The sequence below is a fragment of the Tamandua tetradactyla genome, chromosome 19 (assembly GCF_023851605.1).
Source record: "Tamandua tetradactyla isolate mTamTet1 chromosome 19, mTamTet1.pri, whole genome shotgun sequence".
In the NCBI taxonomy this organism is placed as follows: Eukaryota; Metazoa; Chordata; class Mammalia; order Pilosa; family Myrmecophagidae; genus Tamandua; species Tamandua tetradactyla.
In genome coordinates, this window is record NC_135345.1 from 71411049 (window position 1) to 71464400 (window position 53352).

General features: G+C 38.3%; 1 long non-coding RNA gene across 1 annotated transcript; it reads right to left on the reverse strand.

The window, feature by feature from the left end:
* Window positions 1-9982: 9982 nt before the first annotated feature.
* LOC143663683 (uncharacterized) lies at window positions 9983-38078 on the reverse strand. The gene is made up of 3 exons (XR_013166120.1): window positions 38024-38078; window positions 13097-13178; window positions 9983-10651 (listed from the first exon to the last, which is right to left on the reverse strand). It is a non-coding gene; the product is annotated as an uncharacterized LOC143663683 (long non-coding RNA).
* Window positions 38079-53352: the final 15274 nt, after the last annotated feature.

Sequence of the window (53352 nt, forward strand, 5' to 3'; positions counted from 1 at the left end):
AACCAGCTAAGAGGTGGTCAGTCTTGGCAATGTGAAAAGTCTGGCTGTAGATATCCCATCAAGGAAGTGAGACCGCGCAAGGAGCCTGCGCTGGTTTGAAAGGACCATGTGCCCCCCAAAAGCTATGTTTTAATCCTGATCCATCTCATGGAGGCAGCTGTTTCCTGTAACCCCTTTTCAGCACTGTAGTTTGGAGAATTGATAAGATTATCTCCACAGAGATGTGGCTCACCCAATTGCGGGTATTAACCTTTGATTAAATGGAGATGTGACTCCACCCATTCCAGGTGGGTCTTGATACTGGAATCCTTCAAAAGAGAAAACCTTTTTGGAAAGCCATGGCAGAACCTCAAAGCCACAGGAACCATCAGAGCCCACGCAACCAGAGACTTTGGAGATGTAAAAGGAAAATGCCCCCGGGGGGAGCTTTATGAAACCAGAAGCCTGAAGAGAAAACTAGCAGATGTCACCATGTTTGCCATGTAACTTTCCAGTTGAGAGAGAAACCTTAAACTTCACGGACTTTTTTTGAGTGAAGGTGACCTCTTGGTGCCTTAATTTGGACATTTTTATAGACTTGCTTTAATTGGGACATTTTCATGGCCTTAGAACTGTAAACTTGCAACTTAATAAATTACCTCCTTTTAAAAGCCATTTCAGTTCTGTTATACGGCATTCTTACAGCTAGCAAACTAGAATAGAGCCCCATCTCATGAGGAATCCGAGGGAACTGACAACTTGACCTGGAACTTCAGAAGAAAGTGTGGGACCTCCAGAGAGTGGAGGAAAGAGTTTAAAGAAATCTGGAAGCCATGGAAAAGATTTTAGGCTTACGGGAAGGTTTCTGTTTTTCTCCTACATACTATGAAATGTGGAAGGAGTCTTGCCTGTGGGACCCAGTGGGAATGCGTGACTGTACTCACCCGGCTGAGGAGTCAAGGGCAGGGGCTGGGAAGACACGATTCTAACCTGAGCACTGTATGAGCTTGCCCATCTAATGTAAGGCTGCTTAATAATGTGCTCTCTCTTCCTATCCTGCACAGTTATGAAGGATGTAGCTGTAAGGTTTTGGGCAGGGAAAATCCATACAAGTATAGACACATGTTTCTTTGTCACTGTTCAAATCAGACTTTGCGTCAGCAACCTACTAGTCCCAGTGAATTACCCCTCTACACTCTGTCTTCCTCACCCACGGTAATTGTAGTCTAATTTGGTTTTCAAAGCCTCACAAAGCTAACTGAAGCTAGCTACAGCAATGCAATGCTCAGAAAGTTGCATAGGGAAGCTTTCATATGGTGCCAAACAAATGGCTTCTAGAAGAATCTGCTGAAAGTTATGAGCTTACATTCTCATAACTGCACAAATCTCAGTTTCAGTCTCAAACCATGCCCATAGCAAACACATTTAATTTTTTTAAGTCTTATAAATTTTTTCAAGTGCTTTAATGAAATCAAATAGACAACAGTCAAAAATATATTGTAGGATGGGCCATAGTAGCTCAGCAGGCAGAGTTCTCACCTGCCATGCCGGAGACCCGGGTCCAATACCTGATGACTGCCCATGCAAAATAATAAATAAATAAATAAGTTAAAAAATATATATATATATACATTGTAGATTGGTAGGATAACATGACATATTATAAAACGGTCATCTTCTGCCATGTTCCTCTTTCAGCAGCCTTTATTTTTGTTAATGGTCCAACTGATCAAAACCTATAATCAAACTAGAACAAATGTAGGACACCACTACAAGGAGTTAATGACAGAGAGGTTTATAGGGGCAAAAACTACCTATTGCAAACTATGGACTGTAGTTAACGGTAATATTCTAATCCTCTTTCAACAGCAATAACAGTATACACCAACAGTAACAAATGTACTGTACCAATACTGTGGCTCAATAACAGGGGAAATGTATGGGATATGGAGAAGATACGGGTTTACTTTTTTTATTTTTATTTCTTTTTTGGAGCAATGAAAATGTGCTAAAATTGATCATGGGTATTGTATGCACAACTCTGTGATGACACTGTGAGGCAGTGATTACACACTTTGGATGGTTTGGTGGTGTGTGAACATATCTCAATAAAACTGCATTAAAAAAAAAACTTATAAGGAGTATAACCCTGTACACTCAGCTTTTCTCCTGCCCTTCACATCCAATCAGATGTCAATCCTCTCGATTTATGCTTCAACTTTGCAAAACAGTAACCAAGATTAAAGAAATATCTTTCCAAAAAGCATTCAGCAAAAAAAAATTTCTTTAATTAAAACTTAAAAAAAATTGTTCAAAAAGCACTCAGCAAACTAACATACTGTTAAAATGCAGCAAAGGCTAAGTATCATTATCGTTATTATTATTTCATTGTGTGTCCTCTTTTCTTACTTGGTAGGGCAAGAGAATTCAGATTTCCACTTACACTTCCAGGAAGTGTAGGAAAGTTTCAGGGAGGCAGAGAAAAGGACCTAACTACTTCTATGATTTTAGACAAGTTAATTGACATTTCAAACTCTACGTTTCAAAATCTGTAAAACAGACACTTCCGGAGAAGATGGCGGCTTAGTAAGACGCGCGAGTCTTAGTTCCTCCTCCAGAAAAGCAACTAAAGAAACAGAAACAATACAAAACAGCTCCCGGAGTCACGACAGAGACCAAAAAGACAGCGTACCCCATTCTGGAACAGCTGAACGGGCAGGGAGAATCTGCTGCGGTGAGATACCCGAGGGGCACGCGTTTTCCCGGCCGGGGCGGCTGGCAACTGGGGTCCCCTCCACGCACGTGGCTCCCCGGTCTGACTGGGAACGTTGGATAGCGGGGCCCTCCCGTCACGCTTGGCGTTTCGGGCCAGCTGGGCAATTAGGACCGGCACTCTCCCAAGCCACGGCGGCCAGCGACCCCCGCCTCCACGCGCGGTTTCCCGGGCCGACTGCCGTGCAGACGAGCGCCACGAGCGCCACCTACTGGGCAGGAAAAGAAAAACAGAGCCCAGAGATTTCACAGAAAAAGCTTTCAACCAGCTGGGTCCCACACCCAGGGAAATCTGATCAAATGCCCAGACACCAGCAGAAAATAATGGATGACGCTCGGAAAATTGAAGATATGGCCCAGTCAAAGGAACAAACCAATAGTTCAAATGAGATACAGGAGCTGAGACAACTAATGCTGAATATACGAACAGAAATGGAAAAACTCTTCAAAAACCAAATCAATAAATTGAGGGAGGACATGAAGAAGACATGGGCTGAACAAAAAGAAGAAATAGAAAATCTGAAAAAACAAATCACAGAACTTATGGGAGTGAAGGACAAAGAAGAAAAAATGGAAAAAACAATGGATACCTACAATGGTAGATCTAAAGAGACAGAAGCTACAATTAGTGAACTGGAGGATGGAACATCTGAATTCCAAAAAGAAACAGAAACTATAGGGAAAAGAATGGAAAAACTTGAGCAGGGAATCAGGGAACTGAATGACAATATGAAGCGCACAAATATACGTGTTGTGGGTGTCCCAGAAGGAGAAGAGAAGGGAAAAGGAGGAGAAAAACTAATGGAAGAAATTATCACTGAAAACTTCCCAACTCTTATGAAAGACCTAAATTTGCAGATCCAAGAAGTGCAGCGCACCCCAAAGAGAATAGACCCAAATAGGCATTCTCCAAGACACTTACTAGTTAGAATGTCAGAGTTCAAAGAGAAAGAGAGGATCTTGAAAGCAGCAAGAGAAAAACAATCTGTCACATACAAGGGAAACCCAATAAGACTATGTGTAGATTTCTCAGCAGAAACCATGGAAGCTAGAAGACAGTGGGATGATATATTTAAATTACTAAAAGAGAAAAACTGCCAACCAAGACTCCTATATCCAGCAAAATTGTCCTTCAAAAATGAAGGAGAAATTAAAACATTTATAGACAAAAAGTCACTGAGAGAATTTGTGACCAAGAGACCAGCTCTGCAAGAAATACTAAAGGGAGCACTAGAGTCAGATACGAAAAGACAGAAGAGAGAGGTATGGAGTAAAGTGTAGAAAGAAGGAAAATCAGATATGATATATATAATACAAAAGCCAAAATGGTAGAGGAAAATATTATCCAAACAGTAATAATACTAAAAGTTAATGGACTGAATTTCCCAATCAAAAGACATAGAATGGCAGAATGGATTACGACCCAGCAATACCACTGCTAGGTATCCACTCAAAGGACTTAAGGGCAAAGACACAGACGGACATTTGCACACCAGTGTTTATAGCAGCATTATCTACAATTGCAAAGAGATGGAAACAGCCAAAATGTTCATCAACAGACGAGTGGCTAAACAAACTGTGGCGTATACCTACGATGGAATATTATGCAGCTTTAAGACAGACTAAACTTATGAAGCATGTAATAACATGGATGGACCTAGAGAACATTATGCTGAGTGAGTCTAGCCCAAAACTAAAGGACAAATACTGTATGGTCCCACTGATGTGAACCGACATTCGAGAATCAGCTTGGAATATATCATTGGTAACAGAGACCAGCAGGAGTTAGAAACAGGGTAAGATAATGGGTAATTGGAGCTGAAGGGATACAGACTGTGCAACAGGACTAGATACAAAAACTCAAAAATGGACAGCACAATAATACCTAAGTGTAATGTAACTAGGTTGGAACACTGAATGAAGCTGCACCTGAAATATGGTTTTTTGTTTGTTTGTGTGTGTGTTTGTATCTTTTGTTTTTGTTTTTTTTCTTTTTCCTTTTTATATATATATATATTATTAGTATTATTATTTTAATTCTCTTCTCTATATTAACATTCTATATCTTTTTCTGCTGTTTTGCTAGTTCTTTTCCTAAATCGATGCAAATGTACTAAGAAATGATGATCATACATCTATGTGATGATACTAAGAATTACTGAGTGCATTTGTAGAATGGAATGATTTCTAAATGTTGTGTTAATTTCTTTTCTTTTTTTTGATTAATAAAAAAAATTAAAAAAAAAATCTGTAAAACAGAAATACTAATGATGGTTATCCTACTTCATAAGGCTGGTGAAGATAAAATGAGAGAAATTTAAAACTTCTTTGGAAAGTAAAAGTAATAAATAAATATAAACTATTGGTTCCAGCTTCTTTTTTAACTACCACATGAAAATGAGCAGATTGAATAAAATGTCTATTGATTGCCTATGCCGAGAAAGACTCTGTGTAAAGATTGACTTTCATCTTGTACAGAAAAATGTTTTGTAGACCTTCTGACAGTGAAGCTGTTACTGTATCCAGCCAAGATTTCTTCTGTGTTCTGTAATGAAATTATTTTCTTTACAAAAGAAAATCTAATTACATGTACACACACACACACACACACACATATATACACATATACACTTGAGTGTGCGTGTATTTTTAAAATTTCTTCTTTTTCATGAGGATGGCTAGGGTTGCAGTCATAAATTCAGGACTGAGCAGTTAAACTTTATATTTTGTAGAAAAAGCAGTTTTTTATGTTCTCACTTTCCTATGGAAGTAATGTTAGACATACAGAAGAGTTACAAAGACAGCTTAGACAGTTTCCGTACACTCTTCACCCAGTTTCCCATGGCCGTAATATTATTATCAACACTAAGAAATTAACATTAGCACAATGCTATAAATTATATGAGAATCGATGAAATATAGTTATTAAAATACAATATAGGAAATGCTTAAATTATAATGTTAAATGAAAAAATTAAGCAAACCAAATGTATGGCATAATATTAATTATTGATGCAATTTTTCAAAAATTTAATTATTCATTGCCAATATTTGTCAGCCACTAATCTAAGCACTTGCGATAAATCAGTAAACAAACAAAACTCCCTGTCCTTGAGGAACTTACTTCCTAGTTATTATGAATCTAAAAATAAAAGTAGATACACCCAAATACGATCACAGTTCTGGATGTGAACTATAGGCAATCTTTATTTTCTCCATTAAAATGTTTGGTATTTTTCATGTTTTAAAATCAGATAAAGGGCAGAAAATGGTAGCTCAGTGGCAGAGTTCTCGCCTGCCATGCCAGAGACCCTGGAGTGCCTGCCCATGTAAAAAAAAACAAAACAAAACAGATAACAATAAGCATTTTCATTTAAGATATTAACCAGGTGATGTCAAACCAGCACACTAAAAGTAATATTTGGTGAAAGATTTAAAAGGTCATTTGGCAATTTCAAATTCATGTTTCCTTTTGTGACATAATTTTAAGGCTAGAAATTTCTTCTTTCCCATTTTGTTCTCTGACTCTAATATGGATCTTGGGCTCCCTCTGCTGGGCAGGAAACATCAGCAGGATAAAATATAGAAATCAACAAAAGCCCAGCAACCACCCTACACATCTGTCCTTCATTCATTAAATCAGCAGACACTGACTGGATGCCTTTTATGTGCTAAACATGATGGGAATACAAAATAAACAAGATTCAATCTCTGTCCTTGAAATAACCCCATAAGCTTCTCTGGGAAATTCCCAACTCCCAGAAGGTTTTTCGGACTTGGGACTCAGAGCTATCTACCAAGAATGGATAATTGGTATGAGTTCAAGTTGGGCTATGAAATAATTCCCTCACTGTGAAAAATAGGGAGGGAACACACTAATGCGATACCCCATAGAAGATGCATATCCTTCAAATTTCCCCTAACTACTACAGTTAGCATAAGGCACAGATCTAGAAACTCAGGAAGAAAAGTGACACAAAACCACTAGAAGTCTGAGGTAAAAATATTGGTCACTTTTCCCAAGAAAAACAAGGTACATTCTAGATTCTTAAGACCTCAGAATGGCTTAAAGATTCATGTCTTTTAAAACTACAGAATTTCACAAAACAAAAATTCTAGCTGACATTTTATTCTTACCCCTTCATTAATGACCAGTAGTTGTCTATTTGATGTGGTGATCTGAAATGATATTCCAGGGTTGATATCCTTAAATAAGCAGACACCCCCATGATGCTTTAAACCATAAATTCCCATGGCAAACAGCTACGAGTCACTCGAGCGGTGGGTCAGGACCACTTGCAAACTCTATTTTATCCAAGGACTTAGATCCTTTTGAGCTGTGATAGTACAAAAATTACAGAAACAAGAGGAACTACAGAGGTGTACATTTTAGATCAAGTTAGGACATTAGAACTTTCCAATAGCTTCTCAGGACTTTTTGAACAAAATCTAAGCCCTGTATTTGAAAGTCTCTACTTGTAAACTCTACAGAACTGAAAGCTTCTTCACAGTCCTTCAAATCACTAAAATTTGTTAATTTTACAGTGTAACTTCACTTAGACTAAGCCTTTTTCATTGATATACAGTAACAGGACTTGATAATGGGAAGAGAACATCCCAATGGAGGCATTTTGGCAATTTTTGTGGACAATTTTGGCTGCTACAATGATTGCTAGCGTTATTAACATGTATTGGGCAGGGACCAGTGTCGCTAAATGTCTTGCAATATACAGGAAAAGAAGAAAGGTTTGGTTCACATCTTAACTGACTCTCAAATGTCCCACCGGATTTTCATGTAGGTAAATAAAACAATTTGTTTATCTGCACCTAGAACCTAATACTTTTTATATATAACAAGGTATTTTTGCACAATAATAATGTACACAATATTTTAGGTATGCAACTTCTTTTCAATCATAGGAAGATTTTAATTTGTTTTTGTTTTAACTTTTCCAAGAGTTACCCACCATTAAGGAACATCATGTCCCTAAGGGGAGCCCATTTAGAGCATTTAAGTCAATAACACATGCTTGTGTCATCAGCACTTGTAGCTAATGCTTGCAAATATTTCACAGTGAAGATCTGAGACACCATGAATAATTGAGATATATGATATGCAAATATCTCACCATTTTATCAATCATTTTTAAATTTTGTGGCATAATGATCAATCTATGTTATGAAAGATTGCAAATTGAAATTGGCAGTTGTTCTCCAGTCTAATTTTCTCTATCTTTTCAATCTTACCATTCCCTGAGATTTGCCATACAACTTTTATAATCGTCTCGTGTTGCTATTTCTTTTTACAAAATATCTCTAATCTCCTATGTAGAGACTGAATGTATATCTCAACATGTGCTTTCAAGAAAAGATTTATTTTCCGAAATAATGTCCACTCCATCCTTTACAACACAGGGAATTATTTTGACCCACACTGACAGGTAAATCAGCTCATTTGCAAAAATACCATACTTACTCAGGTTTTCACTCAAACCTGTAATTTGTCTTGACATATTATCCCCACTGCAATTAAGGTTATTTCCTTCTGGCTTATCGGAAATAAATAGGTCTAGTCTGTCATTACTTATCCTAGCACTAATTTTTTTTCTTTCATTTTTTTGTGTGGGTATATGTGTGTAATATAACATATATACACAAAAGCAGTAAATTTCCAAGCACTTTTTTACAAGTAGTTATAGAACAGATTTTAAAGTTTGGTATGGGTGACAGTTCCACAATTTGTTGTTTTTTCTTTTAGCTGCTCCAAGACACTGGAGACCAAAGGAAATATCATATAATGATTCAGCTGTCTTACTTATTTGTTAAATCCTACCTTCTCTGTTATACTCCTCCTTCTTTTTTTTTGTACAAAATAACATATTTACAAAAAAGCAATAAATTTCAAAGTACATCACAACAATTAGCTGTAGAACAGACTCAGAGTTAGGTATGGGTTACAATTCCACAATTTTAGATTTTTACTTCTAGCTGCTCTAAGATACTGGAGACTAAAAGAAATATCAATATAATGAGTCAGCAATCGTACTCATTTGTTAAACCCTACCTTTCTACAACTCCACCACCACCTTCTTTTCAGGGGTATTTGGGCTATGCCCATTCAAACTTTTTCATGTTGGAAGGGGGCATTTGATAATATGGGACAGGGGGATGGAACTAGCTGATGTTCTGGAGATGCTGGCCCCTCTCTATTTCAGGACTGACCTAGTTCAGGAACCCATCTGGAGGGTGTAGGTTTCTGGAAAGTTATCCTAGTGCATGGAACCTTTGTAAAATCTTACATAATGCCCTAGATGTTCTTTAGGATTGGCAGGAATGGTTTTGGTTGGGGTTTGGCAAGTTATGATCGATAGCAATGTCTAACTGAAGCTTGTGTAAGAGTGAGCTCCAGATTAACCTCTCAATTCCATTTTAACTCTGTCAGTCACTGATACCTTATTTGTTACACTTCTTTTCCCCCTTTTGGTCAGGATGGCATTGTTGTCCCCATGGTGCCAGGGCCAGGCTCATCCCTGGGAGTCATCTCCCACGCCACCAGGGAGACTTTCATCCCTGGATGTCATGTCCCACGTTGGGGGAAAGGCAATTATTTCCCTTGCAGAACTGGGCTTAGAGAGAGAGAGAGGCCACATCTGAGCAACAAAAGAGGTCATCTGGATGTGGCTCTTAGGCACACCTATAGGAAGGCTAAGCTTCTCCACTACAACCTAGCACTAGTTTTTATCCTAGTGTCCACTGTACCTCAGCTCTTTCATTTTCCTCCACTTCTTGCTCATCAGGCTTTTAATCTTACTTCTAAATTCTAGCTTAGTCATTACATATAGGTGAAAACATCTGACTACTTCATTCTGGCTACTTATATAGTAAATCCAAAGTATTATATTGAAATGCAGAGTGTTTATTATACTTTTCTTTCTCCTTTAAATTACAACAAAAATATTATATTTTATTTAATATAATTTAGCTGTTAAAGTATATCTTCATGGAGGTTATGATATGAATGCAATTTCAGAAAAAGAAATATTTATTATCAAAAACAGGGCTTTGGGTCTGGTGTAAACAAATGCTGTACACCACTCTGCCACCCCACCCACAGACACCTTCTCCCTTCTCTCTGTCCTGCAGCCCTGTCTGCAACTTAAGGCTCATTCTAGGTGCTTTGCAATTGAGCTCTTACGCTTCTGAGTCTCTTTTCTGAAATCCTTTGGCTCTATTTACTATAAACATTTGGCATTTAATTTCACTTGAAAAAAACACTTGAAATATTAGCTGATCCTGTGTGTATGTGTTTGAACAATTGTCTCCCGAACTAGACTGTGCTTCTAGAAGGCAAAATTATATGCCATGCCTTACACTTCCTAGCACTATATTCATCACAAAGTTAGGGCTCAGTAAATTCTGGTTGAGTAAATACACCAACTGCTAAACTTCATATGATGACATCATTCTTTACACATCCCTCTACTATTGCACTTATCACACTTTTGAGTTCTTTATATAACTGACTCTCTCACGGACTGTTAGATCTTTGAGAAAAGAGAACATGACTAGTCCTTTGTGTTCCTAGCTCAGAGCAAACTGACTAGTTTATAGAAATCGTACAGTAGCTGTTTACAAATGACCAGGTTGATAAGGATTCTGAATTAACTGTAGATTATAGTAGACTAAAGCAATTTATATTGATTATAACTGTAGATTATAATTGATTACAGCAATTTAATACAAATGAGTGCAATTAAGGACACTGAGATATTGGAGATCCCAGAATAGAGGTTTCCAAATTTTATCTTCAGATTCACAGCATCACTTTTGTTCAGACTTCATGTCTGAATTTCAATTCTCTGCAGAACTTTTCTCCAAAAGAGGATTCTTTGAAAGAGTTCTGAAAGAAAATGGAGGTAAAGAAAAAGATTAAAGCCTTTCCTGGAGTAAGAGAGCTGTTATCCTCCTTTGAAAATGGAAGAATTATACTCAAAGACTAAAGTTCATAGAGTTAGAAATAACCTTTAATGTCTAAAGGAGTTTATTCTAATTCATTTTACCAAAAATGCATTATCGCAGATTCATAATGTGCTTTATTTTAAACAATATCTAATACATTTTAACAATAAAATAATTCACATTAATTGTAGAAATTTTCAAAATAAGGATATATTCAAAATATAAATCATTTGTTTTAGTATATTTCTTCCAAGTCTTTTTTCTATGTATCAATACATTGACAATTTAACAAAATTAGGGTTATACAACATAAACAAGTTTTTAATTTTTTAATTAAACCAGTGGTAAAAAAAAAAATGCCCTATAGCATAGGTTATCACACCGTTTTCTCTCAAAGTGCCTTTATACTCTTAAGAAACCTAAAAGGGCTTTGTGAGTTAAAATTAAGAAATTTTAAAACATTTTTATTAATTAATTTAAAATAGAAATAATTAACTCTTCATATGCTAACAAAATATTTTCATGTAAAAAATATACTCCTAAACAAAATTAGAATGTAGTAAGAAGAGTGGCATTATTTTTACACATTTGTTAATCTCTTTCATGCCTGGCTGGACTCTGTTGTCATCTTGCACATCACGTAGACGCTGGAAATCTTCACCGTGCACTGAAGAGAGAATGACAGCGCAAAGGGAAAAGAACAACTTTGATTTATTATAAAAAATAGTTTTGACCTTGGGACCCTCCAAAAGGGTCTTGAGACCCCAGGTGTCCCCAGGCCATGCTTTGAGAACCCCAGTCCTGGAATACTGGATGTGGGTGAGAAGACGCCAGTGGGCCTCCCCCTCAAGCGCAGTCTCCTCCATGCGCTGCTGGGGTTCCACACTGGCCACCACTCCAGGCGACCTTAGAATGTGGTCCCTTCACAATCCTAAGGAGAGAATAAGTTGCACACACACCACTATACCTAAAAGGCCCACAACCACAGTGACATCTAAACAACCAGAGATAGGACTGGGCTGGGCAAGGACTTGGGACTGGAAATACCAAAAAAGACTCTTTATTAATTTTATGATAAAAAAATAGTAAAAAACTTTCATTTTGAAAAAAAGTTAGCAATTCTTTAATTTAAAAAAATAATACCAGGTGGGCAACAGTGGCTCAGTGGCAGAATTCTCACCTGCTATGCCAGAGACCTGGGTTCGATTCCTGGTGCTGCCCATGTAAAATAATAATAATAACAATAATACTATCCTTAGAAGGAGACTTACAAAAACAAATACTTGTGGTTTCCAGCCAAACACCACCTATTGAAAAATCCTTTTCCACCAGGCCTTCAAAGTCCTGAACCCATTTTTAAGGTCATCTTTAATGAGAGAAAGATGCAGGAGGTTGTAGCTAAGGAGCTCCATGTATTCTAAGCCAAGAGGCGAGTCCATTACAATCATGAGCTACACGTGTCAGACTGAGACTTTCGCCACCTAATGTCTGTGTCCACAAGGAAATGTGTGATTCTGATTTAGCTTTCGATATATATCTTTCTGTGGGAAGATAATAGAGTGGTGATGAGTAGTGTGATGAGAGAATGCACGAATGGTTATTATAAACTGATAAAATAGTAGTCTGATTTTGATTTTATTTAATATCGCTATTCTATCAAGTAACCTATACTGGACAGGCCAAGAAATGTATCTGACAGTCATAACCCTCTTCTAGGAGTTTCACAATGCCTCCCAGACACACATTCTTTGTAGAAGGCTCCTTAATCATCCTCATAGCATTTCACGCCACCTCCCTGACCACAACTGATTGGACTACGGATGGCTACTTTTCCAGGTTAATAGCCTATGAGGTGGCCTGGCACAAAACTTCTGTCCAAATTCAGGCTTCCTATACGGAACAGTGGCTAGTTAAATCCGTAAGGTCCTCTCTCTTAAGACATTTAAACTGGAGATTTAGGAAGAGTTCATTAGTAACTGCTGAATCATTTAAAGCGGGAACGGAGAGTAACTGTGTCTCCCTAGGAGTGACCTCCTTCAGAGGAAAATGCGACGCTTCCTGCTAAGTCATGGAGCTGCTGGCAGATGACTGGAGCAATTACAAAATCTTGAATCACATCAGCCTCCATGCCTGGAAATGCATCTGTTCCTGTTTTGCTTTCATTAATTAAGAGACATATTTTTGTTTTTAAAAGTTATGACAGTGAAAGCCACATAGTGGTTTGTGAGAAAATGGGAAGACAGTTTAAACACACTTATCTTGCACACTGTAGTGAAGAACTTAAACTGTAAAGCAGGCATCAAAATCCAAAATACCTATCCAGGCAAGGCCAGCAATATATATGAGTAAAGCCAGCCCAGTATGGAAAAATAAGAAGGGTGCTCACCTTGCTCCAGGGAGCAGTTGCTCCCCAGCTTAGCCACGTTAGTCTGCAGGAGGACAGGCCCCGTTTGCCAGAACTTCCACATCTTAAATAATGCAAGATAATGCAAGGTAAGTGCTTTATATACACCCAGCATGTAAGAGCTGTTAATAGTAGTTATTTATTGTTTCATATCATTTATAATCATTAGCAGTCACATTTCTATGTGAATCATCTAGAGATTTGAAACTACTTGATGAATTTATGCTTTCTAAATCCTTAACTACCTATCACACAAATATATTTTGGTTATGCTCTTTAAAATGCTCCTCTGGTTCGAAATAATTAATTCATAAAATCTCTAAAATTTAAGGTATGCTGACTCTTCTGTTTACTTTCTGCTAATGATTCATTTCTTGGTTTTTGGAGGAGAGATAGGGTACTCATTCCTTGGTTTTTCTGGCTTATATTTTTACCAGGTAATTACCCCCATAGGCACCTTCAGACATTGCCTATCAGACAAAAAATGTGGGTTAAACATAATATAATTTTCTATATGTTGGTTTAGATCTTTAATCAGAAACTGTCAGTTCTATCCAGCACTTCCAAAATAAATCAGTATGTTTTCTTGCCCTTGAAAGATCGATACAAACAATCAAGTTCAGCTAAGAAATGAGCAAGGAGATGGTATCTTTAAAAAGCAACATGGTAACACAACATATACACACAGGGCACTCATGCCATAACTACCAATTCCAGACTTAAGAATGATTGAAATTGATGCATTTAGTTTAGGAAAGGTAAAGGAAATAAAAAGGATGTAGAGGAGTCTACTTACCGAAATGAAAGTAACTGAGTCCAGTTATTCGGCTTCCTTCAATTTTAATAACAATTACAAATTAGATATTAATTATCTAGCAGACATTTAATGAAATTTACTTTCTCTTTCTCCTACTATCTCCTGTAGTACAATATGATCCCCAATCAAGTCTCCCATGTTAAGCGGTGACATAAATGTCATTATACACGATATTGAAGGGTGAAGGATCTTTCCTTGTAGGCCTTGGTAAGCACAAGCCGGAGCAATCATCGCCCCAGCCCTGTCTGCCTGGGGTGGTTAGAGAGCGCACTCGCCTTTATCCATGTATTCTTCAAGTGATTCATTTCATACAAGTTGAGCTGGGCTCTGGAGACTGGGAAGGCAAATGATAGTCCCTGCCCACAAAGATCGAGGAAGGCTAGGGAAGAGTTTTTCAGTTTCTTTTCATGGGGTTTTCCATAGCCAATAATGTGCTCAGGGACACAGAATGATGACAGTAAAGAAATCCAACACATTTCTTTTATTATTTTTAGAAGCACATATCTATAATTTTACCTCTATGCTTTCTTTTTTTTAATTTTTTAAAAATTTTTATTAATAAAATTAGCATACAATTTGGATATTCTTAATGTATTCCATACTTGGTGTGCAATCAGTGGCTCACAATATCATCACATAGTTGTATATTCATCACCATGATCATTTCTCAGAATATTTGCATCACTCCAGAAAAAGAATCAAAAAGAAAAAACTTATACACACCATATTCCTTACCCCTCCCTCTCACTGACCACTAGCATTTCCCTCTACCCGATTTATTTCAACGTTTGTTTCCCCCTATTATTTATTTATTTTTTAATCCATATTTTTTACTTATCTGTCCATACCATAGATAAAAGGAGCATCAGAACAAGGTTTTCACAATCACACAATCACTTTGTGAAAACTATATCATTATACAATCATCTTAAAGAAACATGGCTACTGGAACACAGCTCTACAGTTTCAGGCACTTCCCTCTAGCCTCGCTAATATACCTTAAACTAAAAAGGGGTTATCTATATAATATGTAAGAATAACCTCCAGGATAGCCTCTTGACTCTATATGAAATCTCTCAGTCACTGTCACTTTATTTTGTCTCATTTCTCTCTTCCCCCTTTCAGTCGAGGTTTTCTCAATCCCTTTATACTGAGCCCTAGCTTATTCTAGGACTTCTGTCCCACGTTGCCAGAGAGGTTTACACCCCTGGGAGTCATGTCCCACATAGAGGGACAGGGCAGTGAGTTTGCTTGCCGTGTTGGCTGAGAGAGATAGGCCACATCTGAGCAACAAAAGAGGTTCGCTGGGGGTGACTCTTAAGCCTAATTTTAAGTAGGCTTAGTCTATCCTTTGTGGGGATAAGATTCATATGAACAAACCCCCAGATTGAAGGCTCGGCCTATAGATTTGGTTGTCCCCACTTTTTATGAGACTATCAGGACTTCTCCAAGTGAGGAAGTTGAATTTTCCTTCTTTCCACCATTCCCACAAGGGGACTTTGCAAATACCCCCTATGCTTTCTTGACTGAAAGATAAAAAACATAACGTAACTTAATTTGAATGGCACAATGACCATTGCAAACACCCATTTCTTTCTTTCTTTCTTTCTTTCTTTTTTTGCATAGGCAGGCACCGGAAATCATACCCAGGTCTCCAGCATGGCAGGCGAGAACTCTGCCTGCTGAGCCACCGTGGCCCACCCAAACACCCAGTTCTTTTAAACAAAGGTTTCTAAAACAGTGAGAAATGTCAGCTTCTAGGCCAAATGCCATCTGGCTGTTTTTTATGTTGCTGTTGTTTTTGTTTATCTTTGTCCTTGACAGCAGTTATTATTTCTGTTGTTTTTGTTTATCTTTGTCCTTGACAGCAGTTATTATTTCTGTTGACTATTCTGGAAATATTCCTCTTTTCCTTCCAAGGTGTTGTTCACAATATCTTGTGATATGAAAAGTGATAAAAATGGCATTTATTTAAACTGCAACTCAGATAGGAATAAAGAGAAACTAAAGTCTCCTATGAGTCAACTACATGAGCTTGTGCTCTGCGTTCTATTTTGGTGAACTGAGTTGCATTTAAAGGTAAATGGCATCCAAAGATGTGAAATATAAATGTGCTTGATAAATATTATGTCACTCAATTTTTTCTCTCATATACCACATACACTTCATCAGCAAATTCTACCAGTTTTATCCTGAAAAACATCCAGAATCCACCACTTCCACTGCTACCATCTGTCCCAAACTATTATAATCTCTTTCCTGGTTTACTGCAGTCCTTCCTAACTCATCTTTGTGATTCAGCCTTTGGCCTCCTTCAGCTCCTCAAGCATGACCAGAGTGGTCCTATTAAAACATTAATTCAAATCATGTCCCTTCTCTGCTCAAAACCCTCCAGTGGCACCCTGCCTCACTCAGAGTAAAAAGCCAAAGACCTTATCATGACCTATGAATCCAACATAATTTCATCTCCTACCACTCTCTTTCTCATTCAATCCTTACCAACCACCCTGGCCCATATAACTGACTGCAAACACATCTCTCTGCACGCTGGCTATTTCCTCTTCTTGGAATACATGTCTCCAGATATCTATGTAGCCTAACCCCTCACTTCCTTCTGGTCTTTATCCTGGTAACCCCTTCACATCGAGACCTTCCATGCCTACCTTACCTAAAATTTCAGTACTCGTGTCTGACAATTCCTGTACCCTTCTCCTACTTAAATTTTTCTCCTTGGCGCTTTTAATACTATAGATTTTACTGATTTACTTTATCTGTTTCCTCTACTTGCAGGGGAGCTCCATGAGGGATTTTAGTCTGTTCTGTTCATTTTCTTTTTTTTTTTTTTTTTTTAACATGGGCAGGCACTAGGAATCGAACCCGGGTCCTTTGGCATGGCAGGCAAGCATCCTTACCTGCTGAGCCACCGTGGCCCACCCTGTTCTGTTCATTTTCATATCTCCAGCACATAGTTTATGGTGTCCCCTTAATAAATGTTCTTTATTAACATAGGAGGTAAGCGACTTGCACAGGACATGTCTCCTAGCTTGCAGATCCAGTGATCTACACCAGATTGCTCATGGGAAGGGCAAAAAACAAATGTCATTTCTACTGTGAACCTGGCTCTGATGTCATCATTCAAGGTAAGTGTGTGTGTGTAAAAAGCTGAAGTGATTCCATGTTGGCTTGTGATCAACTCTGATTCTTCCGAAAGTCCTTCTGAGGTGAGTTTTCTGTGGTTATCAATTGGCAGGTAATAATCCTGGAGAGAAATAAGTTTTGGCTGAGTCAGTTTCAGCTAAAGTGGTTTCAAAAAATAAATATACCAGCATTTTAACATATAAAGCAACGGGTTGTTTTCATCCAATTGACAGGAGCTACTATATTCGTTGCATGTATTTCTACCACAGACATCTTTGTTTGGAAAGGATCAATATCAAATTTGTTCACCAGAGGGGGTTTCCAGGTATGTGACTTTGAAGTCCATGAATTCAAAGAAAGGTAGAGAGGCAGAAAAAAGCTTGACCTAACTCCAATAAGTACATATCACGTTTCCTTGAAATACAAGCCTTCTTTCACGGGAGGCATTTAATTTATACTTTTTAAATGTCTGTAAAACATTTGCATTAAACATGGCAAGGGATTAATTTGTATATTATATAAAATGTTTTATAATATATGCTTAATGATATATAGGGAACACATGCAAACTGGTAAGAAAAGAAATTTTCCTGGGGCTAATAAACAAAATGATAACAGTTTGCAAATAGTTGAAATATCATTAAGAATATAAATAAGAAATAAGCAATCCCAGGGATGTTTTCCTTCTTATCTCCAAAGGTCTCTGATTGCGTGAGCTTTCCACATCGCGGCTCTCAAAAAGGACTCTCTCCAAAATGTTTCCTTTCTTAAAGGGTTCCAGTAAACTAATCAAGACCCGCCTGGAATGGATGGAATCACAACTCCATGGAAGCCATCTAATCAAAATTTACCAACCACAATTGGGAGGGTCACATCTCCACGGGAATAGTCAAAAAGCTTCCAGCCAGCAATATTGAATGAGGACTAAAGGACTTGGCTTTTCTGGGGTCCACCACAGATTCAAACTGGCACACTATTGGTATACAGGATACTGCAGAGGAAAGGAATTGGCAGGATAAACATCTAAAAGACGATAATCCAGGATTATGTATGAAGGACATTTAAAAAAAGGAAGTTACTTTTATATGATATATTGGATATTTGGGACAAGAGCAAGGGAGAACAAATGAATCCTGCCAAAACATTGTGGTTAACATGTCTTCATGCTCATAAACAATCAAAGACACATTCACTTCTATATTTCCACCCCCTGCCCACTCCAAAAAAATGCAGGAAGGTTTTCCATAAGGGAACTTTTCAGAGGATCCTATTGAAATTTTTCACAAAAGCTTGGTTGTGTCTAATCTGTTATCCCCAATATGAAAATATCTAGGAAATACTGAGGTGGGGGGAGGGATCACACACTTTCATTATCATCTAACATTTCATCCTAACAACACCATTAAACTGTTCCTTTCTTGACTGGGGTGGGGGCAGAGGAAGGGAAGAGGGAAGGTTACTTTTACATTTTCACCCTCAGAAAACATGAGGGTGAAAATCCTGAGAATGCTGGCCACAGATCACTCTGCAAATTAAAACTTGTACAAAAAATCCCAACAACTTATTTTTCAGAAATAGAAAAACCAATAAGCAAATTTATCTGGAAGGGCAGGGTGCCCCGAATTGCTAAAAACATCTTGAGGAAAAAAAACGACGCTGGAGGTCTCACGCTGCCTGACTTTAAGGCATATTATGAAGCCACAGTGGTCAAAACAGCATGGTATTGGCATAAAGATAGATATATCGACCAATGGAATTGAATACAGTGCTCAGATATAGACCCTCTCATCTATGGACATTTGATCTTTGATAAGGCAGTCAAGCCCACTCACCTGGGACAGAACAGTCTCTTCAATAAATGGTGCCTAGAGAACTGGATATCCATATGCAAAAGAATGAAAGAAGACCCATATCTCACACCCTACACAAAAGTTAACTCAAAATGGATCAAAGATCTAAACCTTAGGTCTAAGACCATAAAACAGTTAGAGGAAAATGTAGGGAGATATCTTATGAATCTTACAATTGGAGGCAGTTTTATGGACCTTAAACCTAAAGCAAGAGCACTGAAGAAGGAAATAAATAAATGGGAACTCCTCAAAATTAAACACTTTTGTGCATCAAAGAACTTCATCAAGAAAGTAGAAAGACAGCCTTCACAATGGGAGACAATATTTGGAAATGACATATCAGATAAAGGTCTAGTATCCAGAATTTATAAAGAGATTGTTCAACTCAACAACAAAAAGACAGCCAACCCAATTACAAAATGGGAAAAAGACTTGAACAGACACCTCTCAGAAGAGGAAATACAAATGGCCAAAAGGCACATGAAGAGATGCTCAATGTCCCTGGCCATTAGAGAAATGCAAATCAAAACCACAATGAGATATCATCTCACACCCACCAGAATGGCCATTATCAACAAAACAGAAAATGACAAGTGCTGGAGAGGATGCGGAGAAAGAGGCACACTTATCCACTGTTGGTGGGAATGTCAAATGATGCAACCACTGTGGAAGGCAGTTTGGCGGTTCCTCAAAAAACTGAATATAGAATTGCCATACGACCCAGCAATACCATTGCTGGGAATCTACTCAAAGGACTTAAGGGCAAAGACACAAACGGACATTTGCACACCAATGTTTATAGCAGCGTTATTTACAATTGCAAAGAGATGGAAACAGCCAAAATGTCCATCAATAGAAGAGTGGCTAAACAAACTGTGGTATATACATACGATGGAATATTATGCAGCTTTAAGACAGGATAAACTTATGAAGCATGTAATAACATGGATGGACCTAGAGAACATTATGCTGAGTGAGTCTAGCCAAAAACTAAAGGACAAATACTGTATGGTCCCACTGATGTGAACGGACATTCGAGAATAAATTTGGAATATGTCATTGGTAACAGAGTCCAGCAGGAGGTAGAAACAAGGTAAGATAATGGGCAATTGGAGCTAAAGGGATACAGACTGTGCAACAGGACTAGATACAAAAACTCAAAAATGGACAGCACAATAATACTTAATTGTAAAGTAATCATGTTAAAACACTGAATGAAGCTGCATCTGAGCTATAGGTTTTTGTTTTGTTTTGTTTTGTTTTGTTTTTACTATTATTACTTTTATTTTTTTCTCTATATTAACATTCTATATCTTTTTCGGTTGTGTTGCTAGTTCTTCTAAACCGATGCAAATGTACTAAGAAACGATGATCATGCATCTATGTGATGATGTTAAGAATTACTGATTGCATATGTAGAATGGTATGATTTCTAAATGTTGGGTTAATTTCTTTTTTTCCGTTAATTAAAAAAAAAAAAAAGAGAAGGGGTAATTGGAGCTGAAGGAATACAGACTGTGTAACAGGACTGGATATAAAAACTCAGAAATGGACAGCACAATACTACCTAATTGTAATGCAATTATGTTAAAACATTGAATGAAGCTGCATGTGAGGTATAGGTTTTTTTTTTCTCTCTATTATCGTTTTAATTCTTATTCTGTTGTCTTTTTGTTTCTTTTTCTAAATTGATGCAAATGTACTAAGAAATGATGAATATGCAACTATGTGATGATATTAAGAATTACTGATTGTACATGTAGAATGGAATGATTTCTAAATGTTTTGTTAACTTTTTTTAATTAATAAAAAAAGCAAAAAAAAAAAACTTGTACAAAAGATGGAGAATGGCTTGTTTTCCTCCTGTTGAACACATATTACCACCCAGCTCACTAGAATGATTGCCTTTATAACCTATGTCCATTATTCCTTGACGTCTTCCTTACAATCAAATTCTGTGAATAAATATAGGGCTGAATTGCAATTAAAAATAATGAGATTGTACAGGCAAAGATCCTAACATGCAATAAAAGGGTGTGGGCTAATGGCAGGAGCAGAGGGTTTTTCCTGCCACAACCAGCACAGCTCAGTGTCAGTACTGAAGGGAGGTGACTGGGAATTAAGAAAGAAAGACAAGAGATAAAGATATAGCTAAAGCTGGAACCAGGTGGGACTCTGCAATTTGATGGAGACCAAAGACCCCAGGAGGCTCAGCACTGTTTATGTTACAGGGCTGCAAGGTAAAGAAAGTAAAATACGCAACTAAAGAGCAGGGTAGGAGGAAGCATCACTGAACCATCTGCTTCCCTGTTTCTGGATGAGTTGAAAAGTTACACAAGTTTCCCAAGGCCTTCTTCTGCCCCAGACTCCAGCAGCTTTGCAAGACTTAAGTTTTTTCTTAAGGCACATCAGGTGCCTATTCCCAAAGACAGCTTTGCTGTAGCTCTGCAGCGAGCACGTGACCTCTGTCTCATGCGCGCCCAGCATTTTCTCCATTTTGCTTCACTTTGATTCGTAAATAAAGGTTTCAGATCTTTCCTGAATAAGAGGAACAGAGCGAATCAAATAAAGGTTTCAGATCTTCCCAGAATAAGAGGAACAGAGCGAATCTCAGGCACAGTCTAGAAAAAAGTATGAAACATCTTTACTTAGTACTGTCTTGGTTGGTATCACCAGACCCGACTGTTCAATGTATATCAGCATTGAAGGTAAAATGTGATTTTATGATTTACATGTGCTTCCTGTAAGTTCTTTTTTCCTATGTCCAGGCACCTTTTATAAAGAGGATTTATCTTCATTTATCACCAGAAGCTGCATAATAACTTATTGTAAGCCTAGAGCATGTTGTAGAGTGGACACAGCTAATAGTCATCTGGCTCAGCAAAAAAGACTCATTTGGAGACTTTCTGTTTTGATTATATGTGATTATTTGGAAGTAATGTGATTATTAGTGACTTTCTGTTTTGACTATATATGATTATTTGGAAAATTACTAGGAGACAAACAAATCTCTTGGCTACTCAAATCTCCATTGATGTAGGAGAAAAGAGCCTTTGAACTCATAGAATAAATTTAAGAAGTAAAACCTTTCTGGAAATGTGAAGAAAACTCCATTTTGAGATGTATTTTACACTAGAATCAAAGAAGATAACAATATTCAATTCATTCTTATTTGAAAAGATGAACTTTTGACATGGTTATCTGAACAATCTAAATGTAGAATGATATAGCTTATAACAAATAAAGGTCTGTTATAAAATGATTATTGTTTGTGTTACATAATGCGTTTTAAAATTGTCTCTGGAAGATAAGCAAAGTATAAACTCCTGTGAATGATACTCAATAGAAATATTTCACTTACTGAATAGATTTAAAAATTCATAATTCATTTTATCGAATGGAACACAGTATTTAAAGAATATGCATGATGTTCTTATGTGTTCTTTTAGGTTGTAGCTCCATAGCAAAGTAGTCAGCTGATTTTTTTTTTATTTCAATCCAGCTTAAAAAACTAACATACCCAGAAATAAAAATTCAAATCAGTTATTTGGCAGCACTTGGATTTTTTTTTAACATGGTTATTTTGGAAAAGCAGATAAGCTCATTTAAAATATTATCTTTTAACTATACTGAAACAAAAATTCATCTGATTATAATCCTCCAGCCCAATTCTGTTTTAGAACAGAAGGACCTCATACCAATGCTGTGCCTCTTGAGAGTGAGTGTTGCAGTGCCGGTAAGTCAGAGTCTTCTAGAGTATACCCTAGAAGATACTTCTGATTATAGGTCACCAAATAACACTGAAGGAAAGTAGACTGAGAGTCCATGCACAGACTTATCTGAATCAATCCAGTGGCAAGCTTCTAGTGAGTCAAAAGTCACTATGTGGCTACTTGAAACCATTTTCCACATAAGTACCCAGACTTCAGCTTTATCTGCAGTGAGAAATAAGCCAAACAAAAAACAAAATTTTTCTACTCAAAAAGATATTTTAAATTGTCCAAAGACCATTTCTGAGCCTTATGTCACTCACTCAAATTTAAAAGACATATGTAAGACCCCACAATGCCATGGCACAGTTTAATTATCAACTACTGGCTACCATCATGAAATTAATATGGGGAAAGAAAATTTCTCTTTCTTCATTTTTGAAAGAATGATATTAGCCAAATTACTATGACTATAGAACTGACTAGGCAATATCCTTTGAAGCTTTTAATTAACCAAGAAATTTACTTTAGAAGGGCAAAATTGTGTGACGGGAAACCAATGTTCCCTAAATTAAAATATGTCACTGCAGTGGGGCTAATTGTATGTTATAGTCCCACACCTGATCCACTCCATCACATATTGAAATGACCTCATGCCAATACTTAAACAATCTTCTGAGCAGTGAGCTACTCTGGCCAATAACATGCAATTCTATTTTCACAAAAACTTTACTCAGCTGTTATATGTTTATTGAGCAACAGACATGTATTCTGCAATGTGCTAAGACATTAGGTAAGGTAAATAAGACATGGTCTCTGGTCTTGAGGAGCTTAGTCAACCTCAAATAATCTTTAGTATATTTTGACTCATTGCGGGAAAAGATTAGCTACTTGGTTTCTTAAAGTTAAATGTTTTGTAGAAAGAGAATAAAAACTGGTTACATGGATGAAATTTTAATTCCATGAATAAAAATAGTATTTCTGTTCCGTCACTCATGAATTGTCAATGAAGGAAAAATTGAGACTGCCACCCTAGCTGACCTTTATATGACCCTGGGGTCTGCCTCACCCATCCACCCTCAGTCTAATCCCCTGATGCTCCTCCATGCACCTCTAATGGTCTACCCCTGAGTCAGTCAGTCCCATTCTGATGAACAGGACAATTGTCTCTGATTGCCAATGACTGCCCTCCAAATCCGATATCTCTCTTTTTTCTCCAGAATGGAAGCTGTATCCCTGTCTATTTACATCCGAGTAAATATTGCTCATTAGTTCATGAGCTGGAGCACATGGAAAGCAAAGTATGCTTTGCTCAGTAGTTGAATTTGCCTAAGATGCATTATCTGTGTACTCATCAACCCATGGAAAGAGGGCTCTGCTCCTGGGGTCCCCTGAAATCCTAAACAATCTGCCCACCTCACACATTCACACATTCACTCTCTCCATCTACACAGCTGACATTTTCTCTACCCTAGAGTTTCTGCTATACATTTATAGCCTCTTTCATTCTATCCATTTCCAAAACCAATAATTTTGAGAAATTTGCACCATGACTCAAACGGTGGGATTTTACTTATATGAAAGGGGGGTCAGGGAGAGGGTGAGGATAACATATGCTCAGGAGACTATCCCTGAACTTTTCACATATGGAAGAAAAAGAATCCCAATGCATGTGTGGCATAAATGAGGAGAAAGACATTACAACTTCTTGACCATACATAGTGAGAATACTCAAAGAATCAGAAAGCCTCAATATCTAGCTTACTCTAATTTCTACTCTTTCATTTTCCATTTCTTTTTCACTGGTATTTGTGCATATTAATAAAATCATTTATAAAGGAAAATAGTTTACATTTGCAAAAGCTAATTGTAAATATAGATAAATTGTTTAACAATTTTTAATTAACACACTAAAAATAATAGTACTTGATGCTGGGATGTTTTTCATTTAAGGAAAATACCTTTGATCCCAAAAACATAAACATACATAAACATGTGTATACATAAAATAATCTTACACTAAAGATGATAGTGGATTTTTTAAAGCCCCTTGGATGGGAGGCAATTAGTTTTCTGCACATGATTTTGCTGAATGCCATGATTCCACTACAATGCAGTCCATAAACCAAGAGCATACAGGTTTGTCAAATACACATTAAAAGGCCTCATGCCCTCCATCTTTCTTTATTTGCAAGAGTGCCCACATGCTCCTTTCTCTGCATGCACTTAATAAATTTCTTATCTACTTGCTTTATCTGTGCTGTGCCCCTGAATTCTTTCTCATGGGGCAGACAAGAACCTAGAAAACCAAAATCCAGTAACATATTTTGGCGAGGCTAAGCCAGAAGCCATTTTTCTCCAATGGTCTGGACTGATGAATACGGGGAAGCTTGGCCAGCCATGTGCTGCCGCTTTTTCTTCTCACTTGGGTCACACTACTCTCCTCTCCTATGTCCTCACTTTCACTGTTCTTTCTAGGAATTTAGGGTATCTGATGCAGCTCCTCCAGAACATAACCTCGGCTCACCCTGAGCCTCTGGCTCCCACTCTGGAGGTGGCAGGGTCTCCATCTCCATGCCATGCAGATTCAAGGAGACTCAGGTGGTGGGTGATACTTCCCTCTGGGGCCTGATTGGGGGTTTCTCCCCATATCATGCCCAAGTCCAGTGGGAGCCAAATCAAGTCCCTCTGTCTCTGTCTGTCTCTCTCTCCTTCTCTCTTCAGCTTTCCAAGATTTCCCACACTCTCTCTTTTCCTCCTCTCTGAGGCCCCAGACCTTCCTGCTGAATCTGTCCTTCTTTTCACCTCTTTGGCTAAGGTTCTGTCCCCTGCCTCCAAAAGAAGCTCCTTTTTCCTCTGTCTGGCTTTCTATGCCTTCTTTCATAACACAGGTTTCTGGGCTAATAATTCTTGTACCAAACAAGATGCTGTCCTCTACATTCTAAGAAGTCACCTCTGGCTTTGGCCCAAGAGAACTGGATGCTTTCCATTGAGAGTGTCGACCCCTGAAAGCCAGAAGTGAGGTCTGCAAGGAAGCAAAAGCCCCAGCTATCCTAATTAAATTAAATTGAACTGTGTGAGCCAGTAAGCTCCCCATTTTTCTTAAAATGAGCATACAGGCCTTCCAGCCTTCTGCTCTTTCATGGTGTTTGCTCTCTAGTCCCCAACCGCACAATGCCAGCCTAGGCCGCAGTTTCTCCTCCCCACCATTTCTCTCCAGTGCAGTTATTACCTTGGTGGGCCTTTCTCATAGGGAAACTGCTGATGTTAAAAGTGTACTAAACCACATTTTATTGTGTGACTAGCCTATCCCGGCACACTTCCCCTAGGGGGAGCCCAATTTCTTTGCAGCATGTTCTTTCCGCTAGCTGAATCACGGCAATACCCAGGGCTGGCACCCGGAAAATTCTCTCCCTAGAGTTTCTTTATTTGAGGCAAATTCTTTCCTTTTAGGCAGTACTCTAGGCAGTAAGTTTACGAGCACAGACACCCAGGAAGCTCTTTTCCTTAGAAATGGGTAGTGCTTGTACAGCATACTGCCTAACTGCATCTAAGTCAGGCAGTAAAAGTTAAATGCGCGAACACCTCTAGGAGGACAAGTGGGTTAGCTCAGCCGCTTCAGGATGGTCCTGAGGTCTCTCAAAGTCTTCTTCCTCATGACTCTTCATGCGGGAGGAGGCAGATATTTTAGATCGTCCTCTTTTTTAAAAGATATGGGAAGCAGAGCCCTCCAATGGGACTCTCAAATACAATACCGCCCTTCAGTCCAAAAAAGACAGGGAAAGTAGTAAGAAATTCCCTATGCCCAGATGTTTGTGGCTCTCTATTAACACAAGGACCCAAAAAGAATTATAGCTTATATTATACCCCTGTATCAATTTCCATTAAAGGAAAATACTTGTTTCCTTAAAGGCATGAGAAGAGGTACCACCAAGCAAGCTGGTTAACTATAATAAGCTAAGGGAAATTACTCAGGAGAAAGAGGAAAATTTGGCCTTGTTCCGGGGGAGGTTAGTGGAAGTCCCCAAAAAGCATACTCAATAAGCTCAAATTCCCGGCAAAGTCAGGTTTTGTTGGGCACTGTGGTAGTTAGATTCAGTTGTCAACTTGGCCAGGTGAAGGCACCTAGTTCTGTTACTGCGAACATGAGCCAGTGGTACCTGAGCCTCATCTGTTGCTGATTACATCTGCAGTTGGCTAGGAGGCGTGCCTGCTGCAATGAATGATGTTTGATTTAATTGGCTGGTGCTTAAATGAGAGAGCTCAACGTAGCACAGCCCAAGCAGCTCAGCATTCCTCATCTCAGCACTTGCAGCTCAGCCCAGGCCTTTGGAGATGCAGAAAGAAATCATCCCGGGGAAAGTTGTTGGAACCCAGAGGCCTGGAGAGAAGACCAGCAGAGATCACCCTGTGCCTTCCCACATAAGAAAGAACCTCAGTGGAAAGTTAGCTGCCTTTCCTCTGAAGAACTAACAAAATAAATCCCCTTTTATTAAAAGCCAATCCATCTCTGGTGTGTTCATTCCGGCAGCTAGCAAACTAGAACAGGCACCCATTTCATCAGCCAATCTGCCCCTGACATTGAGAGAAAGCTGCAAAATCTCTTCACAGGCCCACAAAGTCCCCTTAACAAATTATTAAAAAAAAAAAACTGCCTTTTCCATTTTTAACAATCAAAAAAATGAGGTAATTAAAAGACCAGAGAACAGGCTCAGCTTATTGCAGTCGCTATTAAAAGCCCCCTGTCTCTTGAGGGCCACTGAATCATGACTCCAAGCCTCAAAGGCCTTGCTTTAACTGTGGGTCAGACAGCCACTGGCACAGAAGATGCAGAAATCTCAAGACAACCCTGCATCTTGGGACCCACCAGGGCCTTGCCCCAACGTGGACTTCAGGGCCAGGGACTGCACCGTCTCCGGAAGGGAGGGCAGGAGCCCCTTGAGTCCTGCTTGTGGCAAGTGATGAAGAACAAGGGTGTCCAAAACCCCATATGGGCTCTGCTGACTTCACATCTGACCAACTTAGCAGACCCCAGGTGACCCTTGACAGGACAGGTATTAATTTCTTAACACTGGAGCCACTCTGTCCTGAACTGCCACTCCAGAACATTCTAGTGTCCCATCAATTTTTCACTGTCTCCCTCAGGGCCACCTTTAGATAAGTAAACCCAACTAGTTGTTTACCCCCTCGCTTGCCCAGAGGCCACTACTAAATCAAGACCTCTTGGCATCCAAGAGAAAATCCTTAAGCAAATAAACCTATTTGAATAAAATAAAGGTTTCCCAAGGTTAACCTAAGAATAACCCTAAATGCATTCAAATTTTCAGTCCTAAATCTTAAAAACTCACTTTTGTATGCCTATTCACACTAATTCTCAATACCTATTTGCTTTTGAATGGCGAAAATTTAAATAAAATTCCCACTCTTCTCAAACAGTGCTGCTCTAAAGGTTTCAAAATCCCTATATCTTTAAAAAAAACACCTCAGCAGCAGAATTTACTTGCCTCCAACTGCCTCAAAGTACAGTTGCAATATTTTAACTCTGTAAGCTAACATATTCCTAATATCATTGCTAAATGAATGAATATGGAAAGTTGTAAAAAGGGTTAAGAAAGTAAATTTTATAGTCCTTACTGACAACAAGCCCTAAATGAATATAAAAAGTTATAGAAGGTTTAAGCCCTAGATGGATATGGAAAGTTTGGGAAAACTTTTTAAAAGTAAGTTTTGTTTATAGTCATTGCTAACTAGAAAAAAGCTATAGAACTAATGGGAAGATGGCAGAATAGAATAGGCTGAGTTCACCCCTGCTCCAAGGAAAAGCCAGAAAAGTGACAGAAAAACAACCAGAAGAGCAATTCCAGGGTGCAAATGACCTGAAACATCTTCATTACGTAGGGAGGTCCTGGATGAAGAAGCTGAGGAACTAAGATGCAGAGAACTGGAGACCACCCAGCTAGTGCAAAGAGCCTAACATACTGCTTTCCAAATGGAGACTCAGAGCCCTCAGGAGTGCATGGACAGAGAGGCAGGGAGGAGGAAGTAAGACAAGTCACGTTCCTAGAACACACCACACCCACCATGACCCATGCTGCTCGCACCTGAGCACTGCCCGCACCTGTGCCCCAAGCACCCCCCCATGCCCCAGTGACCCACAACTTGCCCCCCACACACCCAAGCCCCATTCCCGGTACCTCAAGAACTCCTATCCCACCCCACCCCATGACAAGTGACCTCCCCCCACTGCCCCACTCACATGCACATCTGCACCCCACACCCTTGCCCCAAGCATGCACACACACTACGCCCACCCACTCCCAATACATTTGTGCCCTGAACCCCCTGACCCCACATATACACGCACCTGTGCCCCAGCCCTGACTCACAACACACACCCCATCAGCAACCTGCATCTTGACCCCCCAACCCCTGCATGCTGCTTCCTTCTGCATGCATGCATCCCATCATCCCCCTCCCAGCACACATGCACATCTGTACCCTTGCCCCCTGTGCCTTGAACCTCACCCTCCAATTCCCATGACCCCATGCTTCACAGACACACCCACACATCCACCTCCATGCACCCATGCCCGACCCTCCCTTCCCCACACCACAACCCTCCTGTACACATGTGATCCGCTTCCTACCACATTCTGCCTCAGTTTTCCCTATGCTGTGCCCTGAGCCTCCAGTTTAAGGCCTCTTGGAGCTTCAACCTTCCCCCACCATTCCTGTGTTGGCCCCTCACAACCCCATGCCCTGCACAACATGACTCTGGACATGCAGCGCCCCTGCCCCATTACTAGCCTTATACCACAGCCCACCACTACACTACTATGCCCCACCCCATACCCCATACCTTGCCCCATGCCCATCCTGCAAATACAAAGCCATAGATGATGGAGGAAAATCAGCTTTCAAAGGAATCTTATCAAGATAATTAAATACACTGAAGGCAACAAAAATCACAAAATATATGAAGATGCAAACAGATATAGCCCAGCTTAATGGCCAAATTAAACAATGAAGGAGACACAGATTTTGGAACAACTAATCAAAGATGTTCATACAACTCTACTAAATAAATTCAATGGGTTAGTTAATGACATAAACAAGATCAAGAAGACACTAGAAAAGCATAAATAATTTGAAAGAATAGAAAAATAACAGGTATCATAGAGATAAAAGATACTGTAGACCAAATAAAAATATATACTAGAGACACACAACAGTAGATTTGAAGAGGCAGAAGAAAGAATAAGCAAATTAGACAACAAGGCAATTGACTTCAAATACACAAAAGAACAAATGGTAAAAAAGATGGAAAAATTTATATTGGATCTCACAGAAATGATGACAACATGAAGTACACAAATGCAAGAACCATCGGTGTCCCAGAAGTAGAAGAGTAAAGGGCTAGGAAGATTAGTTAAGGAGACAATGGAGGAAACCATCCCAACCCTTATAAAAGACATAAATATGCAAATCAAAGAAGCCCAGCTAACCCCAAATAGAATAAATCCAAATATGCCTTCCCCAAGACACATACTAATCAGTCTGTCAAATGTTGAAGAGAAGCAGAAAATCCTGAAAGCAGCAAGAGAAAAGTGATCTGCTGCATACAAAGGAAACCACCTAAGACTAAGTTTGGACTACTCAACAGGCATCATGGAGGCAAGCAGGCAGTGGTATGATATAGTAAAGATCCTGAGGCCAGCTCATGCACTTTCCACACAAAGAAACCAGCAAAAACAAATTCAACAAACGGTACTGCAATAATGGGATAGTCACATGGAAAAAGACTGAATGAAATGTGACTCCACCATACAGCATACAAAAAAAAAGATCCTGAAAGAGAAAGACTTCTAGCCAAGAATTCTGCACCCAGCCAAATTGTCCTTCAAAAGTGAGGGAGAGATTAAAATTTTCACAAACTAACCAGATGCTTTCCTATTTTCCCCATTTTTTATATTTATTTTTATTTTGAGGGCCTTTGTGTTTGGGAAGGAAGTAGGTTATTTTGCTTCATTTCTTTGTCTTTCCAAAATCCTCCTCGGAATGAATTTGTAAAAGGCAAAAAAAGTTAATGGGATAATAAAGGCTTAGTAAAGTAACAGACTCACTCACATATTGTATTTCAGTTGAGTGAACTATTTTTCCATGTTTCAGTATGACCCTCACTTACACAGTACTTTTTCTCTGTTTTAACTAATGATAAAAGTCAAGCTAACTATTTTAATAGCAATAACAACAACAGCAGAACTGTTACCTTAACATTTAACATCACTACTTTTCAGTGATGATTGTATCTACTTTTGTTTTATTCAAATTGATCTATCCCAAACTTGTGCTGATAATGCCATATGCTGAGAAATCAGTTGAGTCATTACAGAAAAGGAACATACATGGCAAATGTTAAACCCACTTATTTTTCCTGATAGACAATGAGACAGTTGGAAAGTTTGCAGAGACTGAACATGCTTCCTCAGGTAATCAGAGTTTCAAATATTTCTTATCACAAATATGAGTAGTGGCAGCAGTGGTAGTGACATCAGCAGTCAGCACTGTGAGTCATAAAATTTGTTTGTGAATAGACAATATCATAAGTATGGGAAGAACAAATAAGTAATCAAGACAGCCTAGAACAAAATAAGATACTGGGAAAGTGTGGCGGGGGAAATAAAACCATATAAATTTGGTTTAAAAAAACAAATCCCATCTTGAACTGATTTTTTTTTTAATCCCTTACATTTTGGAGGCCATATCTTCATTATCAGCAATACCAATAGAAATTTCCAAAATGGAAGCTGGCTATATCCTGAGCAAGTCTCACTTTAATTAGTATTTCTTAAATAATTATTCAAAGGTATATTTCAAATGTGCCAGAGGGCTTCCAGAAAGATGGCCAAATAGAGTAGCTCAAAATTAGCCCCACTCCATGGAAAAGTTAGAGAAGAGACAGGAGGGCAACTGAGGCTACGGTTCAGGAGTGCAGCTGACCTGGGAGAGCCTTCTGCATCTCATAGGGACCCTAATTTCAAGAGCCTAGGAACTGAAGGGCAAAAGCCTGGAACCTGGCATGGAGGTGTGGAGCCTACGGGAGTGCACAGACAGGAGCCCAGGACTAGAAAGTAAGCCAGGCAGCGTTCCTTGGGCATATTACCCTCACCAGCACAGCCCTGTAACCAGCAACTCACCCCACACCCTATGCACCCAAACCCCGACCCACTCCCATTCCCTGTGCTCCAGGCGCCCCCACCCCACCAGCCCCCAGTGCACATACCTGCCCCACACCCCCACCCCAAGTGTAGGAGTTAAAAAGGTTATTGTTTTAACCTAAAGCTTGCAAACACAAGTCTGTGAGGAAATGCAGGCTTGAGCTTTCAGGATCTGGAATTCAATAGAAGCTGAGATATGCACATAAAGCACAATGAGGTGTGGAAGAGACTTGCTTAAGGGAAATCAACATCCTAGCGTTAAAAGTATTTACTTCCTGGAACTTATTTTTGCATTATATAGCTTTTGCATGCAAACAACCTTTATTACCTTTCTTTCTAGTATATAATTTTGTACTTGGCTGAAAATAAACTTGTCTGAAGACTGATGTCCCCGGATCCCCTGATCCCAGTCTCTCTCTCGTTTTTACTTTAACATTCCTTAGGGTCATAGCTGCGGCCAACAGACCAAGTGCAGCCCAACCCACCTCTCCTGCACCCCTCCCGAGCCCTACTCCCCCTCCCTGTTCCCTGCAGGCTGTTGCCAACACATAAAGGCTGTGGTCACTAACCTCCATATCCAGGCTACCCCTGCCCCCCTACCCACAGTGTCGCACGGCCCCACCCCACACCTCCTGAGCTCTGTGCATCAGTTTATTGTACTCCTAGACAGACCCACACATGTGCACGGGCCCCCAATCACATCATTCAGCTCTGGGAACCACATTTTACAGCAGTTCTAGAAAGATACATGTGCATGGCCCTCAGCCACACTTCCCAGCTCTGAGAAAGTGCTGACCTGCATAGCCAGGTAGCATTCACCCCCAATTCATGAAGGCATAATGCCGATCTGCTGCCACAGCTCTGTGCATGTGCATAAAGGGCCCTGTGCTTTAGAACAGTGCACACCAGAGTTATGCCCCCAGACCAGTGCACCCGCAGAGCTGCATCCTCCCTGGCTGCTGGGCACACACATTCACAAGCATCAGCATCACATCCCTTACCTGTGCCTATACCTGCCCTGAAACAAATCCCCTCACTGAGTGCCCCACCCCATTCCCTGCTCCCTGCTGTACAACCATCCCGCAAGCACAAGGCCTTAGACTACTAAAAGAAATCAACTCCCAAAGTAAATCAATCAAGATATTTACATGCGATGAAGACAGCAGAAGATCACTAAGCATATCACAATTCAGACAGATATAGTCCTGCCTGATGACCAAATTAAAACACAAGAGGAGACACAAACATTGGAATAACTAATCAAAGTTATTCAAACAGCTCTACTAAATAAAATAAGTGGGATAACAAATGACATAAAGGAGATCAAGAAGAGAGTAGAAGAGCATAAAGAGGAATTTAAAAGAATAAATTGAAAAATAGTGGATATCATAGAGATTAAAGACTCTGTTGTCCAAATAAAGAACATACTTGAAGCATATAACACCAGATTTGAAGATACAGAAGAAAGAATAAGTGACATAGAGGACAAGATAATTGACTTCAAAGACTGAAAACAGCAAATGGCAGAAAAGATGGGGAAAAATGAATGGGAACTCAGAGTAATGATAGACAAAACAAAGCATGTAAATATAAGAATCACTAGTGTCCCAGAAGGAGAAGAGAGGAGTAAAGGGCTAGGAAGAGTAGTTGAGGATATAATAGGGGAAAACTTCTAAACCCTCAGAAAGAACATAAATATACACAAGTCAGAGAAGCCCAACGAACTTCAACAGAGTAAATCCAAATAGGCTTTCCCCAAGACACATACTAATCAGTCTGTCAAGTGCTGAAGAGAGGCAGAAAATCCTGAAAGTGGCAAGAGAAAAACGTTCTACTATATACAAGGAAAAACAAATAAGTCTGAGTTCAGACTACTCAACTAGCACCCTGGAGGTGAGAAGGCAGTGGTATAATACATTCAAGATCCTGAAAGAGAAAGACTTCTAGCCAAGAACTCTGTACCCAACCAAATTGTCCTTCAAAATTGAGGGAGAGATTAAAGTTTTCACAGACAAAGAAGTTCTGAAAGACTTTGTCAACAAGAGACTGGCCCTACAAGAAATACTAAACGAATTCTGCCAGCTGAAAAAAATAAAAGGAGAAGGAAGTCTGGAGGAGGGCATGGAATTGAAGAGTACCAATAAGGGTAATTTAAAGAATACAGAGAAAGAGGGAAAAGAATATATAGATCTGACAAATAAAATAAAAAAGATAAGATGGTGGATTCAAGAAACACCTTTTCAGTAACAACTTTGAATGTTAATGGACTAAACTTACCAATTAAAAGATACAGATTGGCAGAATGGATTAAGAAACATAATCCAGCCATAGGCTGCTTACAAGAGACTCATTTTAGACACAAGGATACAAATAGATTGAAAGTAAAAAGATAGAAAAAAAAATTTCCACACAAGCTGTAATCAAAAGAAAGCAAGAGTAGCTATACTAATATCAGACAAAATAGACTTAAATGTAAAGACATCATAAGAGACAAAGAAGGACACTATATACTAATTAAAGAGTCAATTCACCAAGAAGATATAACAATCATAAATGTTTATGCTCCCAATCAAGGAGCTCTAAAGTACATGAAACAGACATTGGCAAAACTGAAGGGAGCAATAAATGTTCCGACAATAATAGTAGGAGATTTCAATACACCACTATCCTCTATAGATAGAACAACCAGACAAAATAAACAAGGAAATAGAGAAGTTAAATAACTTGACAAATGAATTAGACCTAACAGACACATATAGGTCATTGTGCCCCAAAGCACAAGGATATACATTCTTCTCTAGTGTTCATGGAACACTCTCCAGGATAGATCATATACTGGGACACAAAACAGGTCTTTATAATTTAAAAACATTGAAATTATTCAAAGCACTTTCTCTGATCACAAAGGGATGAAGCTGGATCTCAAAAACCACGAAAGAATGAGAAAATTCACAAATATATGAAGATTAAATAACACACTCTTAAACAACCAGTGGGTCAAAGAAGAAATTGCTAGAGAAATCAGTAGTTATCTGGAGATGAATGAAAATGAGAATACAACTTATCAGAACTTATGGGATGGGACAAAGGCTGTGCTGAGAGGGAAAATTATTGCCCTAAATGCCTAATTAAAAAATAAGAAAGAGCAAAAATTGAGGACTTAACAGCACATCCAAAGGAACTTGAGAAAGAACAGAAAACTAACCCCAAATAAAATAGAAGAAGAAATAACAAAGATTAAAGAAGAAATAACAAAGATAAATGAATGAGAGAACAAAAGAACAATACAAAGAATCAATAAAACCAAAAGTTGGTTCTTTGAGAAGATCAATAAAATTGATGGGCCACTAGAAAGACTGGCAAAGAAAAAAGAGAGAGGATGGAAATAAACAAAATCAGAAATGAGAAGGGGTGTGTTACCGCAGACCATGAAGAAATAAAAGAAATCATAAGGGGATCCTATGAACAACTGTATGCCAACAAACTAGACAATTTAGATGAAATGGACAAATTCCTGGAGACACACAAACAATCTACACTGACTCAGGAAGAAATAGATGATTTCAACAAACCAGTCACAAATAAAGAGATTCAATCAGTCATCAAAAATCTTCCTACAAAGAAAAGCCCAGGTCCAGATGGCTTCACAGGGGAATTTCATCAAACATTCCAAAAAGAACTAACACCAATACTGCTCAATTTTTTCCCAAAAATTGAAGAAAAAAGAACTCTACCTAACTTACTGTATGAAGCTAGTATCATTTTAATACCAAAACCAGGTAAAGATGCTATAAGAAAGGAAAACTACAGGCCAATCTCCCTAATAAACACAGATGCAAAAATTCTCAATAAAATATTAGTTTTATTGAGAATCCAAATTGAACAACACATTAAAAGAATCATACACCATAACAAAGTGGGATTTATACCAAGAATGCAAGGATGATTCACACAAGAAAATCAATTAATATAATACAACGCATTAACAAATCAAAAGGGAAAAATCACATGATCATTTCAATAAATGCTGAAAAAGCATTCAACAGAATTCAACATCCTTTTCTGATAAAAACACTCCAAAAGATAGGAATCAAAGGTAACTATCTCAATATGATAAAAGGAATACATGAAAAACTGATAGCCAGCATCTTACTCAGTGGAGAGACTGAAAGTTTTCCCCCTAAGATCAGGAACAAGACAAGGATGCCCATTGTCACCACTATTATTCAATATTATGCTAGAAGTTCTAGCTAGAGCAATCAGGCAGGACAAAGAAATAAAATACATCCAAATTGGAAAGGAAGAAATAAAACTTTCATTATTTGCAGATGATATGATATTATACTTGGAAGATCCTGATAAATCTGCAGCAAAGTTACTTGAGCTAATATTTCAAATGATGCCAAACATCCTGATTAAAATGCATGAACCTTGAAATCTAGAGGTGAAAGTCTCCCTGGTGGCATAGGAGATGACTCTCAGGGATGAGCCTGGCCCTGGCATCATGGGATCAACAATGCCATCCTGACAAAAAGGGGGAAAAGAAGTATAACAAATAAAGTCTCAGTTGCTGAGAGAGTTCAAATAGAGTTGAGAAGGAGGTCACTCTTATACATGCTTCAGTTAGACACTGCTATCTGTCATAACTTGCCAAACCCCAACCAAAACCAATCCTACCCATCCAAAAGAATACCTAAGTCATTATAACAAAAGTTCTCTGCACTAGGGTAACTTTCCAGAAACCTACAACCTCCAGATGAGTCCCTAAACTAGACAAGCCCTGAAATGCAGAGGGGCCAGTCTCCCCAGAATATCAACTAGTTCCATCCTCCTATCCCATATTATCAACAACCCTTTCCAACATGAGAAAGTTAGAATGGGCATAGCCCAAATACTCCTAAAGAATGGGAGAAAAATCGAAGCTGATGGTGGAGTTGTACAGAGAAGGTAGGGTTTAACAAATGATTGCTGAATCATTATACTGATATTTATTTTAGTCTCCAATATCTTAGATCAGCTAGAAGTAAAAACCTAAAATTGTGGAATTATAACCCATACCAAATGCTGAAATCTATCTTATAACTAATTGTTGCAATGTGCTTTGAAATTTATTGCTTTTTTTGCGTGTGTATATGTTATTTTTCACAAAAAACAAAAAAAAATTGAAGGAGGAGTATGAAAGAGAAGATTGGGTTTAACAAATGAGTATGAATACTGAATCATTATATAGATATTTCTTTTGGTCTCCAGTGTCTTGGAGCAGCAAGAAGACAAAACGAAAAATCGTGGAATTGTAACCCATACAAAACTTTAAAATCTATTGTATAACTACTTATTTTAAAATACTTGGAAATTTATTGTTTTTTTCCATATATGTTATCTTTCACAATAAAAAAAAAGTTTTAAAAAATACAAGAACCCTCCTCCCCCAAAAAAGCATGAACCCTACAGAAGTCAATAAATGTAACCATCCGCTAACTATTATTTGTTAGATGCCTAAAAAACACATAAACCAAATGTAGATTGAGAGTGAAGATGAAGACATTTAAGAAATGTTCCAACACTAATGAAATTTCAAAGCTCGATGGAAGATACAAGAAGCCAGTATTTTACAAGGTGCTAACTTTTGACATACAAGTAATATGTATAAAGCCATAAGGCTTTAGAGAAGATAGAAGAGGCAAAGCAGAGCTAGATTATTATGAGGCTTGTACACCATTTTGAGGAACTTGCAACTGACCTAAAAGCAAGAGGAAATCATTCATTATCGTTAACTTCAAACAACAGCAATAAAACATTGTTGATTTAACAGGAATTTTTTATTCTGGGTGGCCGTCCAGAACAGGTGGCTTACCCACTAAGCCACAGTTAGTAGGACAGTAAATTAAATTAATGATAATTGTTTCTCCACTTGGTTAATTGCTTCCAAAATGAGCTCCATGATATAGGAATTTAATTGATATTCTATTTAATTACCCTTTATTCTTTTAAAAATATAGTAAGTACCTACCATGTACTAATAAGGTCATGCATTTATAAACACAAATAAGACTTATTATTTTCTCTCAGTTGTCTGGAAACAAAGACTTAAAACAAATAATTATAATCCAGTTAAAAAAAAGTGATTACATAGAGAAACAGGCCCCTTTAGAAGTCTAGAGTAAGAAATGACTCACCCTGCCAGGAAATTAATTCAGCAATGGTCCCAAAGGAGGTAGACACATATTAGAGTTGCCCGAAATAACAAGACTAAGTAAACCCGTGCTTCATATAAAAAGACAGCTTTAAGACACCTCCCCTAAGCCCCTTCCCCAACCCCAAAGTCCCCATGTGCTTTCTATTTAGAAATTCTAGGCACCACAGTTCAATGAGCCATCCTTCCTGATCCTCTTTCTATATTTCTCTGCAGTATGAATATTCTTTGCCTGTGCATCCCCCACTTCTACAATCACAGCAGTCCCTGCAGCCCCAGCAGCCAGGATGGAGACCTTTCCCTCAGCCCACCTGCAACCAGCATCCAGGACACAGCCCAAAAGGGAGGATTTCACCCTCCAGTTCATCAGGAACAGCCACCCTTACAGTAAGAAGAGATGCCAGCAATTCAGCTGTAGGTGGCACCATCAGAAAAGCCACCAAAGCCTAAGGTAATTACTGTCTCCAAAGTCAAACCAGGCTCATCTGCTAACTTAATAAAAGAAAAGCAATTTGCAGGGCATATTTAAATAGTCAAAACTGTCCAGCAAAATGCCCAAAAATACAAATGTGTTCTTAATCAATCTGGCATATCTAGGACTTTTTTTTTTTTTAGGTTAGAACATAAATATCCACTACTGTCTTTTGCATCAAAAACAAGGGTATGTATTCTAAAGTATACTGTGCCTGTAAAAACTTACTGAGAAAATGATAGGCCAGAGAAGTCCAGCCTTTCAATCATAATCTCTTTCATTATTGGAAGGACCAAAAAGAGTGAATGATACCACATCACAGCAAGTTATATTTTGTATTATTAACTCTCTGCCTGACTCCTACGTGGGGCATGACATCCAGGGATGAAACTCTCCCTGGCAATGTGGGATATGACTGCTAGGAATGCACTTGGCCCTGGCACCGTGGGATTGACAATGCCTTCCTGACCAAACTGCGGGAAATAATTATAACAAATAAGGTATCAATGCTGAGAGAATTCTAATAGAGTCAAGAGGCTATGCTGGAGGCTACTGTTATGCAAGTTTCAGCTAGACATTGCCATTTACCATGGTTTGTCCAACCACAACCACAACCATCCTGACAACTCTGAAGAACACCTGGGGCTTTATGTGAGGTTCTGCAAGGGCCCCATGCACTAGAATTAGTTTCCAGAAACCTACAACCTCCAGATGGATTCCTAGGCCAGATAAATCCTGAAACCCACAGTGGCCAGCCTCTCCAGAACATCAATTAGCTCTATCCCCCTATTCTATATTATCGACCCCTTCCAACATGAAAAAGTTAAAATGGGAATAGCCTAAATACTCCTAAAGACTGGGAGAAAGATCAAAGGAGAAGGTGGAGTTATTACAAAGATGATAGGATCTAGGAATAAGATTGAGTGCTGAATCATTATATTGATATCTCTTTTAGTCTCCACGTCTTGAAGCCACAGTTAGAAGAAAAAGCTTAAAATTGTGGAACTGTAATTCATACCAAACTTTGAAATCTGTTCTATAACAAGTGTTGTGATGTGCTTTGAAATTTATTACTTTTATATATATATATATATATATATATATATATATATATACACGTTATTTTTCACAATTAAAACAAAAAACTCTCTGCCTGAATGGCTACATTACTCAATAACCACTCACCTCTCCATTTTGTCTATGGACACAGCATTAATATTAAGGGAAAACTGAATGTCTTTTAACTTTGTCTTGAGAAGCTAAGAAGGTAAGAGAAGGCAGCTAGTTCATAATATGATCCAACATTCCTTTTTGGACAGAATGCCCCTGCCAGGCTTGACATCATGAGCTCAGAAGAAATAGTGGTGAGTAATGCTTTCAACCCTTTCTTCTTAGAATAGTGGCCAGGAGATAAAAGTCACAGATTGTTGGCTGCAAAAGACATTGGCAAATGAATATAGCCGCAAAGAGAGCACAAGACTCAGATTTTCCACTCCAAAAGCAGAAGCTTGATTCTGAAGTAGCATCCAGAGATTTCATCGTTTCCTGTAAGGTTATTTCTGAGTGACAGCCATTCTTGAGCATAAAGTTAATTTGAGAAGACTCCCACAGAATGTCAGAATTCATACATTGGATAATAGAAATAAGGTGAAAGTCCTTCCAGTTTTTCCTTTAAAACTACTCTCTCATAAACCTATTAGGTTAAGACAGTAGACAAACCTTTGTCTTTCTTTATAATTAAAATGTTCCCTTGTATAACACATAGCCCAATGATTTTGCCCTATCTCTGGTATAGATAATCCTCTTCATAATGGTCAGTGACACTGAACCGTAAACACTTCAAACCAAAAACAGATACATGTAATTCACACATAATTCCTATTCCTTTTTAGACATTCAACCCTTCAAAACAATAAATCCAACAATATTGCCAGTAATTCAGACTTCAAAATTTAGAATCCAAAAGGGAACAATAAATTAACCAATTTTAATATTTGATTCTTGTAACATGCAAAATATATAAGGCAATGATAATATATTCTTATTGTTATCATCATCCATGCATTATTTCATTATTGCAAGTTTCAAATTTGAAGTTAACAGACTCAAAACAATCTGACTTTATCCCTCAGAAATTTCTGCCTGATACATCTGTTAGAGTGCAAAACCAAACCAAACAAAAAACACACCAGATTAACAAACTATTATCAGCCACAGAGTCTACCAAATTAAGAAATATGCTATCATTTAATGAAAAATCATATCTCAATATTTTCAGTGTCTTCTGTATGCAGGAGACAGAAAAATATTCCAGGGGTAAAGGTAAAATTCTAGACTTATAATACAGAATATAGGGGACTTAGAGATATATAGAAGCTAGAGATGGAGGAATGGTTAGCTAATGAGGTTGAACTCAAATGTAAGGGAATAGATAGACACGAAGGCAGTTCACTAGCAGCAGTATCACATAAGTAATGTTACCACGTTGAAGGTGAGCATGATTAAAAGGAGTTGTATAGACCTATGTGTCCCACTGATTAACACTACAAATATAAATAAGTTCTTGCATGAACTACTTCAAAGGTATGATTCTTGTACAAAGAGTGCTTAAGTATAGGGGGAAAACTGCTATTGCATGCTATGGGCTATTTAACAGGAAAGCATCAGCAGTACCACAGCAACAGCAGGGATAAATAATGGGGAGAGGGATAAGAGTTAAGGGGAGGTTCTCCATCTCCCTTTCACAGAAGTAGCCTCCCCCTACCCAGAAAAGTGAAGAATCTCACTATTTTTCAAAGTTTAGTGAGAAATGTGTTTGCACAAAGCTGTCAGCCAACTCCTTATTCTTTAACAGTTTTTATCGTGTCTTGGTGAATCCCAGGTACAACTTCAGAGTATGGTTACAGTAAGCAATAATGGTGTTTTTGGTGAATTACTTTTTTTCAAGAGAGGGAGAGGAGGCCCCATGGCCTATGGAGCCACATATCCAGGGTTTGGAGGCATAAGACCTGGCTTTGGAGGGACCCACCAATGGCCCCAAGATTAGCTGATGCTTATGGGACCTACGTTGCTGACATGACCACAACATTGGGTATCCAAGAAAAGGTGACCACAGATACCACGGTGAACCCTGACACTGAGTGAACATCAATACCAGGAAACAAGGTCCAGCAACCTGGGGTTATGCATTGTGCATGGCATCTCCAAGCATCGTGACAGCCTTGAGATATCAGTTATTTTTATATGCACAAACTACTCAGCTTTGTCCCCATAGTATATCCTTATGCTACAATACTTCTTAACCTTCTGTAGCAAAGGTATTAACAGCACCAAGGATGTTTTAATAAACAAAGATGGTTTGAAATAACGTAGGACCCCTTCTTGCTTTCATTCTCTTATTGAAATAAATTTTTTGCTTGTCTCTGTGATTTAGAGACACCATTAATCACATCAGAGCATGTCTAAGCATCTCTGTACTTGATAATGTTCCCAGACATCATAGAATTTCTGCTACTTGCATGACACTGTTATACCCAGGAAATGTGACACTGCTTTGGAAATTTCTTTCTAAGCAAAGAAACACATATTCACAGAAATCATAAGCCATTTCATTTAAACTTTATTGAATGGGGATTGGAGGAGAACTTCTGGTTGGTATTACTGGGTTTGGTATATTGGACTGAAAATTCTCAATCGTAGGGTATTTTATTTAAAGTTCTCATTTGTATTTTATTTAATCCCAAAAAAAGCATCAAGCTTATTTTAGATAAAGAATTTTTTCTCATTAAGAACATCAGGAATTTTACACTTACTATTTTTATATATATATATATGTACAGAAAGCATACTCATCACCTACTTTTGTTGCTCTTCAACACATTTTATTAAATTATTTCATTCTTTCATCGAAAGTTTATTGGGTATCTATCAATGTCCTAGGCACTGTGCTAAACACAAAAGAGTTTACAATGGGGATAAATTGACAAGTATACAGACAGTCACAATAATTACAAAAACAGCCACTGCAGGTCAGCCTCAAGTACTTTAACATATATTATCTCACAAAAACACTGCAAAATAGACATTTTCACCCCTACACCAAATGTGACAAGTGTCACAAAAAGTCCAAGCAGAGGGTCCCCCAGAACTACAGAGAAAAGGCACATAACACAGCTAGTGGGCATTGGAAGTGCTGAGAGGGATCAGGAAAGTTTTCTCAGAAAAATATCAAAATTATCTAGGTGGTACAAAAGAGCCTCCAAGAAGAAGAAACACAAGAAATCATTTAGGTAACATGAGAATTAGCTCATCACTGCGAAAAATAACATTCAAAAGAGGGACTCAGAAAATGATCCTTGCTTATCACCAAAGTTTGGTAAATATCAGCCAGCGCTATACACCTAATTTATGAAGTTTCAAGCACAGATCTGATCACCCCTCTCTGTCTTCCACCCAACTCTCTCCACCTTCTCCTAAGCTATGCAGTCCAGGTCTTAGACTCTCTCCTTACTCTCATGGAGATTCTGGGGAAGAGGACTGGGAACAGAACCAAAGAAACTTCAAGAGGCTTAGTAGGAACATGTATCCACCATTTATTCCCTCCCTCTCTTCAGGCATGGCTTCAGCTCATCCCACCCCAGAGACTAGAGCTGAAGGAGAGATACAAGATAAAAATTCAGTTTGCCTCCTCTGGTGGTTCTGGCAATGAGAGGAAAGTAGGAGAATGTCCTCCAAAGTAGGCAGCAGATATAGACTGAGACCCACCTTAGCATTCCAGACAGTCTCCTAAAAAGCAGCAAAATGAAAGATATACAGTCAGATCTAAGATCAAACCCTGACATCACATCTTATCATCTATGAGACTTAGGATCTGAGACTTTATGTAGGTCTGTGCTTTCATTCCTGTAATGGGGTTAAGTCCTATCTCACAAGGATGTTATGAGAACTAAATGAGATAAAGTATGATGAAATTGTGAACCATAACAATTTCCTTCCTTATCAACCGATTCTTCTCATAAAGAGAATTTAGCAGAATGGAAACTAACAATCAAGGAATGGAATTGTTCCAGTTAACTGATTAATTTGTGCTTTTCCATTCATACTCCATGTACTGTACCTCTGGCCCTTCTTTGTAATTCAGGGCATGCATTTGTGAGACCACATACACTGGTTCCTTGGTCAGTGTTGTCATATCAGGAGTCTGAAGTTGGTCCCTGTTAATGACCAGCTGGGTGCTTGACTGAAATAATAACTAGATCAGCTTTGGTGAGGACAAAGGCATGTTGTCAAGCCCTTGAGAAATCTCTATCTCTGCCACCATAGAAACTTTGAGCACTGGCCTCCTGAGTAAACACCAAAGTGCCTGGGGAAAGAGCATAAAGGTAGTAGTTATAGGAGAAACAGACATCTTCACACTATGTCCCATTCAGAAAGGTTCATCCAAATAGCCTGTCTTCCAAACTTCCTTATCATCCATCTTCCAATTTTATTGTTTCCAAATCCCTGACCAACTGGCTAATCTGGTACTGATCCCAAGTCATGTAGATATACATCTCAGGCCATAGCTCCTCCCACACAGAGTAGAAAACCAAACATACCAAAGTCATGCCATGTAGTGCACTGATCGTCCACTTTCAATTGATGCCAAATTACCTAACAGAATCCATGAACCAAGCCAACATTTTTTCCACTTCATTAATTGGTCATAGGTAGGTTGCTCATATAATTGATCCTCAAAGCTGGGACACTTTTAACTGAAAGTGTGAAAAAAGCTGCTGTTGGACAATGGGTTTAAACTAGTCTTCTCTTGGGCAAACCTGGACGTATTGTTATTCTAGTCATATAAAATTCCCCAAGAAGCCAAATGTGTAGATTAAGGGAGGGGCATCAAAGTTGTACAAAATCAAGTACATGGGAATCTGAACCACCTGTTTGTGCAATTTACATAAATCCTCTAGACCTACTGAAGCTCAGCATCATTTATACCATCACATTTACAAAGGAGCGCTGCTGTGTATGTCCAATTTTACGGTCCAATGCATCATATATCACCCTATTCAAAAGAGGCAACTCAAATAGCATAATCATTTGGCATCCCATAGATAAGCATATTGTCTCTATCCGGGTCTAGTAGCAAGGTGGAGGAATCTTTCACAAAGAACGTTCTCTCCTATGTTCTCCTGTCAGGGCTTGCAGAAGCCTTATACAGCTTCTCTGTCCGCCACACATACTACCAATACCTTTGGGTCTGATGGATCTAATGCACAAGTGTTAGAGAAGCTCACACCACAGCATGGACTCCTTTCTTGTTCTAAGCCACACCCAATACTGGTAGCCTTTCAAGTTATCCAATATATGGTATGCACCTTCAGAACACAAAACAACCCATCAAGCATTGTGCTTCTGTATTCTTGCAGGCTAGTGCAAGCTGCAGCAACTTGTCTTTCACTTTAGATATCTTGACATACCCCAGACTACTGGAGCCCTAGAAATGTCAGCAGTCCCACTGCTGAATTTATCTTCCACTCTCTGGCTTGTTACTTCATGCTAATCATTTCCTATTCCATTAATGTCTTCAGTGTAATGGAGCAGGATGGTGTTCTGTGGACTATAAAGATGATCAAGGACCCTTGGAACTATATCGTGACAGACTGCAGGAGAGTTGGCATAAGCCTGGGAAAGAATAGTAAAAGTTGGCAATGTCCCAGCTTTTTAAACACAAACTGCTTCTGATTTTCTTTATTGATTGGAATGGAAAAAAGTTTCTGCCAACTCAATAGCTGCATACTAGGTGTCAGGGGCTATGGTGACTTGCTCCAATAAAGTAAGCATACTAGAATTACAACTGCAATGAGCATCATCACTTAGTCTTCAATAATTCACTGTCATTTCCCATGACAGCTTTGGCATTAGCCAAACACATGAGTTAAAAGGAAATGTGCTAATGACACCTTCTCCGTATTTCTCAAGTCTTTGTGGTAATGCTAACCTCTGCAACTCCCCTTAGAGGACGTATTATTTCATTGAGGGTTCAGTGAAGAATACATTCCAGAAGATTCCTTCCACTTGGTTCTTGATACCATAATAGCTCTGATCCACTGGTGTAAGATCAATGGGAGATTAACTAGGTCATGTAGATCATCAATATGGTGCTGTAAGACATCCCCTGAAAAGAACCACCCCAGAGATTCAACAAATAAAAAGACAAATCTCACTTTCATAGAGTCCTGGAGGACAGCAGAGATTAGAGAAGGACTCCACAGAGGCTTAATCAAAGAAACAAAATATCAGGTAGGAAACTTCTGTACTGGATACACTGGTCCACTCCCTCCCTGTCATTCAGTCTGATGCAGCTTGGGAGGTGCTCAGAGGCAACAGCCAAGATCCCTTCAACCTCTCACTGGGGACAGCAGCAATAGAACCCCATGCTTATCAAGACACAGGGACCCAGGTCCACAGTGAATCAGGGTGGAACAAAAGTTGCCAAGGAGTGCTGCATACAAAAGGGCCCACAGGAGAAGGAAAAAAAAAAAGAGAAGTCATGGTAAAACTGCAGCTGAAAAGTGTTGTTTTCAGTCCAGTTTCTATTGACTGGGCCACCTAAATGCAAAACATGCAACTGACTCACCTTTCTGGATAAGGAAGGGGGCGGGGGCAGGGATTTAAATTGAACTGTAAGACAGAAGAGTCCCAGAACTAAGAAGAGTAAGGAAAATTGGATACTGAGTTAAGGAGAGAATTTAAACAAATCATAGCAGCTGGGGAAAAAATTCTGCAAAAAAAAGAAGAAGAAGAAGAAACAGAACAGATCAAGAGTCCCAAAGAAGGAACAAAGGAAAGGAAATTTTCTCCTGTGAGAAGAAACAAATACACAAAAAGTACAATCTTAGAAATTGTACCATATGTACAGGGCAGGAATCAGATGAAGAAAAGCTGAGAAAATCTATCAAACATGGATTATTCTAAAGGTCTAGAATAAGGTGGACCAAGTGTCAAAAAGAAGAGCCTTAACACAAAGTCAATCAACAATAAAACCCTAGAAATGAGAGAGAAACTGACCTCAGAGTTTACTCATCAAGATAATCAGATGGGTAGATATCAGAAAAAAATTACAAGCCATACTAAAAAAAAAAAAGATATGGCTCAGACAAGGGAGCACATTAAAACTTTAGAGAAGGCGGGCCGCGGTGGCTCAGCGGGCAAAGTGCTTGCCTGCTATGCCGGAGGACCTCGGTTCGATCCCCGGCCCTAGCCCATGTAACAAAAACGGAGAAACAGAATACAATAAAACAAGAAAATGTTTAAAAATGTTTCCCTTTCTTCCTTCCTTCCTTCCTTCTATCCTTCCTTCCTTCTCTCTGTCTTTCCTTTAAAAAAAAAAAAAAAAAAAAAAAAAAAAAAAAATTTAGAGAAGGCACAGAATTTGAAACAACTAATAAAAGATGTTCAAACAAATCTCCAAAATCAGTTCAAGAAAATGAATGAAACTATGCACAAAGAGATCAAGAATATTAAGAAGACAATGTGTAAGTATAAAGAAGAATTTAAACTATAAAAAGAAACAAAAGAAATTATGGAGATGAAAGGCACAATAGTAGAGATTAAAAATATACTAGAGGCACACAACAAATTTGACACTGAGCTGTTTCCTCTAAGTTTTATTAGCCTTGTATTTACTTACTGATTGAATTTTTTCCCTTATCATTAAAATGTAACTCCCGTGCCAGACACATCTCTTTGACACACATGGCATTTGAAACTAAACAGATCTGTAATGGCATCTTGGCTCTACCTTTTAACAATTATGTTAACCTTGAGCAAATCACTTATCTTTTCTGAGTCTCCATTTTCTCACCTATAAAATGGGGGAAAATATCTATATTTTTGGTGGTAATATGAAAATTAAAAAGATAATGTATGTGAAGTGCCATAAAAGTGGGAAACATATTTATGAGAATGCCATACTGAAAAAATATGACAAACATTAAAATTTTCGGTTAGCCAGTGCATTTAAAAAAAAAAAAAACGAGATTTGAACAGGTAGAAGAAAATTTAGTGAATTGACTAATTTGAAGACAGAACAGTTGAAATCATTGGTCAAAAGAACAGAGAGAGAAAAGAATGGGAAAAATTGAAAAATATCTAAGGTATTTGAGTGACAGCATAAAGCACGCAAACATCCACATAATGGGTATCCCAGAAGAAGTAGAGAAGGAAAAGGGGGCAGGAAGAATAGTTAAGGAAATAATGGCCAAGAATCTCCCAACTCTTAAGTTTTCATAAATATACATGCTGAAGAAACACAACATACTCCAAACAGAATAAATCCAAGTAGACTTTCTCTGAGGTATATACTAATGAGAATGTCAAATGATGAAGATAAAGAGAGAATTTTGACAGCAAAAAGATATGAGCAATTATTACATACAAGGGATCCTCAATAAGACTAAGTGCCAATTTCTCATCTGAAACCATGGAAGCAAGAAGGCAGTGGTACGATATATTTAAGATACTGAAAGAGAAAAACTGCTAGCCAAGAGTGCTTTATCCAGCAAAATTGTTCTTCAGAAATGAAGGAGTGTTTACGATATTCACAGATAAACCAAAACTGTGAGAGTTCATCAACAGGAGACGTACCCTCCAAGAATTATTATAGGGAATACTGCAAGTTGAAAAGAGAAGACAAGCGAGAGTGGCTTGGAGTACGCTGAAGAAATGAAGATTATCAGGAAGGGTAACTAAAAGGATAAAATACAAAACCCAATAGTACTCTATCTTCAATTTTATAAGAGTTCATTAATTCCTATAAAAGTCAGAAAACAATTGAACAAGAAAAAGGCGTATTTTCTGATAATGGACATGCAAAATATGAAGATGTAATATGCAACAAAAACAACATAAAGAGAGGAAACAGAGGAAATGGGACAAGAGAATATGTGTGCTATTAAAGGTAGGTTGGTATCTTTTCAAATTTTTAGGTTATAGATGCAGCTTGTGTATAATATAAACCTTAGGTAATCACAAAGAAAGTATTTTTAAGACACACAGAAACAGAAATGAGGAAGAGAGCAGTCAGATATAGCACAAAAGATCAACTACACAGAAAAAAGAGATTGCAATAAAGGAAAGGGAGACCAAATAAAGATATGACATAGAAAAACCAAAGGACAAAATGACTGGAGTTCTGCCTTTACAGTAATAAGATTGAATGTCAATGGATTAAATTCACCAATCAAAAGACAGATTGGCAGAATGAGTTAAAAAAAAAAAAAAAGCATGATGCAACTATATGTTCTTTACAAGAGACTCATCTTAGACCCAAGGACACAAATAGGCTGAAAGTGAAAGGTTGGAAAAAAACACGCCATGCAAATAGTAACCAAAAAAGTGATGGGGTAGCTATACGTATATCAGACAAAACAGACTTTAAGTCAAAAGCTATTATAAGAGACAAAGAAGAACACTATATATTAATAAAAGGGCAATCCACCAAAAAGAAATATCATAAAAATTTGACATGCACCCAACCAAAGTATCCAAAAATATATGAGGCAAACACTGGCAAAACTGAAGGGATAAACAGACACCTCTATAATAACAGTTGGAGACTTCAATACATTACTCTTGTCAATAGACAGAACATCAATAAAGAAGCAGAGAACTTGTGTAATACAATAAATGAACTAGACCTAACAGACATAGATAGAACACTGCACCCCTAAACATTAGGACATACCTTCTTCTCAAGTGCACATGTATTATTCTCCAGGATAGACCACATGTTGGGTCGCCAAACAAGTCTCAACAAACTTTAAAAGATTGAAAATATACAAAACATCTTCTCTGATCATAATGGAATGAAACTGGAAATCAATAACAGGCAGAAAACCGGAAAATCCACAAATACATGAAGTTAAATAACAGTCTCTTAAGCCATCAGTGTATAAAAGAAGAAATTGCAAGGCAAAATAGTAAATGTCTTCAGACAAATGAAAACTAGAATACAACATATGAAAACTTATGAAAGGGACAGTGAGAGGCCAGCCAGACAAGATGTGTGGTCAGGGAGCAGAAGCCAGTGGAAGCTTAAAGGTTGTCATTACTAGTAGAAGATCCTTCAACCAATCATATACATCAACCAACACAAATACTTACCTATCTTCAAATGCTGAAGTTCAGGTAGGTAGCTAAACTTCTCTGAAAAGCTAGAGGCTCCATTTGCCCTCACTGGGATGGCAGGTTTTACCACAATTGTCGCATACGGATTATACAAACTGAAAAGCAGGAAAAATACTAAAATGTCCATTTACCTGAATTGGCTGTGTGTTGCAGCCCAAGGCTTTGCTGTGGGAGCAGTAACCTGGCAAGGGCTATAACATGGACAAAACCTAAACTTTAGAAGAGATGCTATCATGGTCTTGTTGGTGGTATTTGATTTAGATACCTTAAGTTGAGGTTACATATCTATGCTGAAAATAAGTCATTTGAGTAGGTTCAGATAATAGCACAGTATTTTGAATATTCATGTCCATTCTTTCAGGCTTGATTTGCCTGGCGACCAAATTACTAGTGACTAGTTCACTAGCTAAGTCATTCAAAGAAGTCAAGTTAGCACAAAAGAAACATGTCACCCAAATTCTCTTGATAATGGCAAAATATCCACATTCTTAAACTCTTATGATGAAATTAGTAAATTTAATAAATTTATAAATAAATTAATAAAAAGGACAGCAGATCAACTCTCAAGTACTTCAAGTTGCTGCAGAATATTACATCGTTTAGTTCTTATGTGGGAGTGCTATTTACCCCAGCTAATTTAATTTTTTTCTTCCTACCTTATGAACTGGTCTAGTATTTTGGTTTCTAGGGCTGTTGGACTCTGAAAGAATTCTTTCAGAGAACTGATTGGAATAATGCCTCCCACAAATGCGTGTGTGTTTAAACTAAACCTAAAAACCAGGTAACAGAGCTGCTTTGAAGCAGTATTTATTTTAGAATCATACTTATAAATAAACACGAGAATAATTTAATTATGGATTACAGTTTAGCTCTTTTATAACTGCAGAATTATATCTTTGCTGCTGCTATTAGAATAATTATTAAATCTCATCTTAAAATAGAACTATACATTTAAAGTCCTAACCAAAAACCAAACGAGGACTTTAAAGTGTGGATAGTATGTTTATTTTCTCTGTAAGAGTCACAAATGTTGCAGAGAACACATTACCTTTATTAAAGGTGATTAGTGATTTATGAGCAAGTTGGTTTGGCCAGATATTATGCACAAAATATACATACTACAGAATACTTTGCTGCATTTGTGAAATTCTCTTATCTAACTGATTTTACACTCCATAGTGATAACATGGTAAACATAATAAAGTTATTAAAGTGAAAAAAAATAACTTATGGTATGCAATAAAGGCATGGCTGAGAGGGAATTTTTTAGCCCTAAATGCCCTAAAAAAAGAAAAAAGAGGGCGGGCCATGGTGGCTCAGCAAGCAGAGTTCTCATCTGCCATGTCAGAGACCTGGGTTTGGTTCCTGGTGCCTGCCTATGAAAAAAAAAGAAGAAAAAGACCCAATTGCACCACTGGAGGAACTAAAAAAAAAAAAAAGAAAGGAAAACTAATCCTAAAGCAAGTAGGAGGAAAGAAATAACAAAGATTAGAACAGAGATAAATGAAATTGAGACCAAAAAAAAAAAAAAAAACTATGGAGAGATGCAACAAAACCAAACGTCGGTTCTTTGAGAAGATTAATTAAATTGAAAAACCCTTAGCTGGACTGACAAATAAAGAAAGAAAAGATGCAAATAAAAACAGAAATGAGAAGAGGACATTACTACTGACCCCACAGAAATAAAAAAAAAAGATCATAAGGGGATACTATGAGCAACTGTATATCAACAAACTAGACAACTTAGATGAAATGAACAACATCCTAGACACATGTGGTAGTTAGATTCAGTTGTCAAGTTGGCCAGGTGAAGGCACCTAGATCTGTTGCTGTGGACATGAGCCAATGGTACATGAACCTCATCTGTTGCTGATTACATCTGCAGTCGGCTAGGCGGTGTGCCTGCTGCAATGAATGAGCTTTGACTTAATTGGCTGGTGCTTAAATGAGAGAGCTCAACGTGGCACAGCCCAAGCAGCTCAGCATACCTCATCTCAGCACTTGCAGCTCAGTCCAAGCCTTTGGAGATGCAGAAAGAAATCACCCTGGGGAAAGTCGTAGGAATCCAGAAGTCTGGAGAGTAGGCCAGCAGAGACCATCCTGTGCCTTCCCACATAAGAAAGAACCTCAGTTGAAAGTTTGCTGTCTTTCCTCTGAAAAACTAACAAAATAAATCCCCTTTTTTAAAAAGCCAATCCGTTTCTGGTGTGTTGCATTCCAGCAGCCAGCAAACTAGAACAACATACATGAACAATTTCTTCCAACTCTAGAAGAAATGGAAGACCTCAACAAACCAATCACAAATAAAGAGATTGAAACAGTCATTGAAAACCTCCCAACAAATAAAAGCCCAGGAGCAGATGGCTTCATGGGTGAATTCTACCAATCATTCCAAGGAGAAATAATACCTGTCCTACTCAAACTCTTTCAAAAAATTGACGATAACTATGACAGTTTGAAGCTGTAATGTATTCCAGAAAAGATATGTTCTTAAATTTAATTCATTCCTGCAGTTGTGAACCCATTGTAAGTTGGATCTTTTGGTGAGTAGGATCTTGTGATGTGACCAACTTCATTCAAGGTGGGTCTTAATTGTTTTACTAGAGTCCTTTATATCAAAATAAAGGAAGACACAGAAGCTAAAAGACAACCACAGAGAAGCTAAGAGAGAAACACACAGAAAGTCAGAAAGGAAGCCACAGATGGAGCAGCCAGAAGTTTCATGTGTTATGTCTGCCTGGTGGAAGCCAACATTATAGTAGGAAATATACTATTATCTGCTTAAAAACTATTATGAAATACATAAGGTTTCCCTTACTTAACATCTGTGATTTGTTTGTTTGTTTGTTTTAATGGATACTGAGATCATTTTAGATTGTAAGATGCAGTTGTAAGATATGGGAGATATAGGAGAAAAACTTTATGAATGTAGTGAATGTTAGAAAGCTTTCAGCCACAAATCCTCTTATCTTACTTACATCAGAGGATAGACACTGGGGAAAAGCACAGCAAATGTACTGATTGTGGGAAAACTTTCAGATATAAGTCAGGCCTTGCAGTACATCAGAGAACACACAGGGGAATCCTATGAATGTAATAAATGGGGGAAAAAATTCTCTGAGAAATAAATGTCCAGGTACATCCAAGAACTCACACAGGGAAGAAACCCTATGAGTTAAAGAATGTAAGAAACTTTTCATGATAGGTCAGCTCTCACAGTACATCAGAGTATATGTGCTGGGTTGTGCTGGTTTGATACTTTATGTACCCTAGAAAACCTTGTTCTTCTAATCCTGATTCAATATTGTAGGGTGGGACACTTTGATTAGATGATTTCCATGAAGATATAATCCACTCAATCATGGGTATGGCCTTTTGAGTAGAGGGAGCCATGACTCTGCCCATTTTAAGGTGTGTTTTAATTAGTTTACCGGAGTCCTTGAAAAGGGAAAACATTTTGGAGAGAAGATAGAGCTGAAAGAGCTACACAAGACCCAGACATTTGGAGATGCAGAAAGAAAACACCCTTGGGAAAGCTGTTTGAAACCAGCCGAAGTCCCCAGCAGACACACCAAGGACCAGCAGATGCCAGCCACGTGCTTCCCAGGTAACAGACATCAACCTTCCTTGAGTCAAGGTATCTTTCTCTGGATGCTTTATTT